This window comes from Euprymna scolopes, chromosome 14, assembly GCF_053919585.1.
Source record: "Euprymna scolopes isolate OS-2025 chromosome 14, ASM5391958v1, whole genome shotgun sequence".
Taxonomy (NCBI): domain Eukaryota; kingdom Metazoa; phylum Mollusca; class Cephalopoda; order Sepiida; family Sepiolidae; genus Euprymna; species Euprymna scolopes.
Window position 1 is genome coordinate 64,468,412 of NC_136495.1, and position 72,089 is coordinate 64,540,500.

The window sequence follows — 72,089 nt, forward strand, 5'->3', positions numbered from 1 at the left end:
TACTCCAGTAGTTTCTTCCCCAGAACTGCTAGACTTTTGAATTCCATTCCAGGTCCCTGCTTCCCCAACTGTACTGACATGCATAAGTTCAAGTGCAACGTGAACCAACATCTCGATGCCCAAATCCCTACATAGTACCCCAGTAGTTGTTTCCCCTGATAGTAGTCCCCTACACCAAAGTGGCAATGTGCCTTGTTTGGGGTGAAAATGTAATTAAAAAAAAAAAAAAAAAAAAAAAAGCGGTTTACTTTGTTCGTATTTTTTACCACTTTACGGATACTTGCAATCCATCAAGATTTGGAAATATATTTTATACCGTTTGTCTACAAATACGTCTATTGTAAGATGTAATTTTGATAAAATAAATGGCAAAAACAAACAAATAAATAAAATTATGTGGTTTAATAATAACGGAAATACTCTACCGATATTTATAATGCCTTAAAAATGTGAGGGGATGTTGTTAATTCCTCAATGGAAACAGAATACAATATATTTCTGATATCTACATATTTAGCACTACATATATATATATATATATATATATATATATATATATATATATATATATATATACATACAGAATACAATATATTTCAGATATCTACATATTAAGCACTACATATATATATGTATATATATATATATATATATATACAGAATACAATATATTTAAGATATCTACATATTAAGGACTATATATATATATACATATATATATATATATATATATATATATATATATATATATATATATATATATATACAGAATACAATATATTTCAGATATCTACATATTAAGCACTACATATATATATATATATATATATATATATATATATATATATATACAGAATACAATATATTTCAGATATCTACATATTAAGCCCTACATATATATGTGTGTATATATATATATATATATATATATATATATATATATATATACATATATATATATATATATATATACAGAATACAATATATTCCAGATATCTACATATTAAGCACTACATATCTGACATCTATTTTTGTATGCTGCTACTTTTATATTATTTAGTTGATGAAAACGTCCGATTTTATATCGAAACTATTTTCGGTTGACAATTCTCCTACGTTCTTCAAAAACACATGCAAAATCTATCTTAAAAGATAATAAGACTTTAATATTTTCATATATATTTTTTTCGTCATTAGCTTATGTCTTTATATATTCTTATGATTTCGCAGTGCACTTATGATTCCCCATTTTACAATAAAATAAATTTGGCACTGAAAACAAAATAAATATTTCCCTAATCTGCATTGGAAATATGTATTCAAATTTAAATTAGGTTTCCAATTTTATAAAGAGTAGAATAAATGCAAATAAATATTTGCTAATAGAAGTTACAGCTAATTAAAATATATGTGATTTATTATAGAAAGAAATGGGGATTCAGTATAAATTGCGTATCGGATTTTATGAAATGAGAATCTGAATGCAAATAGAATGAGGTAGAATAGACGGAAGTTGTATTAAATGCAATCTCTTATAAAATACAAGGGTTCACTCGATGCAATCTATCCTACATCGATTTTTAAAATCCACACATGCATACATAGAAACAAATAAATACGATATATTAAAACTTACATGCTGATATCCTATTATCGATTTTAAGATACTCGTTAATAAGTGTAGTAAACATATACCCCATACTAAAAGGAAAATAATTATTTTAATATAAATATGCATTGCATTTTACATTTTTTGACGGCATTCTTTTTGCTTGTTTCTTTTTGAAAATGAAAAGTATATACTCAGAATTATCAAATGCATTTATATTCCATGTTATATTCAGATTTATAATCTTCACAAAAAACGAAGTTTTTGTCTGTGTTTTTTTTTTCATACGCAATGCCACTTCAACCATCAGTATTCTTCATGGCTAACAACTGTCCTATACATATACATATTTGTTAATCAGCAAAATAAGAAAAACACTACCTTTCCCTTATATATGTAGACTGTGAGCTGTACGGTTAAGTTTCCATTCCGGAGTGAGCACTTGCTAGTTCAAAAGCAGCTAGGAGGTATGGCGAAACAGTAGTATCTGTTGATTTCTATATATATATATATATATATATATATATATATATATATATATATATATATATATATATATATAGGGTGGGACTGAGCAACTTGCTTATTTTATATGTAAATTATCTAAATAAGCTAGTTGCTCTACCCCACACGGTATATATATATATATATATATATATATATATATATATATATATATATATATATATAAAGCTGACTGTGTGTGTGTGTGTGTGTGTGTGGTCACGAATAGGCGCCTATATGGTTGACTATTAAAAAAAAAACTGATTACATATAAGGATAGACGATGTATCGTGCCACAGGAATGGGTATGTTTGATCTGAAAGAACGGTGGTTCATAAAAAATTGTGGGGTCTACTAACGCGCCTGGTCCACAAAGTATGGAAATAAAAAAAATTAAAAATTAAAAAAAAAAAACGTTTACAAGTGTTTTAGATATAGATGTACATAAGACTACTTTGATAAGAATGTTTTAACTTAAATAGGGCTGGTATAATAAAATTGTGGGTTTGCGTTCGCACCTGGGCTACATAGAATGGAAATAGGCACACACTTTAATAAAGACTTTTCATATCTATCTGCGTAAGTGTACTTTGATAATTATGTTTCAGTTTGAAGAAATATGTTATAATAAAATGATGGGGTGTTCTTTCGCGCCTGACCTCTATAGAATGGAAATATGTCACAAAGTGTAACAAGGTTTTTAATATAGATCCACAGAATATTGTGATAAGAGTTTCAGTGTGAACAGGTATCGTATAATAAATTATGGGGTTTATCTATTTCATTTTTACTTTCATCATATTTTGATTTGGTTTTGATACCCCCAAATCCGAAGCTATCTCTTTACAAACCTTCCATTTTCATAACCTATCATATTTTCATAAATCAGAGTCCATTTTCTGTAGACTGTTTTTGAACCCAGTCAACGACGGGTACTTTTGCTAGTATATATATATATATATATATATATATATATATATATATATATATGTACATATATATATATATATATTAAAAAAAAGACTTTGACATTTACCAATAAACCATGAAAATACAATATTAAATATGTTCGAGAAGCACGCGAGAAAAAGAATAAAATACAACATTTGTATAAAACAATAATATAAACATTTGAATAGAACAATATTGCAAATATTTTAAACACATATGCAACACTAGAATAGAAGTTGAAGAGAAATTAAACATACTGATTCTGCAAACCAGTATTATCTACTAAGCTGCACTAATAATTGATTAATCCACGGAATAATTCAAAATTATTGTTACACATGGCATGAGAAAAAAAATCAATTGCGACACACAAATTATCCCACAAATAAATAAGAAACAAAACTGGCCTAACTTACATAATAATGCCCCATGGATTATGTAAGCTAGACTTGATGGACAATATATGCGTTTACAGTGCAATTTAATTATTATGTTCTTATTGATGCACTTAACTTGCTTGTCTCCCTTTTTATATGAAGAAAATCGACCTCTCTTCCAAAACTTACACCTTAGACTGATACCAAAATTAAAAGTGTCTTAAACGGTGAGATTTTCTGTATATAAATAACACTAAAGCAGATGTTATATGTTGTTTCAACGATGATTACAATTCAGTTGATTTAGCATTGGCATCTGCTTTTATTCGTGTTTTATTTCTCATGAACAGGTACTACTTTATTCAGAATAAATGTACGTATTTTCATCAAGTTTTTCGGCGGTGACTACGTTTATTGAACTCTCACAACATAAACGGATAGAAATACATGTTTTGCATTATATATGTAAAAGCGTGGAAAGACTATTATTTGATTAAAATAAACGCATAAGTCCATCCGTGTTACTTTTATGAACCTTTTCCAAGAACGTTTCGTCAACAGATACCAAAGAATATACTCTATGAGCTCTATTGTTTTGTAATTGAAAATCATGTTTGCACTGAAGATCCAATTTTAACGGTGTATTTTTTTATGTTTAAGATGTAACAAATGTTAAATATGTTGATTAGTAGAACGTTAAGAGCATTACTTTTCGGTGAGTGTACTTCTGGGATTTAAGATATTCCTCTAACATCTAATAATAATGATAATTATTACAGAAATTCGTACCAGTAGAAGAGGGTGTTAAGTTTGTATACTTCTTCACACTACTAGAAAGCTCGCAATTTTCCTTACAATAACTTTCGTTACTTAAGACCTGAGAAGTATGTATTGAACATTTTTGGAACCTTGCTTTACAGCTTGCTCTACTCTTATTCACCCTATGAAATTTTGATGAGGCGTAATGCATTTCTTGAAGAAAATTGATAATGTATAATCTGCAGTATTCTCATCGGAAAAAAGGTGGGTTTATCTTCCAATGCCAATTATGACTCAGGCTCCAGAGATCCTTTGACAGGGGACGTTAATACGAGGTGAGTTATTGGAAACAATTATACTTGCATCCTTATTGTGATGGTTGTGCCGTTAGGGGTTTGATCTCATCTGTGTTGCATTCACGCTACAAAAAGTTCATTCTGACTTACTCCCCTAATGATACATTTGGCATTTAGAGTTGGCAATCTACGTTAAGCAAATTCCCACATCGAATTTTTACGTCGCCACAAAAGAGATATCTTGAAAATGTCGTCCTCTATATTCCCAAAAGGGAAAGTCGGTCGTGTAAGCTGCATTTTGAAATTCTGAGAAACACGCGCTAAACAAAAAATGGTTGAAATACCCAGTTAAACCTAATTCTAATGTCCAGGTGCGTCTCAGCATCTACATTAGTGCATAGTCGGTCTATTTATATTACTGTTTATATGGCATTTGCGCCGTTAAAAACGAAGTTTTAATAAACTCTTTGAAAAAACGAGAGAAAGGTATAGTAACAATATGTAAGAAAAACAATCTTTTTACCATTCAGAAACGTTTTCTTGGAATTGACTAACTAATTATTCATGTAATCAGAATATGTTTCTCTTGGGACAATCTGATCAGGACATTATTAAACTTGTTAAATGATTCTATAACCAAACCAAGTAGCTAGGTCATCGAGAAGACAATGTCCTTACGATAACATTGGCCTGACTCCAAATCTTACAGAGTAAGAATATTCTCTTACAACCATGCCAGCTCCTCCACAACCAGTACCATTAAATCATATTTATTTTTCTAAGCTAAACATCGGTAAACCTAAGCGCCGCTGGACATTCGGTAAACTTGAATTATTATGACGCAATTGAATTACATTAGTTATTTATTACTTTAACTGTAAATAGGTTCATAGTTTGATCTGTTACTATCTGTTTTTCCGGAGTATTTCATGTGTAATGCATTTGGTATTCTTGAAATATCAGAATTAACTGACACCACCAATGCAAATATAGCTAGGAACGTGTGCACAAAATAACCGGAAATATAGAAATCGTCTTCTTCCTCTAAAAGACATTGCCATAATGGCATTTGGCCAAACAAACCTGAACGAGCGAAGTAGTAATTTTTTATTCTTTTCCTAAAAAAACTCATCAAAACTCCTAACAAATGTACCATGGTGCCTCGTTATGATGTTGTGTTTCTATTTGTTTTAATTATGTATATTTATTTGTGTGCTTATTTTTGTCTTGCAAGATGAAATTCGTCATCCCCTACTCGAAAGGGGCAAAACACTGCGCACCCATTGCTATATTCAAATAATTAGCGATAGAAAAAAAAACCTGCCAAAATTTCAGAACATTCCACAAACCAGGAATTATTTTCTCCCATATAAGAAGCTAGGACTTTATTAACTAGCATACTTAATATCTATTACTATTAGCTCGATTGTATTGAAATGTTGCTTCCTTGCTAGCTATATCAAATCGCTGAACATTATCTTACTTTCAATTATATTTGTAAGTTAAATGCAGTGGCTATAGATAAGTCGCTATGCCTTTTACTGAGCCTACTAAACCGACTGTATTTTACTATGAATCCCGACGCACCATACACTAATAGTTTTTCTCTCATTACGGAACAACCACCCCTGCTGGATTGCTATGTATATCCAATATATATATACTTACCTCCAAGACGACTGCCTATGTCTGATTTGCAGGTTAAATTAAATAAATAAAAAATATTATTAATTTTTGTTTATTTATTTATTTTTCTTCTAACTAAACTTTATTTGACACTTAAAATTCTAATAATTTATTCTACTTTATTCTGTAAGTTTAACACTCTTCTGAAAACTAAAAATCTGCCCTCCTCCCCAAGCTGCCACTAACACGCATATATTACACATGACTTGGATGGGAGTCCTCAGCTTTCAGCCCTTAACCTTCGCATGCTGATCGATTGAAAGTCATGACCACTAAACACCCATTCATTTCTACATCTAAGGCATGCACTAGTTCTTAACCAGATAGATACTTACTAACTACAGTCTGTACTTAGATTTACAGCTATCTATATTACATAGCAATAGTTGCCTCTTCCTTAGCTTGGCAATGTTAAATACAAAAACTGAACCGATACTCTGTAACGTAAAATGCAACTTCCTGATTTATAAACAAAAGTTGAAGATATCCTCATTAGAAATGGAAACCTACTTAATAGCCATAACCTCCATATATTCGCATCTACTAGAAATCTCCCCATATATCTATTTACTGTATTATACATAATGCAGACACCATAGCGTATAATTTACTTCCACCTGTACTGTATTCTAGTTATCAAAAATGATGTTACTTGTATGTATTGAATATACATATCAACCCTTCTGCCATTTAAAATATCCAGAGCTTGTACAACAATTTTTACTTAATTCGTAATATCAAGCCATTCATTAACGCATTATCCTATTCTTAAGCCAACATAAAAATAAAAGGAAGAAAATTTTATTTTATTTTTATTTTATTTTTATTTATTTATTTATTTTTATTTTTTCTCAATTATAAATTTAAAGGAAAAAAACATTAAGCCATATTAACTCCTTCAAACAGATCTGTTTGCAAATATGCTTCCACTGCATGAACTCTTACTCATCCCCTCCTCGAGTAACAAACAATGAAATAGCAATGTCCCGTAATTACTTTGATGAGTATAATTTCTCAGTAGATATATAACCTTTATAAACTAACGCAGTAACAACACTAACCATCCTCGCGGGGTCGCAGAAATACCTGGATTAGAACCCAGGCGTGGGGCAAACCCTCTCGGTACTGATGGACTCGTAGATCTTCCCAGCTCATCCGTCTAGGAGAAGGAAAACTCTGAAGTAAAACCTAAAAGGAGTAAGGCCTCTCCAGTCTTGGATGACAACCTTCCTAGAGCTGGTGACTCAAACAAAGTACCGGTCTGCAAACCTAACCTGCTCTAGGAGAAGATAGTCACTGTCTATTGCCCGGCTTCCATACTCCTTCTTTGTTTATTAGCCAGGCGTAGAAGGCGAACCGCTGGGAGTCGACAGAAACACACGATCGTTTCCTGCCTATTGCAATGAACGCCGTTTTTCCCCACTCCCGACACATCCCATCCCTTAAACTGGGCACTTGGGAGTGCTTGAATACCGTAATGTCTGTGCAAGCAGATTGGGTTGACCAGTATCTGATGGTCCAGGGTACCGGATAGACAGTTCCTGGATGCTGTTCCCGAATGGTAGTACATGTGCCCTAACTCTTTGATAGCGCTTAGAGCGGCTGCTCCATCAACAGTTGTATAATATCGGGATGTTTGTAGTCGCATGGAAAGGGGGTCTGCACTCATCCCCGGTGGGTTATCATGAGGCCACAACCCTAGTGGATGGAGCGACAGCTGATGGTCTTCTTGTGTTGCATGTCTTATATTCTGCATAACCACTTGCTCAGCACCCCTAACCTAAACTGAAACTCTTAAAAATAAAAATGACAGTACATTAAAAAATTACGCTAACCTACACTAACTGCTATAAGATGACTGGGTACCTCGAACTCTGCCGTAAGGATTCTGACAGAAATATGCATGGGCTTGGAGTCTACATTCGAAACACCCTCCCCTTGACTAGAGGAACTAAACTAGAATCGGACGAGAAAGCCTTTATGTGCTTTCGATTTAACAGGCACCATAACATTAGCTACTTTTATTTTCTCCACCGCTCTCCCTCAACCCAGGATAGTACTCTAATAAATAAAGTCTCTGACAACATAGATACAGCACTTTTCCTCGACACTAGCGCGCAAGTGCATGTATTTGCTGACTTCAATGCCCACCACACCAACTGGCTTGGATTTTCTACTTACACAGACGCAGTTGGTACCACAACATGTAACTTTTCTATATCTCATTCCCTATCACAGATGGTTACGTTTCCAACCCGTTTCCCAGACCAGCAAGAACAACATGCATCACTTCTAGATCTGTTTCTGACCACATTTCCCGACGACTGTGTAACGAATGCCAACAGCTCTCTTGGGGACGCCGATCATGCAATGGTAATGGTTTAAATCGACCTAAACTGAGCCAAAACTGAAGAGTCATTGCTCAAAACAACGAGAAATTATGAAAAGGCTGACTGGGTAGCCATCAGGGATCTCATCAAGGACGCTCCATGGCAAATATATATTTCGCTTCCTGCTGAACATTGCGCAAATGAGACAACTGAATGGTTCAAAGTAGCAATTGAAGCACATATTATCACACGCAAATTCTATAGCAAACCCAATGGTTCACTTCAGCTTGTGCAGCTGCCATAGCGCAAAGGCAGCATGCGTACCGCAAATTTAACCGACATAAGTCCAGTTCAAACAGACAGAAGTACTTAGAAGCCAGAAATAACTGTAAGAAAGAAATAGCGACAGCTAAGAGAGAATTTACTGAAACCACCCAAAAACGTATCAAAGCACAGAAATCAGGAACCCGAGACTTCTGGAAAATCTACAACAATTTGTTTGCTTTGCACCTGAGAAGGCCAACGTGCTTGCCAGATAGTTTTCCTCCGACTCCACACTGGACACTGCTAAGCAGCCCCTCCCTAACTTTCCATTGTTGACAGACGCCACACTAGACGATCTGAAAATCACTCCTGTTCAGGTGCATGCTATCATAAGAAAGCTTGGCACTTTAAAAGCATGTGGACCTGATCTCATCCCGGCTGTGCTATTAAAAAGGTGCGCTCCAGTTCTCTCCAAACTTTACAACAAATGCCTTAATGAACCTTGCTTTCCTGCCTGCTGGAAACCTGTTTCTGTAGTGCCAGTTTTCAAGAATTCTGGCGAAAGAACTGACCCAGTAAATTATCGCCTCACTAGGCTCCTCCCACTTTGTCGCCAAAATATTTGAAACCATAAGTAACCAAGCTCTAGTCCATCACCTAACAGATGCTGAACTTCTGACTGACCAACAATATGGATTTATACAAGCCCGTTCCACATCAGACATCCTAAGTGTAATCTCAGAACGTATATACCATTCACGGGACAAAGCGGGGGAGAGTAATGCAGTAGCTCTAGATATATCTAAGGCTTTTGACAGGGTATGGCATGAGAGTCTTCTTAAGAAAATCAGATCATACGGCATCACTGGACGAATACATCCTTCTTAGATAAGAGAAAAATCCAGGTTGCCCTTGACGGTCGTACATCTAAACAATATGATATAAATGCAGGAGTACCTCAAAGGTATATCCTTGGACCTCTGTTATTCCTAATATTCATAAATGACCTCCATGACAAAATTGTCTGTGAGATGGGTATATATGCTGATGACACCACGCTTTATAACAAATACGACAGGAAAAAAATGGAGACATATCTAAAGAAATGGCAGACACACTAGAGGAAGACCTCCAATCCGTAGTGAAATGGGGACAAAAATGGATGATCACCTTCAATGCTGCTAGGACTAAACTTGTTTCCTTCAATAACTACAAGAAACCTTTCCTACCGCCAATAGCAATGACCTATGACTTTGTATCTGGAAGTACATCTTTTAAACTCCTCGGCCTAACATTCACAGGAAACATGAGTTAGAAAAATTACATTGAGAACATTGCCAGGACCGCTGCGAAGAAGATGGGTTCTCTCTACCGTGCTAGAAAGCTATTAACGCCTGACAGTATCCTTTACCTCGATAAGGTCACCATTCGCCCATGAATTGAGTAGGGTTGTCATATTTGGGCTGGTGCATCTGCGACTAGTCTCTCGTTCCTAGACAAGGTTCAAAAGAGAGTCGCCAATCTGATAGGTCCTGAACTGTCTCTGTCACATCGAAGAAATGTATCCCTCTGCCTGTTCTACAAGTACTTTAACGGTGTATGCTCTGACGAACTGCAAGCACCTGTGCTCCCTTGATGTAAATACCCCCGATAAACCCGACAAGCAGCTAAATCTCACCCCTTCAGAGTAGAGATCCCTAGATGCAAGAGAGCCTTCTACTCCAGTTGTTTATTCCCCAGAACACCTACACTTTGGAATTCCCTTCCGGGTCCCTGCTTCCCCGACTGTACTGATATGCAGAAATTCAAGTGTAACGTGAACCGACATTTTACTGCCCAACTTCCTACAACGTACCCCTGATGCTTATGTCCCTGATAGTAGCCCCCTACAAGAAAGTGGCAATGTGGCTTGTTTGGGGTGAAAATGCAATAAAAAAAGGAATATGTAATATTACAATCAGTAAATGATTATTTATGGACCGTGTACACGTCTCTGGTTTCAAATATCCTTATATGTAAACCGATTTTTATCTGCTAATATTAAAGTATATCAATATTCATGTATTGTAAAAGTATGTTCGTTTCTATCTATACGAGAAAACAACATTTGAGTTGTGATACAAACATATTAGAAAGAAATTGTGAATGTTATTAAACACCTCAATGTGACAATTCCTGTGTGACCATAATAGCAGCTTCAAACAACGTGAATATAAACGTATCTATGCATAACCTATCTTTAAGGACAATATTAAACGAACGATTGGTAAATAAATTTTATAAGAGGTATCCTCTAGAAACGACACATCCTTGATTGAACAATAATATAAATTGTTCTAAGTTTAGATCGTGTAGTCGTCTACAACTGAAACACCATGTACTACATTTTAATGTTAATGATCTAAGAAAAATTTTACAACATATCTGTAGTAGATAATCACATAAATATAGTACACCAAGTCTTATTGGAGTTATGAACATTTGTATTTCCATGTAATAAGAACTTTTAGCAGGTTTTACTAAGTATTCCTCGCCTAAATAAACTCGTATTTCTTATGTATGGAAACAAAATAAGTGTTCGTGTTATGTCGCTTAAAAACAGAATTATAATATTACTCAAATTATTAATTCGTATGAGAGCCTTAAATATCTACAATAGTTAATAGCACATGGGATGAATAACAAAGACAGTTTCAGGAAGTTGCCCACACTTGGTGCGACCCACTTCTCAAATAAGCCATTCACATCTTAGTTGGGGGTGCTGCTTCTACATGTAGGGGAGTGCAGCTCTTGGGATCTAATTGCCGTTGCTATCGTTCTTTTAGGTTTTCGAATGTTGTCTGCAGCCATTTCTCAGACGATGAACATATAATTCTTTCAAAAACCTATCGTTCTATTATAGAAATGAGTCGGCTAAAATAAATCATTTGCCATTGCTAAAAATTAAGAAAAATTAACTTTCACGGTTTACCACATTAAATATAAAATATTTTGACATTTTTTCCTCTGCCTAAAATAAAATAGAATCAGGATTAATTACGTTTCCTCGCAAAAGCCTCATATACATATAATCAATTACAACGGTGCGGATCCTCTAACTGGTAATATAAGATGAAAATCTTCAAATTCAATGTAAAATAAAAATGTATGGACGTAATAATATATCTTTTTATTTCACTCATCATTTTTAATCCGACTATAATAGTAATCACCTTTCAACTAAAAATAAGCCCGTGTTTTTAAGCCTGGTCCAGAGCAGTTTATAACTTTGATAAATAATTACTTATTTATAACATAAAACCATGGACTTGCCAACGACAAAGCTCTAATAATTTTAACAATGCAGATTATAATATAAATGATGTATTCAACGGTCAATAAATGACTGATAACGAGGACTTCATTGCGGCGTTCTTATTAACGTTTATTTGAAAGGAAATGGAATATACTTGGAACTTTGATTCACTAAATTTACGGACTTAATCAGAAAGATGGGATCCCAGTTGACAACACATTAATAATATTAATACATCAATTAATCCTATTTCTGAAAACATCTTAAGATAAAATGAGTTCAATATATGACAAAAACAAGAAAAGGCAATGTAAACTTACTTTTTATCTGACTCGGTATTAGTCTAGTTTTCTAAAGTAAAATACAAACCGATTCAATGTTATATAATAATATGTAATACGATTAAATATCATAAGGGATATGTTTGGAGTTTACGTTTTTTCCTACACTAGTGACTGGCAAGTTCCTGATAGCTCAGTCTAGTTGACTATTTGTACTGAGCCTAGTTAGAAGAGGGATAGATTCATATATATTTTAAACACAATAATGCAAGTAACTTTGTTACGTCTATGTTTAATTCGAGATTTTTTATAGTTAGCCTTTCTATATAATTCGTTGAAGTTAAACTCCGCTGATTCAATAGGCAATGATGTTTCAACATACCATACAAATACATCCTGACTGCCCCTAATAACGCTGTTCACATTCGTAAAGACATATTTTCATAATGGACTGCTTACTAGATATATCTCTTTAAAACATCGATTACGTTCTGATCACAAAGCAACACTGGGTAGGATACTCTCTGTGTGTCTATCTATCTATCTGAATCTCTCTTTCTGCATCTCTCTCTCTCTCTCTCTCTGCATCTCTCTGTGGGGTTCTATCTCTGTAAATGCACAACAGTGAAGTCAAGAAGCGCGAAATACGAGATCATTTCCTGATTACAAATTGGTTTTCGATGATATAAGAAGTCCTCTTGGTTAAAGGGCAATAATTGGACTGGAAAAGTGCCATTACTGAATTGTGCAATGCTCTTTGTAAAAAATAAACTCCCAATCTGGCAGGGATTGATTCATATAGGCTCCGCATTTCCCTAACATAGAAAATAACATTTCCAACCAATCATGACATCATAGGAACATAACCTGTAGCATTTTTTCATAATTACTAGAAAGGACTTGCTACGAACAGAACAATGTGGATTTGTACATATAAATAGTTATAAAAAGTTATACATTCAGATGAGACAACACAAAAATATAACGTGGAAAACATTTAAATACACAGGCCTCAGTTATTCACTTAATCCAGGGTATGTTCCATTTTTAGTACCATCTTAATTTTCTTTGGTATAGTACACACATTTAAAACAATTAACCTCCGTTAACTGTACAATCACTGTATATTTTTATGTCGAGAATATTTTTATCTTCGGCCTATCTCACGCCTATCTCATGCCTAACATGTGTTTATTATTGAATTATATCTGCATTGTCAGGTTCTGCATATAAACTTAAACGACATAATGTAGTGAGCCCTTAACTTTTGAACTATATATAAACCAAGTTTTAAATTATTAGTGCTTGCAAGTAATTTTAGAACAGCTCTTGCTAGAATGTAATTTTCAGTATGAGATGATATTTCGCCCCCTTCCCCTAAAATAGTTTTAAAAAATATAATTTATTTTTATCAGTGTTCGTTCATATAACGTTGTCTTTTCGGAATATAATATTATTCATAAGTAATAAATTAAAATACAATTAATACATTAAATTCATCATAATGCATGTCGGTGTCTTCTTGCGAGGATATAATTTTAAATGGGAGTTTTCTTACTTCGCCCCAAAAGATGTTCTGTAGTTTTAAGTCCTACAGAATCTTGTGTCTTTTAAGCGTTCTGGCTTGGAACATGGGGTTATTTCAGTTATAATATTAATAAAAGTATTACATTTAAATATAATAAAAACATTTTGCAAAAATTAACAAAAACACGCCGCTTGCTGAAATCACTATGAAAATGTTTCCCTACAATCTATCTATACCTAATTCTAAACGTAGATTCTATGAACAAATCTTCTTTTATAGAACCGCTCGGATGTGAAAATCTGTTCCGTTTGGTATGCTTCATAGTTCAATAAATATGGTCGTCATCAATTTCAATGTAAATAAGTGCTTGTTGTGCCGACTTCTTAAATAATCAAATCATACATATTTTCACTTTAAATGGTAACTAGACTGTCGTTCTGATGACAGTATACTTATCATTCTCGAGTGACATCGGACATTGGTACGAGATGAGTACTTTATTTAAAAAAAAAACAAAGACAATTAATTTGTACGATGTTTTGTGATGTATTAGGTCAAAACAACAAGTACTAGTAGTTATACACTTTCGTTGTCGTTTTCCGCCGGAGTACATGTATATAAGTCTAACATGTATATTATAAATAATAAGATTAACAATAATACTAATACCTATAAATATTAGTAAAAGAAATAATAATAATAATAATAATAATAATAATAATAATAATAATAAATGGAAATATATTTGGTGTATATTCTGATACGCAGGTCATCTTTGAATGCCCTGCATATCAGAATATATATATATATATATATATATATATATATATATATATATATATATATATATATATATATATATCAGAATATATAGATGCATATCAGAATATATAGATGCCGCAAAGAGTAATAAGGAATTTATGAGTCGCCTGAGCACGTGCAAAATGAATGGAACAAGTAGTAACCATAAAAATTATAGCAATAAAAGATAGTGGCGGTAGTAAAAAAAAAACAGAGACAACTTCTTTGTACGATATTACGTGATGTATTAGGTAAAAATGTATAATACTAAAATCTCAATAGAAGATGCGTATATAAAAACGACAAACAACCACAAAATTCGCGCATAAGCCTGAAGAGTCCTATAGTGGATCAACGCGGAATATTCAGTGTAGCTTAATCGTCATATATATTTTATAACTTACTAACTATATATATATATATATATATATATATATATATATATACGTTTTATTTTTTATTACCGGATCTTTCTGTTACGTTACATTATTGTTTAAGCTACTCGGACGTTTTCAGGCCGTCTGTAGCTTCCTCAGACTTTTACAGAAATGTTCGCTATTTTGGGATGAAAGAATGAGTGAGTGAATGAGGTTAGAGGGGGTGAGGGGGTCGGAAGAAAGAGAGGAAGGGAACAAGGGGGAAGATAGGAGGGGGCGCTTGGTATGTCGATAATATTTTACCGACGTACCAAGCGCCCCCTCCTACCTCCCCCTTGTTCCCTTCCTTTCTTTCTTCCGACCCGCTCGCACCCCTCCTCTGACCTCATTCACTCTTTCACTCTTTCATCCCAAAAAGCGAACATTTCTGTAAAAGTCTGAGGAAGCTACAGGCAGCCAAAAAAAAAACGGCCGAGTAGCTGAAACAACAATGTAACTTAACAGAAAGATAGGTTAATAAAAAATAAAACGCATATTTGCTCTACAGCAGTATTGAGCACTTTCTTCAGTTTTTATTAATTACCATTTCCACTAAATATATATATATATATCAGAATATACAGATGTTGCAAAGTGTAATAAGAAAATTGTGAGCTTCCAAGATACGTGTAAATAGAGTAGAACAATTATATTAGTTGTAAAAGTATTAACCATCAGTATTATAATAAGATAATATAGTAGTAGTAGCAGTAGTATTAACAGACTGTCCGTCCACAGTTGTGGATGAAAATCCCCTACATTATTGATGGTCCTCTGACATACGCGCGAATTATCTGTGGTAAGTTTCGCAATCTTCAACCACGCATCTATTAAGTTGGTACTGTTTTATTTCAGTAGAAATTAGTACTTCAGGACTCCTGGAAATAATGCTGAGATAATAGAAGAGCACACGCAGCACCTGTTATTCCTAAATTGTAATCCATCTTGCACGGGACAGGCTCATCATTACTTAATTTTGGTGAGCTGATTAGAACTGATGCATCAACATAATCATTCCGTATGTAGCTGTAGTAATAATAAAAATAACAGTAAAATAATAGTATTAGTAACGATAACAGCAACAGGCAATGTAATGTTTGCGTATCTCCGAATTGCTAGAAATGATGAAGAATTGTGTTTAAACGTTTAGTGTAACGAATATGTAAAGAGAAATAACGTAAGTTTCTGTCCTTCTGTGCTTCCATAGCTATGAATGACGCAAAAAGCAATGCGGAATCGTGTATTTTGTAAATATCTTGTGCATCTATTTTGATGAGAAATTCACATGAATAATGTAAGGTCTAGTTTTATTCTAGAAAAAAAAATGAAATAAGTTTAAAGACGATACGAAATGAAATCAAGAAAAGTGAGTTGAGCGTGTTCGGAAGTGATACTCAGAATGTTTTTCCATTAAGTTATATATTGCAGACTATTAGCCTCATTTTTCTTAGGTGGTGTTTCACAACGTTTCGGACAACTATTCCTCTGGCCTTCCTCAAGTGGTAACTGCGACAGGATAGGAACTTCGAATCTCATAACTGCATCCTTAGCAATTACTGCCTTAAATAGTTGTTGTTGTCTCACCACGTCTCAAAACTATGGAAGGCAGTAATTGCTTAGAATTCCGTTAGAGGATTCGGAGTTCCTATCCTCTCACGGTTAACACCTGACGAAGGCCAGATGGATATTTGTCCGAAACGTCGTGAAACAACAACTAAAAAACATGAGGATAATAGTCCGCGGGAAATAAATTAATAAACAATACTCATCTCAATAATAGATTCCAATTAAATAATATATGTTTTCCATGTTCGAAAATCCGAACTTTAAATGATGATTGCTTCTAAGGTTACTGCCTAGTAGAACTGTTATTGACGGGTACTCTGTCATTCTGTAAAACTATGAATGGATGGGTATTGTTTGTTATTTCTAATTTTAAGTTGTACGTTAGTATGTAGTAAATGATTGAATATAAGACGGCTGGTAATGTTTTTTGTGACATGTGGGTATGTATGACTTTGAAACAAACGTTAGTTGTCGAGTTCCATGAAAATCGAAATTTAAGGAGGCAAAATGATTTCTTTCGACACTCAAGTACAAAAAATCATTTACACATAAAATGCGTTTTTCTTCGAATTATTTTCTGCTGGGTTATTTCTCGTAATGTTTATATGTATACTAATTTTGACATGACCCATTAGTATGTAACTATCTTATCACTTTTCTATGTACCACCTTAAGCCAAATATAACGAATAAAACGAAAGCAATTTCATAAATGCTCAGTGTTAAAATAAAGCACAGGAGATCTCCAAGACTACCGAAATCACTAACTGAAATTAAAGAGATTTCAAGAGATCTCTTAAGGGTAAGTCTATAACAACCCACCTTAAAGGATATAACTTTTAGAGTGGGCCGGCGAAGTAATACAACTCAGAAGGCATCTAATGCGTACTAAAAACAATAAATATGAATAAAGAGCACTACTAAACTCAAGTTTCTACCTGCGTATGTTTTAATATATATATATATATATATATATATATATATATATATATATATATATATATATATATACATATATATATATATATATAAATAAATAATAACATCGTGACAAGCAGACACAGTTTTAATTATATCGGTTTTTCACTATTGGTGTATACGGGTCTCTTTTTCTCTTTTTCTTCGTTTGAATTTCGATTTCTCCTTCCATTCTTCAACGATCGCTTTATATATAAGGTTTTATTTTAAAATGAAATCTTAAACGTTACAAAACAAAACATTTTAAATAACTTTCTTCAAATCCAATTATTTTTTTTTTATTTTCTAAAAAAGAAATTAAATATCGAACATAGTTCATATAGCTTTTATTAACAAAAGTACATAATGAGAAAAACAAATCAAGAAAAAATTTAAACATCCGAAGACAAAAATAAACTTGAAAGACAGAAAACCATATCATTGCAAAGCGAATGAGCCTTTTATATTGCATAAACAAATTATTTGGAAACATTTGGCGTCGTTGTGCTTTCGATCGAAAGCCAAAATCCATTTACATTTTTGTTAACGTGTTCAGTATATCTAATTAATTCACATTTTAACTAAAGCGTCAATTCACAAATTAGTTGTAAAAGTTATGGAATATGTAAAACAGTTTTATAACAGAAATATTAACTAAACAGTAATTCAGTAATAAACGAGCTACAACGTATATTTGAATATATAATGCAATATATTTATGTGTGTCGGGTGGCAAATGCGTGTGACAATTATTGCACTAATTAAAACATGAACAGTATATCTTAAACCCTGTTGGTCTCTCTTCTAAATTTACTTGTTTCCGCTTTGTAATTTTAACTGAAATTTAAGCACAATTACATTTATTCTAGTCTATATATTAATACGATAGCGTGTGTGTGTGTGTTTTTTTTTTGTGTGTCACTCTTACATCCGGGTCGTTTAAAACAAAACAAAAAATTGTGTCGCTGTTGAGGAAAGGCTAATAAAAATTATGTGTTCTTTTTTTGCCTTTTGGCCAAGATCAAATTGTAGTATCTGTTCTTCAGATGCTACATTTCAATTTCTTCTCTCTCAGTGGAGGACAAATTCTTACGACTAAGAATTTTTTGTTCTTTTTCTCCACGTTAAAAAACGACCATGGTGTCTCAATCTCTCCCGTGGGAAGACATTGTAAATAGGTACTATATTTAATATAACAATGTTTTAACATTACGAAATTATCTGGGAAAAGTAATTCCTGATTTAATTACAAAATGTGGAAAGGACCCTTCTGATTAATTATAAAATGCACTGGAAATGTATTTTCTGGTTAATTATAAGATGTCCTGGAAAATGTCCCTTCTGATTATTTTTTGTTGTTGTTTACTTGCCTCTCCACAAGGACGAAGTTGGACATGAAGTCGGTTAAAAATTTTGGGAAAACCAGCTCCCCAAAAGGGGCACCCTGGTTAGTAACAAAAATAAAAATTGCATCTGTAATGATGGATTTCTCCTCTATTAACCAAAACCAAAAAGGGGGGAATTTAAGTCACTGGAATGCTGAGACTTATACTACACTCTGAAATTAATGTCGAATCAATGGTTGCCTAATCCCTAACCGTGTTAATGTTTTTATGTATTAATTTCGAAAAGCTATGAAACCGTTTATGATTTAAAATTACTTTATTTCAAGTATATTTTAAACAGTACTGTAGGGGATATGAAGTCATTCCCGGGAATGACTTAAACCTTTAAAATTTAAACATTACTTTATTTCATGCATATTTTTTAAAGGAGTGTAGGGGATATGAAGTCAGTCCTGGAAATGGCCGAAAATGTCTACGCATTAAACATTACTTTATTTAATGTATATTTATAACAGTAAGATGGTAAATACGAAGTCACCCGCGGAAATGGCTGAAACCATTTACATTTTATGTATTACTTTATTTAATGTATATTTTTAACAACGGGGTGGGGGATATGAAGTCAGTCCCAGAAAGGGCTGAAACAGTTTACTATTTAGACATTACATTATTTCATGTATATTTTTAGCAGTCGGTTGGTGATATTCAGTCAGTACCAGAAATTGTTGAAACAGTTTACGATTTAAACATTACTTTATTTCATGTATATTTTTACAGTGGGGTGGCAGACATGAAGTCAGTCCCGGGTTTGAATGAGATAAGTACCAATATATACTAGCAGAAAGCGACGTCCAGTATTAAATGAGATAGGTGGAAAACATATAGTAGTATAATACCCAGTGTTACCCGGGATCGAATGAGTTAGGTGAAAGATACATACTAGCAGAATATGCGGCGCCACTTGGGATTGGATAAGATAGTTGGAAAATATATACTATGAGAATACCCGGATTGATTGATGTGTTTATAATGAAATAATCAGCACCGACAATATATAAACGTTATTATTTAAATAAGGGGGAGGGACATAGTGGGTTAAAGTTATAAAAATTATTGTCGAAATTAGTAACATATCCAAGAATTATAAAACATGATGAAATGTGTGCAAGCCTTTTCTTGTCGCACACAAACATACGCGCACGTACACACACGTACATATATTCACGTTCACGTACATAAACTCACATTCATGTGCATACACACAAACGCTAACGCACACACACGTACGCACACGCACACGTATACACACATGGGCAATGTCACTTTCCTTTAAAAGAAATCCACCCATGCGCGAAGGACACCAGAAAAAAATACAAAAGCAAGAAACCTAACCCCTTTCCTTCTTTTTTAGACCCGGCTCCCGACCTGAGTGGTCAAAGGACCTACCGCTACCTTTGGGATGTGCTCGCGGTTCTCGTCACCTGCCACTATATTTGGGGCTCGAACCAACAAACAGTACGTTTACACCTTACACGCTTTCTCTCTCCATGGCCTGGATTGACTTTCTCGCCCCCTCTATCTCTCTACAACAATAGACTTTCTCTATTACCAGCTAACAGCAAGAGACGCACGCCAAACTAAACACGTGCTGTACCCTTTCTTTTATTTGTTTCTTCATGAAATAAATTCTAGTTCGTTCATTTCTATTTAACGCGTTGTTCGTTTCTTTCTCAATTCAATTCATTTTTCCTATTTTGTGCGATCGGGGATATGTATAATATACCCTAGTCCGCTACAAATGAGAGTCACTTGATTAGTGTGTTTGTAATGAAATAGTAAGCCCAGACAATATATCAGTTCTTATATTAGTAATAAGGGTGCATAATGTGAGTTTTTAATTATAAAAAAATGATTGTTGTAATTAGTAACATATCCAAGAATTATAAAAAATGATGAAATGCGAGTTAATTGATTAGTGTGTTTGTAATTAAATTATCAGCTCAGACAATATATCAAAGTTATTATTTTAGTAAGGGGGATCCTATAAGGTGTCTTTAAATTATGAAAAATTATTGTCGAGATGAGTAAAATATCCAAGAATTATGAAAATGATGAAATGTGAGTTAATTAATTGGTGTGTTTATAATAAAATAATCAGCCCAGACAATATATCAAAGTTATTATGTTAGTAAGAGAGGACGATAAAGATGACTTAAATTATGAAAAAATGATTGTCGAAATTAGTAACATATCCAAGAATTATGAAAAATTATAAGTGATTTAATGCATTGGTGTTTTTGCAATGACATAATCAGACCAGACAATTTATCAAATTATTATTTTAGTAAAGGCGGCGATAATGTGGATTAAAATGCTGAAAAATGATTGTCGACATTATAAACATACCCAAGAATTATGAAAAATAAAGAAATGTGAGTTAATTGATTGGTGTGTTTGAAATAAAATTATCAGACCAGATAATATATCAAAGTTATTATTTTATTAGTGGGTGGTTAGTAATATGGGTTAAATATATAAAAAAAGTGATTGTCGAAATTAGTAGCATTTCGGAAAATTATACAAATAGATTACATATGAGTTAATAGATAGTTGTGTTTTTTAATGAAATAATAAACCTAGACAATATATCCAATTCATTTTTTATTAAGAAGGAGCGATAAGGATGGTTTAAATTATAAAACACTATTGTCGAAATTAGTAAAATATCCAAGAATTACAAAAACATGAGTAAATGTGAGGTAATTGATTGGTGTGTTTATAATAAAATAATCAGCCCATACAATATATCAAAATTATTATGTTAGTAAGAGAGGGCGATAAGAATGGTTTTAATTATGAAAAATAATTGTCGAAATTAATAACATATCCAAGAATTATGAAACATGATATGTGATTTAATGCATTAGTGTTCTTGCAATGAATAATCATACTAGACAATATATCAAAGTTATCATTTTAGTAAGAGGGGACGATAGGGTGTGTTTAAATTATAATAAAATATTGTTAATATTAGTAACATATCAAAGAATTATGAAAAATGATGAAATATGAGTTAATTGATTGGTGTGTTGCAATGAAAAATATCAGCCCAGACAATATATAAAAGTTATTATTTTAGAAAGGGTTGAAGCTATAAGGTGTGTTTAACTTATAAAAAAATATTGTCGAAATAATAACATATCCAAGAATTATGAAAAATGATGAAATGTGAGTTAATTGATTGGTGTGTTTGTTATGTAATAATCTGCCTGGACAATATATAAAAGTTATTATATTAGTAAGGTGGGCGATGTGTAAGTTTAAATAAAACAAAATATTGTCAAAACTAGTACCATATCCAAGAATTAAGAAAAATGATGAACTGTGTGTTAATTGATAGTTGTGTTTATTTTTATGGAATAATCAGCCTATAAAATATGTCATTTTTTTTTTTAGTAAGGAAAGAGGCGATAACGTGGGTCAAAATAATAATAAATTATTGTCGGACATAGTTAGATCTTCAATAATTATCAAAAATGTTGCCGTTACTTGACCGGTGGGTTTGTAATGAAATAATCAGCCTATGGAATATTTCAAAGTTAATATTTTAGTAAGGGGGCGATACAATTTTAATAAAAAGGCTAGAATAATATGATTGTACCTTCCTTCGTGCTGAACAGAACGCCTACAGAATGCCTAGCAACAATATATTACATATGAAAAATGCCGCTGTGGAATTTCCACAGTTACCGCTAGTTTTTATTAATAAAGAAAATCATAGAAATGTTGATTACATATAGGATCGATTAATTTGCGTCTTTTATTGTTTGGTATAATCGAATTTAAATTTGAATGCACAATTAAGCGTGAATTTAATATTCTTTTTCACGATTTCGTACGAAGCGTATCCGTATATGAAAGAGGGTTATGAAGAAAAAAGAGGTAGAAAAAATTAATAACGACACCGATAGAATCGGGTGATGCATCGCAATGGTGCATGCTTTGGAAATTAATAAAACTCAACGAATTAAGAAAGGAATAAAAACTGGAACCTGATTTTAAATATGCAAACAGGATTTTTGCATTTAATTGCATAATGCGAATCGAGAAAATATGAAAAAAGCGAAATGGGTTCATTATTAGTTATAATATCGCATGTTTAAACCAATAACTGACAGAATGAGTTATGAACTTATAACGAATCTCATAATATATGTATATAGGATTGCGGTGTTTAACTATTAAATTCAGATGAACATATCTCGACTCAAACAAAAAATTATTGTTCGGAATAAGCACATTGCAGAATTAAAACCTTTTCCAATACAAAACAAATGTATTTATGCAAGAAATGTTGCAATATTTTTACTACATAATGGGGTATGATCCCGCACGGTCGGGATATTCTATTCATAAATAATGCTGCTAGGAACTGACGAATCGAATTAATTCACGTTCTGCTACCAACCAATCAGAAACAAGCATTGCTCCATAAATATTAAACCTTTCTGTGACAACTTTGCATATGTTTTCTTCGTGTCAACACGGGAAGAATGTTTTGCTCTGAGAACTGTCTACTGCGAACCAGTTACCTCCAGGACTTGTGTAGAACAATTAACCATCGGAAACTCTTCTGAAACTAAACATGGCTTACACTTCTAGGGTGCAAAAAAGGTTTGTGTTCTGGTGTCGATGATGTCATTATAGGCGTTTTTGATATCTATTAGGTTCTTGAAGCCTTTCTCACACAGAATGTTGTCAAAATGCTTGAAAAATTAGTAGTCGGTAGACGAGAGGGATTGGAGAGTATGGTGAACGAAGCAGAGTTTTGTAGTGCAATTCGTTCAACAGGGTTGGTTTAGCAAAGTGTGGTTGGTCATTGTTGTAGAGGAGAATTGGGGCTTTTCTGTTGACTAATGCTGGGTGTTGTTGTCGAAGTTTCTGATGCATTACTTCATTTGTTGACAGTACTTATCCACCGTAATGGTTTCGCCTGCATTCAAAAACTGTAATAGATAAGAATAATTGCAGACCACCACACGGTCATCATCACCTTCTTTTGGTGCAACTCTGGCTTCGGTAAATGTCGTGGACCTTCGTCAACGTCGAACACCTGAGCTGCGCGTCGCCGTTTTCATAAATAACCAATTTTTATTGTAATTAACGAACTGGTCGAAAAACAGACCGTTGTTTTTGCGAAAAATAAGGGAATACATCACTCCATAGCGACGTTTCCTTTGGTTTTTCGTTAGGCACCCATTTATCAAGATTTTGTTGTTGTCTTTCCCATCTCCCTAAAGTGATTGTAAATCGTCGTAAACGTTAGTCTAATTAAGAAGTATGTTCTCGGACAGATGCGCGTGGATTGGCTTCGAGTAATGTTCTTAATTGATCATTGTCAATATCTGATGGCCGACCATTACGTTCACAATCTTCATAACTCTCGTCGCCACCACGGAATTTCTTAATCCACAATTGTGCGTTAGTGGCGGTTCTTAGGCCAAACGTTTAGTAGATATCGCGCGCTGTTGCGGATTTGTTTTTTTCGAATATGTATTTAACGTAGAAAAATAAGACGATTGTGTTAAGACGGTTGTAATTTACACGATTTAATAAAGCGGAAAGCGCCCCTTAAAATGATATATGAGTATTACAAGGAAACTTTTTTTAAATACATTATTTAAAATAAGAATAAAAAATTCCGCAATAACTAACGTAATAGAGTCTTATTTTATATAAGTATGTTCTGTGTAAGTGTAAATACCGTTCTATATTTTTTATGTTCTTGTTATTATATAATTCTCAATTTATATATTATTTTTAAACCATTTACTCTAATATATATATATATATATATATATATATATATATATTTATATATATATATATAATTATTCCTTTTTTTTCATTAGTTTAGTTAACATAAGCGGTGCAGAGTGTTTCAAAACTTTTCATAAGGAACCGTTTTTGGTTTGAAAATTGAGTTTTTTTTCAGCCAATAATCTCATCTGGATATAATCAGAAGTAAAAAAGATGCACATATTAAAAAAAAATTCGTGCAAACTCTTTTTTTAAAAAAATAATTTAAAATTATAAAACTTTTTAAAATTGACCGTTTAATATTTAGCATACAAAATAAAATCTGATATATATATAATTAATATAGGTCTGTTATTAAGAAGCCACGTTAACAGTGATTTTAACTGCGTACCCTATAAAAAAACTGCTTCCTTTCTTCATCAAATTTATATTTTTTACCAGCCTTTAATGGTAATTCGTTATCGTTTCCAAAGGGGAACAACTATTAAGGCTTGACAAACCTTTTAAAATCGTCTATTCACAATCCCAATTAATACGGATAATAATTATTTAATTTATATAATAATATATTTATTTTACCACTTATATACCTATGCAATTAATAGTTCGCATACTTATATTATATTTAAAATTACCTTGTTTAATATCGGACGATTGAAAATGTATTTAATTAGTCTGCAAAAACCTATCTTATATAAAATCATACTCATCATTTTTTTCTAAAAATCTAATCCATCAGATTGGCCGAAATTAAAATTAAAATTAAACAATTTATATTCGACAAATTATATTTGAATTATATTGTCTTTTTTCATTGTCAAAATAAACTTTAAAATTATCAATAAATATTTATATTCTATAAAGTCCTTAAAACAAAGCCATAAACCTACAAAAATCAAAATAACAATTTTCCTCTGCCAGAAAAGCTCAATTTGTTTTAACAACATATTAAAAATAATATTTAAAATATTGCACGTTTGTAAAAATAATATAGTTTATGATATAATAAAACAAAAATATATTTCGCATAAAACTACAATAGAAATTATAATATAATGAATGGAATTATTAATAATAAATACTTAAGTTATTGATAATCTCATTTAAGTACAATATTTTGTAAACGCGTTATACTTAATAAATAACTATACATTTATTTACAATTTCTGTAGGATTTTGTGATAGTGTTTTCAAAGTAATTTGTATCTTCCAAAAAAACTATAAATTCACAAATCCGCAAAATTACATATACAGTTATATACATACACGCATATAATCTCTGAAACCAAAATTGCGACAAAAATCTTACTATAATTTAAAATGCATGTGTGTAAAACTCATACATGTTGCATGATAGTTCAGGTACCTCCATACTAATAAAACACATCAAGTATATTCCTCTCTATTCTTAACGATATCGGCACCAGTACTATAACTAATATTAACGAAACATATATTTTATCCATTAAGTATCGTACTATTTTACAAGTATAACTAAAATAAAATAAAATTAATGTGTTCTATTTATCCGTACGTTTAATATAAAAAATATTTTATAATAGCTTTATAATTAGCTGTATTAAAAAGGCTTATTAAAAAAAAATTTAAGGATTGCTTCACATAAATATTAAAAAAAAATAATGAAAATTATGTGAAATCGGTTGCGCTCCTTTCTCGTCCCAGTAGATCACAAGTGGTTTCCATCTGTGGATACATGCTTTTAAGCATTCGTTTCACATATTAAGACAGCTTTTTCGTAAATTATGAATAGAAAGACTTCTCACCATTACAAAGCAAGCATCGTGTACACTCAGGGAAGTATAAGTGTTTCTGCTCAATCTTAATTCGTTTTCTGGTAAAATGTGACCCCTAAATTTGCGGAGCGAATACTTAAAAGCACTTATCAACAGGAGGAAATCATCCTCATCAACTAAAACGAGAAAAAAGACAAAACCTATTTCACATAATTTTATTAATTTTATTAATTTTTTAAAGCAATTTTTGAAAAGCTATTTTTAAATTACTATTTTTAAAAAGACGGTTTAAAATAGCAATTTAATTTTTTTTTAAGTAATAGGTATATACTGAAACTTATATATGAATATACTTTTATGGGTAAAATAAGGCTTCTAACATTTACATTAAAAGTGTCTAATGATTGGGCAGAAAAAATTATTTTGATTTTTATTTTAGTTATATTTGTAAAAGCCCAATACTAAGTTTGGTGAAGAAAAGATATGTTATTCTAATATTAAGAGTAGCATTGGGTGCCGATATCATTTAGAATATAATAAGTGCTTTTATGAGAGTGTTTGTATATGTACTGTCATGGGAGTGTATGGGTGTTACGCACGTGTTTTTTTGATTAATAGTTTTATGTCGCATTTCTGAGAGATATATACGTGTATATATTATGTGTATACGTATTTATGCAGATTTGCGTATATATATATATATATATATATGTTTTTAAAACAGTATCCTGAGGAAATTTAAAACAGGATCGTCAGGAAATTTAAAAGATTGTAGTAAGTATAGCGGGTTTATTATATATTGTAATTTTATATTAACACCAATGACTTAATTATTTATTAATATACTTTCATCGTTTTTTTTTGTTTTTAATGTGTTGTTGTACATGAATTAATTTTTGTTTTATCATGGTATAAGAGAAATTATTTTTATAAAGATTTATATTTTTTAATTTTTTAATTATTTCAAATATGTTTTTAATAATAATTGAGCACTTCTGGGAGAGTAAAATGTTAATTTGTATTTTCTGATAATTATGAACTTCATTTTGATAGAAGAAATTAACAATATGCTTTAATATAAAATTAGAAGGTAAGCCCAAAACGTATTGAATATGGTTTAATTTTAATTTTTTATATTTACAAAAAATTAATTGTGAATTTGTATAATCTGATGGATTTGGTTATTAGAAAACATTTTTGATTAGTATGATTTAAAATATTTTAGAAGATAGTTTTTTTTGCAAACTTAGTAAAAGAAATCTATATTAATTATTAGATTAGGCGATTTGAAGGTAATATAGGCATGGTCAGATTTTTTTTTGACGTCTAAAATATTAAACGGACATTTTGTTTTTCATTTTAATTAATTTCAAATTTACGTTATTTTTAAAAACGCAATTGCATAAGATTTTGTAATATATGTGTATGTTTTTAATTACGGTTTTATACAGATGAAATAAATTGGCTGAATAAATCTTGATATTAGAACCTAAAACAGTTCCATTAACACTTTTGACTGTATTTTTAATCTCTTGGTTCACCGTGATGTTCTTTGTAATTACGTACTATAGGCGAAGTGCTGATATAGAGCGTAACGTATTCACCATTGTACGTTAATATCATCTTTCTAACACAACAGAAGATTGACCCTTTTGTTAAAAAATATAAGGCTCCTCAACAGTCAATCAACTACCTACAAGGATTTCACGTACTCTGATCGTGAAGGGGGGGCTAAGTGGGTACTCGACTTTGCTCGAGGGTCTCCCAGATGCTAGCAAATGAAAAAAGACGTTTTACTTTGTTGTTTGACATGAATGATACCATCTCGTCAGCCGTTTTAAGTAGTTAAGAATCCAATAACATATTGAACAAAAATCAAAAAATAATTTTTTTTCATTCTGCCACTTGGTGCTTGTGTTGAAGTATTTCAAAACTTAATATATCTTATGCTTTGCCTTTTTATATATAATAATATCTATATGACGGTGATTACGTGCGTCTTGCTCTAATGTGTGTGTATTCCAATAGCATTTTTGTGATCATCTCGTTGAAACCCGTCGCGTGTATTCTTCCCCATTGCATTATATATCCACATCTTATATATAGTTTATACCCATTTATACAGTCGGGTGTGTATACACGCGGTCGAGCTTCTTTTTATGGAGCCTTAAGTTGTGTATATACTTACTGTACCTCTTACATGTTCGTGTGTGAGAATGTAGATACCTCCGTTCAGTCTCAAAAGGCAAGGGATACCCCTTGTAGGACTAGCTGCGCATATAATTGTGTGGCAAAATTTACGCAATTTCCAACCACACATCTCCTGAATCGTCACACGTGACAAGGAGAAGTCCAAGACGACTGTAAACAATGCCGAGATAAGCGGAGAGCGCATACAGCACCTGGAAGTTCCAAATGGCCACCCATTTGGTACTGGCCAGGTTCATCCTTGCTTAACTTCGATGATCTGACGTGAACCGGGTCAAACGTGATTATGCCGTATATGTGTGTGACTATATATACGCGTTAAAGTTCTCCATACTTTTTTTTCTTCTATCTTCTTCTTCTGGAACGCAGTATCTTCTGTTATGTCGATGAAATGTAAAGAACATCCCAGACAAAAAACACGACGCCGATTTTCTGGCAATAATCTCTTTATTTTCTCTACGTGTTAATCGGGGAACTAATCGAATTGTTGATTCAAACAAACGTTGTGTTTTAGGCGAAGCATCTTTCTTCCGGTCCCTCTGGACTTGAAACTAATTACATTCTTATCGTCTACTCTTGCTCTTCTCTAAAATATTCCCATGTGTGTTTCTATTAATATGGATGTATGTGAGGGGAGGGGGTGGACATTTCCGTTAACCGGTCTGTACCTAAAACACACTGACTCACTTTCTAGCACGACGCAGGTGCATGATCTGTCAAAAAAGTCACTGATTTTGATGTGTGTCACCGGTAAGCCCTTGCCCTTTTTTACACCCACCAGAGACAAGTAAGCTGGGTTAAAACCAGTACAGCATTTAGCGCTTTACAGACCCACCAAGAGCTACACCTGCCATTCCAAACCTGTGACCTACGAAGTAAAAATAAATAACTGTTTGATAAACATAAAAACATATTTTAACTTCTACCGCGTGTTTTTGTAGTTTTAGGATCAATGGATACATCTGAAATGCACTGAAATGGAAAACAACATTAAAATAGGCGGCACACTCGTGCCCGAGAAAAACACAAGATCAGACTGAAGAAATCAGCACAGTCAAGACTTGTTGTATTAAACTCAAAAGATATTTTGAACGGATGCTTCGTATATAGAGAGGAGCTGAACAAAAATGAAAGGGGTCTACTACCCGAAATACAATGACGTGATGAATATATTCTGGTACATCAAGTTAAAATATATAGTGCTTTCAGAAAAATAAAAAGATGGAAAGAACACAACCCTTACAACTTTCCAAGAAAGTTGTTTATTGCTCTTGAGAGCAAGGTTGTCACGAAACTGATAAACAATATATAGTAAACAGGCGCTATTCCGGAAGATATGAAATCATGTACAACATACTGTTAACAACACAGTAAAATATGCAGAATATCAACAGGAATTACATATGAATGAGTCCCCTATGGGATTTTCACAGGTCCCACTAGTATATATATATATATATATATATATATATATATGGGATTTTCACAGGTCCCACTAGTATATATATATATATATATATATATATATATATATATATATATATATATATATATATATATATATATATACTAGCGGGACCTGTGAAAATTCCATAGGGGATTCGTTAAGACTTTTATTTATATATATATATATATATATATATATATATATATATATATATATATATATATTGAATCAATAAAAAAATCATATAATTGTTTTTCGTTCGTTTTCTTCTGTCTATGTTTACGATTTAGATAATAGTCATATGTATGGTTTCATGTTTCACATTTTTTATCATTAACTGCCCTAAACGTTTTATATATCTTATTTCTCTTTTCGGAAGCGTTAGTCAGAATATATTATTACTAAGTAAAACACTATGCAACTAAAAGGAGATAAAACTATTACTAAATGAGCCAGTTGATGAGTGTTCGCAAATAGAGAGATAAACCTGCAAGTTTTGTGAAACAAGGACAATGACGCTTGATAAGTAAAAGTTACTGAAAACGGAATCGTAATCGATTACTTGATAAATATTGATAGTATCAGACCATTTTTAGCTGGAAATAAGATTCACGTCGTTATCGATGATCTTCCATCTAAACCTCGCTTAAAAACGGTTGGAAATAAGGGTGCATCAGTCGACCTTTATAATTCCAAATTCTATTAATCACTTTCGTAATGTAATCACGTCCAGGAAGTGTAAGTTTACTTAATCGGCAATTCCAAGCTACACTATCCATAATAATGTCTGCATTTGAACGTGGAAAAAATGAATTGTAATATTTAATGGCAATAAACGAACATTCGTTCCCATTATTAATAATATTTTTCAACAACCGATTCACATTGCTCATATAACGTCCCAAATGTTATTGAGAATTGAAATAAATACAGATAGCATACTTTTAGGCCTGCTATAAAGCAAATCACCGTAATGTTGCATGTCTGTGCACATATTAAGCACACAAGACGTAATGAAAATAGCACAAAATAATTATAAGGTGTTTAATGCTTTTGAGGTTGAATATGCTATCCTCATTTTTTGTGTACTAAGAAAATATTGACCGATTACTAAGTGCAAGAAAATTTTATTTCCAGGGAGAGTGACTTGCTCCATTAGCGCCGTGGGACAGTTCCTGGAAAACTAACTACATCTGGAAACGGAACAGTGACTTATCGGATAGTAAATAACAAAATGTAGGAAAACTCACTTTCGATCAAGAAATTTATATGTTGTCTTCTACGTATGCTTAGTGAGTATTTTGTCAAGTGCTCAGCCGTATTACTAGAAAGTTTTTAATCATAATTAGTTCTCTCCTGAGAATTATCTGAGGTCCCCAAATTGTAGGCATTATAGACATGAGCAAATAACGCATGCTCTTTCTTTTTTAAATATAATATTATTCATTTCAAATTGAAAAAAGGGTGCTTTTTAAATTCAAAATTTGACACATAAAACGGAGACGTCCGTAACCGACTCGAATAGGAACCACACTGTCAACCACATTGGTGTAACCTTTAACCTGACAGTTTAATTGCGTAAAAAACCTGGCCCGTTGATATGTGCGACACTTCTAAACAACAGCACCGATTGATTTTACTTTACTTCCCACCAATACAACAAAATATTGGTAAGAGTATTTTAAATGAGTTCAAGAGTTTCTCCAAACGAGGCCTATCAGTATTATGTTACACTAAGAAAGTTTACCAAGTCATGGCCTAAAAAATGAACAAAACCTACCATCGTAGATATAAAAAAGAATATTATTTGAGATAGCCAACGGATAGCGACAAAACGTTTCTGAGTTCGACACAATACATCTAAAAAGGCTAGGTAAAGCGTACAAACCATTGGAATTAAATACCAATAATTTCAAAATCAAATTTTCACAATCATTTTTAAATGAAATGAGCACAATAAAATCAAATAAGCAGAATAATTTCAAAATCAAATTTTTACAATTATTTTTAATGAAATGAGCACAATAAAACCAAATAAGCAGAATAATTTCAAAATCAAATTTTTACAATTGTTTTTAAATATAAATAGGCACAATAAAATCAAATAGGCCGAATAATTTCAAAATCAAATTTTCACAATCATTTTATAATCAAATGAGCACAATAAAATCAAATAAGCAGAATAATTTCAAAATCAAATTTGCACAATTGTTTTTAAATATAAATAGGCACAATAAAATCAAATAGGCCGAATAATTTCAAAATAAAATTTTCACAATCGTTTTTAAATCAAATGAGCACAATAAAATCAAATAAGCAGAATAATTTCGAGATTTAATAATAAGAAGACTCTCAGAATTAAATGAGAATAATAATTTCAAGATCAAATAATGAAAGTAATTTGAAAATAAAACTAGGATAATAACTTCAAAATGAAATGATCAGAATAATTTTAAAATCAAATGGGAATAATCATTTTGAAATCAAACACAAAGAATAATTTAAAAATCGAATTAGAAGATAAATTTCACAAATCAAATAAGCAGATTAATTTAAAAATAATATAAGCAGATTAGTTTCGAAATGAAATGAGTAGAATAATTTCAAAATCAAATGAGAAGAGTGATTTCGAAATAAAATTAGAAGAATTATCTCGAAATAAAATTAGAAATAATAATTTCGAAATAAAATTCAGTGAATAATTTAAAAATTAAATGAAAAGAGTAATTTCGAAATCAAATGAGAAAGAATCATTCCAAAATTAAATGAGAAGAATATTTTTTTAAATCAAATGAAAAGAATAATTTAAGAATGAAATGAGCAGAGTAATTTCAAAATCAAATTAAAATAATTCGAAAATAAATTAAAATAATTTCAAAATCAAATTAAAATAATTTCGAAATCAAATTAAATAAATTTTGAAATCAAATTAAAATAATTCGAAAATCAAATTTAAAAAAATTCAAAATCAAATTTAAAAAATTCAAAATCGAATTAAAATAATTTTAAAATCAAATTAAAATAATTTCAAAATTAGATTAAAATAATTTCAAAATCAAATTTAAATAATTTCAAAATCAAATTTAAATAATTTCTAAATCAAATGAGGAAATTATTTCAGAATCAAATGAGCAGAATAAATTCTAAATTAAATAAGCTGAATAATTTCCGAATTAAACACGAAGAAGATTTTGAAATTATATTTGAAGAATCATTGTAAAAACAAATGAGAAAGATAATTTCAAAATCATATAAGCAGAATCAAGGTATAAGAAAAAAAATAAATTTATCAGAATAATTTGGAAATCAAATGAGAAGAAAACTTTCAAAATAAAATAAGAAGAAGAATTTCAAAATCAAATTAGCAGAATAATTTCAAGATGAAATGAGAAGAATTATTCCGAAATCAAATGAGGAAAATAATTCCGAAAACCAATGAGCACAATAATTCCGAAAAAGTAATTATCTCTATGGCTGATAATCATGTTTGCGATTGTTAGTCGACTGCTAATTACACAAGCGGGCTACAATATAAACGATTGTAACATCAATAGTATACACATATTTCCACTGTGTTTGCTAGATATAAGAATATCTCTAATAACTCAAAATCCAAAAGTTTCACACAAATGAATGTAAAATAATTCAGTCTCACTTCGATGAAAATCTCGACACACAACTGTTTTAGTCTTTATTTTTTTTCGTTGTTTATACCAGAAAAAGTACGCCTTCGTTTCTATCATGCCCTTGCACTTTTTAAAATTATTTTTTCTTCCTTTGAAGATTGTAATGCTGGGTATGGGGCAGCCAAACCAGCTGCCAACATTGCCTCGCTTTTCATTGAAACCAACCGAGAGCTATTTTTAGCATCCTCGCTGTTCCCTTAAGTGCACTTGTCTGGATCACTTTTGCACTTGGTTCACCAGGAATATTAGTTAGGTAGGACTTCAGGTTTTTCTTCATAAGCCCTGTGGCACCTATGGTAACTGGTATGATTGATATCCCCTTAAGATTCCAGTTTCTTTTCATATCATGAGTATGCTTGTGTCTGATCAGAACGATATTGTAAGTACACACACACGCACAAACAAACACACACACACACACTCACACACATATATACGTGTATATATATATATATGTATATGTTTGTGTGTGTTTGTGTATATGTGTTTGCGCATTCAGGTATTTTACTTTGATTGATTTACTCGATCTCATTTTCCTCTATGGCGGTATTCTTTATGTGATAATGCTCTTTTGTATTCATTGACGTGTGTTTTGTCCTCGTGTATTCTGGTCCCGTTATTTCCTCGTTTATCACTAGCATAAAACCTATTGTTTTGGGCCTCGGGTTTTGCTCTGACAAACAAGAAAATGATCGGTCAACGAGTTCGTAATTTCTTTGTCTTCTCTTTGCCTTATTGTTAAGATTAATTATGGCATACCTATTTCTGTGATAACATTTACGTTTACTGCATATGGCGTTGTTTGAATTGAAGCATAAGAAAAATAACGCAAAGGGAGAGCTATATTTATACGATATTAATTTATATCTACAAAGTGTAAACGAGAATTAATGAACCGATCTTTGTGCATATTCCCGTTGCTAAGCGTGAGAAGTTCAAAACTAAGCTTAAATACGTTTAATTTAGTTCTCTGCAGAATGAACAAAGAGGAAACCGAAGCCTGTCGTAAAAATGTAATGTTGCTATTTTGAAAGTCATTGTAATCATCAATACATTCAAGCAATTGCCCCACGGGGGCAAACCAGTTAATAAAGAAAAGCACTGCACCGATAGTAAAGCATAGAAAAAAATATCTAAACGTTATTTGTTAATTATGCTTGTATTCTGAAAAAAAAAACAAGACCAACCATTGGTATATATTCTCTGTAATCATTGCATAATAATGCTAATAAGGATGCAACTTATTATTACTTGATTCTAGTAAGGAAATGATTAAGTCGTTGCTTTCAAATTTTAACCAGAAAATAAGTATACAATAATTTAATTATAATAATCGGTGAGAAATTGATATGACCCTACTCTTACTATTAGGAAATTGCAATGTATAACTCTTACTTCCTAGCAGCATTGGTTACACCATTCCAAATAATGAACAATTTAATAGTCTTAATATATCTTTTCTTTGAAAACTACGGTGCAGAAACAAAATACAATATTATTTAAATATAACTATTTACTATTTCTGAGGAGATATACTCACACACACACATACACACACAGACACATATAGTTATTCACAACAGAAGATTCATGAATTTTATGAGATTTTTAAGGATGTTCACTAAAAGAAAGGCAAGATATATGTTTCTTTATATAGACAAATGCATAAAGTCGCGACATTGACAGGCTAATGTTTCAGGCAGATGTTTCGTCCAACCCACAAGTCCTCGCCAGTCGACATGAAAACGTTTGTCTTCCACAGAAGCAAACCAGTTCCCTTCGTTTTTTAAAGTCGCGTTAGGAGGATTTGTAGTTTTAATTAACTATTTGTCCGAAACATTAGCATATCCAGTGTCGTGACCATATAATGTTGTCTATATATATATAAAGCTGAATGTCTGTGTGTGTGTATGTGTGTCTGGTCACGAATAGGCTACTATGGTTGACTATTTAAAAAAAAACTGATTACATATAATGATAGAAGATGTATCGGGACACAGGAATGGGTATGTTTGATTTGTCAGAACGGTGGTTCATTAAAATTGTGGGGTCTGCGTTCGCGCCTGGTCCACAAAGTATGGAAATAAAAAATTAAAAAAAAAACACGTTTACAAGATTTCTTGATTTAGATGTACATAAGAATACATTGCTACGTATGTTTTAACCTAAATAGGGATGGTATAATAAAAGTGTGAAGTCTGCGTTCGCGCCTGGCCTTCATGGAATGGAAATAGGCACAAACTTTAATAAAGACTTTTCATATCTATCTGAGTAAGTATACTTTGATAATTATGTTTCAGTTTGAAGAAATATGGTATAATAAAATTACGGGGTGTTCGTTCGCACCTGACCTCCATAGATTAGAAATATGTCACAAAGTTTAACAAGGTTTTTTAATATAGATCCACAGAATATTGTGATAAGTGTTTCATTGTGAACAGGTATGGTATAATAAATTATGGGGTTTATCTATTTTATTTTTACTTTAATCATATTTTGCTTTAGTTTTGATACCCCCAGATTCGAAGCTATCTCTTTACAACCCTTCCTTTCCATAACTTATCATACTTTCATAAATCAGAGTCCATTTTCTGTAGGCTGTTTTTGAACCCAGTCAACGACCGATACTTTTGCTAGTATATATATATATATATATATATATATATATATATATATATATATATATATATATATATATATATATATATATATAATGGTAGCGATTTAGACTTCAAAATCCTTTTCCCCGATCGTCCCCATAATTCATATAGAAACAACTTTAATATGGTCCAAGTGAATAAATCGTTGATCTACTTATGCGACATCCACGCTTAAATATAGTCGTATGTACATATAAGCACGTTGCTATTACTCACACTAACACTTCGATACAGCTTGTTAAGATACTAAACCTGGTAGAAACACCTACATAAACGATACTGCAACTTTCTCTACTATTCTCATGCAAGTATTAAATATTTCTATTAATCCTCCGCACTCAAATGTATTGCATACTAGCAAGCAGTCCCGCGTTGCTTGGTCGTAAAATATGCTTAATCACCATATTTTAATTCATGCAAATTTGGTATTTCTTTTTATGCACACAATTCTGTATCGATTATTTAATTGTGCTTAATATACCTATATTAATGATTTTAAAAGCAAGAATAAAAGTTCTGTGTCATCAGCTTGAATCCAAAGCAAAGCATATAAGCTATTTAGCCTTATCTTTTGGTGCATGACCTACATCTATATGAATAGAATTACTGAAAAAATAACGTTGTTTAACCTGACTTTTAATTAGCGCATGCGTAGAGAAAAAGCGGGTATAGTCGAAATCTGACAGGTCAATTTAATTTTGACCTATTAGGAATATGCTTACCATTTAAAAAGTTAATCAATATTATGCTATCGGTTTAAATACCACATATATATATATATATATATATATATATATATATATATATATATATATATATAAATTTCCACACTGTAGAAAATATTCAGAGACGATTTTGGTAAAGACTTTTCTCGGAATGTTGAAACCATTCATAAATCGAATGAAACAAAGTATCTAATAAGAAACCATAAAAAATAATTATTTAATTAATTTGCGCTCGCTTTCAAAAGAAATCAGCAAATTAGTTATCATTTATGTAGTCACACATATATCCACGACTGAGTATATTAAGACGTTCATTTTCATAATTTTTTAATAGAAAAGCATAGACTTTCATATCAACGTAAGAGCGAGAAAGAACTCAAATATATAGATATATAGATAGATCACCTGTATCTATTTTACGTTTATATAAACGTTTATTTACTAGCGAATTAGTCAACCTATCATCTGCTAGCTTTAATAGTATTGGCAGCACATCACGCACATATTATGTGCAAGTAACCTATTTTACACAAGCGTTTTCTTTCATTTTCAGAACAGAATACGTTATAGTGTCGTTCGGTCACATAATGGGATTAGAAATTAGAAATTAGTAATTTCTGCATGCATATAATCGATGTGCTAATTTTTTTATTTAATTAAGTTGCAAGGCAACCACGTTCGCCTATTTATACAGTTGATATTAATAAAATTATCAGCGTGTGCTTTGTAGTCAATATCACAGCAGTAAAACCTTATTTCCAAACCCCCAAACAGATTCTAATCTTTTGGAACCTCTGGGATAAATATCGCCAGTGATGCATTATGTTTAAAGCCATTTTCCTTGAAGGTCTATAATATTTTCTGTTTTCTTTTTTTTCTTTTTGCTATACCAGGCTATGAATAATGTTAATGGAAAACACGTTAACAATATTATCTCAAGACCAGATCAAAGGAACTCCATCCCTTTACAAAAAATCAGAATATCAAATGTAAAAATACATCAAAGGTATAAACTCGAAGTTTCCTTTTTCAGCGATTTTTTAACCTGACACTTACATTAATACAGAAATACAGCGTAGAGAAAGCATTAAAAAAGAAATATAGTTTTATCGAGTCTTAATCAATTTTTCCAACGAATCTGGTATTAGATAGGTTCGATAATATTACTTATTGTTATAAATGTATTCGTTCAATTTTTTTAGCCATACTATCTTTTAATGCGACATAAATTGCAAAAAAAAATGAATAAAACCAAAAATCCTATTAAGAAAAATATTTATAGCTTAACTTGCTTGTCTATAAAATTCCCATATAATACTTGAGACCGTACAAAAGTTAAATATTCTGATTAGCAACCTATTCGTCTTTTAATACAATTAAATCCAAATGGAAAGTATATAAATTATGTATATGCTACTTCCTCGAGTAACGATACTTAGAAAAATATGTAATATAAATTAAACTCCTGTCTGTGTTCCATGTCGCTATATATGTTGTACTCATCCCTCCTTCTGATTACGTGATGACTTCGAATGATGAATATTTAGGATCAATTGTACAGAAACAAATGGTTTACGGCGGCAATTCTGTGCCGACATTTCCCAAATTAATTGTTGGTTTATAATTCTTACGTTAAACTCAATACGAGAGAATTATTTTAATTTTCATCGATAAAAGAGAGATAACATGCCGCACAATATTCTGGAGAGTATTTTGTAGTTTATCAAAATAAAATACAGTACTCAGAGTTGCATTCCACACTCCTGACACCAAGTCTCCATCGTTTGCCGCACCTACCTCTTTCAGGTTGATAATTCTGTAGAGTGATCAAACTAATTTTTAAGGAAAATTAAAAACAAATTTGTTAAATTTTATTAAAGGTATGGGTTAAAACCTATTCCAAAGAACTTACCAAACAAGATTATTATCTCTAATCAGGAAGCTTCATTTCGCCTGTGGAGAAGTGTAAATCTGCGCTTAAAGGGGGGGAGACAAAAAGCATAATTTTAGAAGCGTAGAACAAATGATTCACTATTTTGTATTGAATCACGAATTTCTGTTCAGAAAATAAACAAAAAACGATCTTAATCATTGTCTTTCACGTATTACCATAAATAACTGTCTTGTTTGCATAATATGGAAACAATGCCCCAGAATATGATTTGGACGATGGCTTAAAATGTTCAGTGACATACGGGCAACAATAACTGATACGAAGTGATTCAAACTTTTGTTGATCAAACTTTACTTTTTATCAGAGGCAAAGATTTATTTTTTTAATGCAACTTATAATTATTTCCTATCTAAAATTTATGACAAAGGTTTCAGTTTTTCATATATTATGGGTGTGATGTTGCTGAGACTTTGCAATTTGGTAGCGAAATTATTGAAATAATTACACTTTGCTTTTTGACATCGGTTACCTCCTGACTCTCAAAACGTCGTCATGGGCATGCGCTAATCGTTTGTCGAAATCTTTTCACTGGGGATATGCTGCTAGTATTCTATATATCTTGATTTCCCATGAAGGTGCACTGTTTCCTGTTTTAAGATATTCAAAACAAGACTCTTCTCTCTACCACAAATGACAATAATTTTATTGATTACTTAATGTGTGTAGATTCTACCGGAAGATCATAAACAAAAATATTTCTTACTCTACCATCTCTTACAAAGAAATTTCGAACCTGCAAACTTAATCAGTGTCGTCTTCACATAGAATTTCAACAAATACCGTGTCAATAAAAAACATTATATTTTAATTAAATTTAACCATTCTCAAATATTGTTTTTTTACAAAATCTATAAAACTTATTCCCGAGTAATTTTTGGCTTAGATAACAGGTGCCCTTTTAGCAAAACAATGACATCGATTGCTAATTGTGATTAAATTCATTATTTATAATGGTTAGTGTTTCCCTCTGGCACGGTATTGTAAAATGTATAACTAATTTCTGTTTCCGGACAGTGGATTTTTGTTATGTTAAACTCAATACGAAGGAATTATTTTAATTTTCAACAATTTCAGATAGAAATGGATTGTGTAATTAAGATTTCAACTTAGGGGTATCTGGCGGCGTTTTCTACATTTATATATACAAAAACTTAAGACATTCTTTAAATTTCTTATATAATTTCCACTCGAAACTTTCTCTATATGTTGTGGTTGGGATTTAACTTGAAACACATATATGATTGAGAAACCATGCGAGCATTAAGCGAAAAAAAACTATTTAGACGAGTATGTTTTTCTTCAATGTTTTTTTTTACAGTATCTGTCAATGTTGTATGACAGATGTTCTGTGTGTCAAAGTAGATTTTCGAAATAAGTATTCGTTTAAACGATAGGCGTACGGCCAATAAATGTCACCACTCTTGTTTCTTCAATTCCCAGTTGCTCATACTTTATGAGCTGCTATGTTCAACGATTCGCACACAATATATGTTGTCCGTGATTTTTAGTAGAAAACGGTACATAGAATAAAGTCAACTCAACTATCATAGACGTGTTTTGCGAACGAATAGATTTGAGAAAATTTTAATCAAAATTATTCCACTGATAAACTCATAATTAATTACTTACTTAAAATATAATGTACAGTTACGCCTATTAAAAATGAGAGCATTCATATATGTGCAACAACTGCATTAGTTCTTTTTTTTATTTTTAATTATTTTTGAAATTAGTATTTGAAGACATCTTCAAAAATATTTTTATATGCATAGATATAAAATATTTATACATATATATAGATATAGAATATTTAATATGCATAGATATAGACTATTTTTATATGCACGTCTCGTATCTGTTCGCACGTCTCGTATCTGTTCTTCTTTGTTCCTGATAATAAAATACTAAGAAAACGAGAGATACATAAAAACACGAGGAGTTTATACGTATACTTATGTGTTACTAAACATAAACAATTCTCATGTATTTCAGCTAGTTGAGTTCATTACATGTATACATAAGAGATCAGTCAAATTACCGCCTATATGAAAGCGACGTAACGTCGTCGGAAATACAAAGTTAACATCCTTCCTACGAATGCGTAGAGACTAACGCACTTTAACTGACTTTATTTTTTGTTTCTATTTCCAATTCCGCGTCAAAACAACCTGGTCACATTCTCTTCAAATAAAGAAAAAAACATGTTACATTTTTAAAGGATGACTACATTTTTATTCGGAGTTGTTACGTACAAATAGCAAAGTTATGTGATATCTTATATTTCTTATCTTATTGGTTGCTAAATAGTGCTAGATTATATACACTGGAAACACTTCTATTGTTTGTGTTGCAGTCCGTAGTTACGTAATCGAAATCTTCATTAGCGATGTAAATAAATGTATGTAGACAATCTATAGTGTTGGCTGTTGCTTTTAATACCTAGTTTTCTAAATACCAGCGAACACTTTAGGCTATCACACTCGTGTAAATTTTCTTTGTGTGCGGTAATTTTGATATTATGAGCTTGCTTAACTATTGAACTACTTGGCCTTCGGGCCGGGATTAAAGTGTAGTATCTGTTCCGGCAGATACTGCAAGCAAAGACCAGATGTGGGAGCAACCCCACATACCTGACCTTTAACCAGCTCCCATTTCCCACCTCTCGGGAGCTGGTCCCCTTTTCCCCTTCCCCTTCCCTTCACTCCTCACATTAAAAATTGGCCTTGTGCTTAATTTGCTCGGTGGGGGAGCAAATAAATACCATCTGTTCCGGCAGATACTGCAAGCAAAGACCAGATGTGGGGGCAACCCCACATGCCTGACCTTTAACCAGCTCCCATTTCCCACCTCTCGGGAGCTGGTCCCCTTTTTCCCTTCCCCCTCCCTTCACTCCTCACATTAAAAATCGGCCTTGTGCCTAATTTGCTCGGTGGGGGAGCAAATAAATACCATCTGTTCCGGCAGATGCTGCAAGCTATGACTAGTTATGACTAGCAAAGACCAGATGTGGGGACAACCCCACATGCCTGACCTTTAACCAGCTCCCATTTCCCAGCTCTCGGGAGCTGGTCCCCTTTTCCCTTCCCCCTCCCTTCACTCCTCACATTAAAAATTGGCCTTGTGCCTAATTTGCTCGGTGGGGGAGCAAATAAATACCATCTGTTCCGGTAGATACTGCAAGCTATGACTAGCTAGGACTAGCAAAGACCAGATGTGGGGGCAACCCCACATGCCTGACCATTAACCAGCTCCCATTTCCCACCTCTCGGGAGTTGGTCCCCTTTTTCCCTTCCCCCTCCCTTCACTCCTCACATTAAAAATCGGCCTTGTGCCTAATTTGCTCGGTGGGGGAGCAAATAAATACCATCTGTTCTGGCAAATGCTGCAAGCTATGACTAGCTATGACTAGCAAAGACCAGATGTGGGGGCAACCCCACATGCCTGACCATTAACCAGCTCCCATTTCCCACCTCTCGGGAGCTGGTCCCTTTTTTTCTTCCCCCTCCCTTCACTCCTCACATTAAAAATCGGCCTTGTGCCTAATTTGCTCGGTGGGGGAGCAAATAAATACCATCTGTTCCGGCAGATACTGCAAGCAAAGACTATATGTGGGGGCGACCCCACATATAAGACCTTGGTCAATGTAGAGGCAACCCTTCATACCAATTGTCACTAACCAGCTCCCCTACTCCCCTCGGTGTTGGTCCCCATTTCCCCTTCACTCCTCACATTAACAATCCGCCTTGTGCCTTATTTGCTCGGTGGGGGAGCAAATAAATACTATCTGTTGCGACAGATGCTGCAAGCAAAGACTAGCTATGACTAGCAAAGACCATATGTGGGGGTAACCCCACATATCTGAACTTGGTCAATGTAGGGATCACCCTACAGAAAACAGTTACTATCCAGCTCCCATTTCCCACCTCTCGGGAGCTGGATCCCCCTTTCCCTCCCCCTCCCTCTCTCTCCACATTAAAAAAAACGGCCTTGTGCCTTATTTGCTCAGTGGGGAAGCAAATAAATCGATACTGCAAGCAAAGACCCTATGTGGGGGCAACCCCACATATAAGACCTTGGTCAATGTTGGGGCAAGCCTTCATACCGATTGTCACTATCCAGCTCCCCTACTCCCCGGGGAGTTGGTCCCCATTTCCCCGTCACTCCTCACTTTAAAAATCGGCCTTGTGCCTAATTTGCTCAGTGAGGGAGCAAATAAATATCTCAAAGTGTAGTATCTTTTTCGACAGATACTGCAAGCAAAGACCCTATGTGGGGGCGACCCCACAGATAAGACCTTGGTCAATGTAGGGGCAACCCTTCATACCAATTGTAACTATGCAGCTCCCTTACTCCCCGGGGAGTTGGTCCCGAATTCCCGTTCACTCCTCACATTAGAAATAGGCCTTGTGCCTAATTTGCTCGGTGGGGGAGCAAATAAATACATCAAAGTGTAGTATCTGTTCTTCAGATTCTGCACTTCAATTTCTTGTTCTCTGTCATTGGAGGAGAAATCCTTCACGACTGAGACAATTTATTTTTGGTCATTTTCTCCACGTTAAAAAACGACCTAGGTGTCTAACTCTGTCCCGTGGGGAGGCATTGTAAATAGGAACTATTGAATTGCCCGAATCTATGCAATAAAACACGGTTAAGATATCAAAATAAAACAGTAAAAATATATGTAGGTTCAAAAACAAAATACAGAATACACATACGCGCGGGCACACACGCGCACGCACACACACACACACACACACACACACACATATATATATATATATATATATATATATATATATATATATCAAAAAAAGTAAAAAAATGGCCAAAAATGACACGTTCTGCCCCATGATGCAATTCACTATCTATATAAAAGCCAAGTACTTCCAAGGATGGAATACTGCTGCCACATCTGGGCAGGAGCTGCTAAAAACAATCTATTCTGCCTTGACAGAGTACGAAATAGACTTCCTGTGTTAGTGCGGATGCCCCTTTCTCTTCCCATCAACCTCTCTCCCACAGAAGAGACGTTGCGAGCCTATATTTGTTTTATCGTTATTTCTCTTGCATGTGCTCGTCTGAACTCCAATCTCTGGTACCCCCCCTCGCCAATCTTTCACGATAAACACCCGTCTAGCTTAAACCACTATCAATAATTTTCCCCACTCTTTATCTGTGTTTAAATCAAAACGTAGATTCCATGGGCAAAGCTTCTTTCTTAGAACTGCACGTCTGTGGAACTCTCTACCGCTTGCCTGTTTCCCTCCTGACTTCAACATTCAAGTCCAACATAAACAAATTCCTGATCAACCGCTCCCTTAAGTAATGACACTTTATCACATCTCCAATACTAATGAATACTGCAACACTACCCTATTGATTACTGTACACAAAATAACCCTTATCCTCGAGTGGTTTCTGATCATTGATACGTGGTGACTTCCATTTAAAAAAAAATAAATAAAATAAAAATAATATTGGATTCATCGATTACATTTTTTCTGAAACTTAGCCAAAATGTGGAGCCAATTGTTCTCTAATAAGCTAGTATTGTGACCTTAGTCAAATAATGGTTTGCGTCCCCAGGAAAATGTAGTGCTAAAAACGCCCCTTTTTGAAGTTCATTTTTAGTATTTCTCAACGAAAACTTGATATGTATGACTATATAGCTGTTTTTCATGGTGTTCAACTCAAATATACTTGGTTTCAGGCCTGAAACTGGACTATTATCTAATTTACACTGGGATTCGACGTCCCCAGGGCATCAAAAGAGGTGAAAACTTCCCTTAAATGGCCCAAAATGACACTTTTTTTGCACAATTGCGTTTGGTCCATCCATTAGATTTTCCTGAAACTTGGAAAAAATGTGGAGGGCATTGTTCCTAGTATAAATTCAATATGAGGGACCCTAGCAAAATTCAGGTTCACATTCCTCTAAGATTTTAGGGCTAAAAAAACATTCGTTTTTGGAGGGTTTTTTTTCATGTAACTCAAAATCTTGATATGTATGTCTATATAGCCGTTTTTCATGATGCTGAATCCAAGTATACATGTCTTTAAGCGTGAAACTCCACCGTTTGTTTATTTTCACTGGGATTCAGCGTTTTCCAGGAGCCCCAAAGGGTCACATATGCCCCCAAATTGCCAAAAATAACATTACCTGATAACCTTTACCACATCCATTAGATTTTTCTGAAACTTGGCGAAAATGTGAAGACAACGTTTGTCCTTCACACCTCCCATATTCATCATTTCTTCACTATTTTTTGTGGTGTCATCTAACATGCAGCACCCAAGTTCGACCACGCACGCGCGGCTTGTTTTATTAGAATCATTATTATGTAAGCTTGAACTCCTTTTGAATATTATGCATCAAGTGTATATAATTAAGCGCAATTGGGGTAAAGTTATTTCTAAACATTAAAATCCGATCAATTAAATAAAATCTGTTAATTTATATTAAATTTGCCTGGGTGTTTGTAGTGTGTGTTGTGCAAATAAAAAAGAAGGAGGGGGGAAAGGTGGTAGTAGAACCTGTGCCGCGGAGGAGGAAAAAAGTGGAAAAAAAAACGTGGCGATCTCGTGAACATCCGTCGTCTCTGTCAACAGTTCAATGCATGCATTTATACATACATGCATTTATACATATACACATTTAAACAGACAGCTGAGCTTTACATTATAGTCTAGCTTGGGATTCCTGGCGTTGCCTGGTTGCTTGGAAATGAGTGTTTAGAAAAAAAACAAAAAAAAACTTTGCATCATGCAGGCAGGTCTAACTCGTGCCGCGAAGAAGGAAAAGAACGTGAAAATACCCCTGATGTATTTGTTGTAGAATCCATCGCACAAAGGGAAGTGGCGAACGTTTAAATTAATGCTAATCAATCTTAAAATGGGATGACTTTCGAAAATATCTGCGAAAAAAGCGACCCCTTCCTGTAGAAAAGTGCCAAGTTGAGCATAAAGGAATTAATGGTTTTAACCAATTTTTCGGTATTTATCGTCCGAAGGGCGTGCTTCAAAACGATACCAATCTCGTGAAAATCCGTTGCCTCTGTCGAAAGTTTAAGGCATATGTACATACATACATACATTTAAACAGATAGGTGGGAGTTATATTATAGACTAACCTGGTTTTCCCGCCGTGGCCCAGGTGTTTAGAGATGGGTGTTGAGCAAAAAAAAAAATGGTAGTAGGCAGGCAGGCTTCAACCCGTACCGTGGAGGAAGAAAAAAAAACGTGAAAAAAAAAACGTGGCGTCTTTACTCTCGCGTCCATCGCCAAAACGGAAGTGACGAAGGTTTAAATTAATGCTAGTCAATCGAAAGGAGTGGATGAATTTAAAATATATCGTCGAGGAAAGCGACCCCTCCCTGTAGAAAAATGCCCAGTTGATGGCGAAAGAATCACTGTTTTGGGCCACTTTTTTATATTCATCGTCCGAAGGGTAAAGCTTAAAAACGATACCCGTCATGTGGAAATCTGTCGCCTCTGCCGAAGGTTTTAGGCAGACATACATCCATTTAGATAGACAGCTAAGATTTATATTATAGAAGATGTTTTTAAAAGAATAGAAACTATAGCATGTGAGTAATTATTAAAGGAAATAAAGTCTCTTACATTTTGCAACGCACTATATCTTTTGTTTGTAAAAACCGACCGTATATCAAATATAACTTACGTGACAGATGTAGATTATATTAGTGTTGAAAACTTACTTGGTCTAATAATCGTAGTCAGTGTCGTAAAAATAAACAATACAAATTTCATACTCAAAAAGGCCAACTTCCAATGGGGTTCATAGTAAAGTGTTATCAAGTAATATGAATGTATTGTACAGAGCAATTAAATGATTTAAATACCTACGCATTTAATTATAAGAAAATATGTCAGACTGTAATGCGAAAAAATATAAACTCAGAATACATTTACAAAACTATTGTCTATTGAGAGCTAGCTAGTGAATTTTTTCTTATAAATAATGTTTGAATCGACAATCTTGATTAATCAATATATATTCATTAAAATAGGAAATATCGGTACGCAATCTTTTAACTTCACTGAAAATCGAACAGTTGACGTTGACGCTGTTGATTACAGAGAAAATCACGTGAAGTGAAAATCACTATTTCTTTTATAATAGAATATTAAAGAGAACAAAAGACTGGTGAATTAATTACTTGGACCCAAAAAATATTATCAACTAATTCTGTTTTAGATATGCGTTCTGATAAAATAATAAATCAGTAAATTATAAAATCAAGCTAATTATTCCGATTTACACAAAACACATTATAACAGTACAAACACAAAATTCACACATAAATCCAAAATATTCACACAAATGCCTGATGTATGTTTTTCAGTAATTATCATTCAATTTCATTTATTTTCCTATCATCTTAAATTATGTCCGGCCGCAATAACTCCCATGAAACAGTAATATTTGAAAAATTTAGAATTGATTTAAAATATCTATTCTTGCACTTCCTGATGTCAACGTAAGGTTTGCTGCATTAGCTTCCTTATCAGGATCAGACTTAGAGTTTATCTTTCTCTTCTGTACTTTTAACATTTACTCGATTATGTCTACCATATGTAAACACTACCCCTCCATTATGCTACTATTATACATGATAGGCAATTTAATTGGATGTTTCAAACTTATACCGGATTATAGGAATATCTATGAAACCTCTGTGTTGGACTACGCACTTCTATGGCAATGAACAAATATACTATTCCAAAGAAAATATAAACTAACAGCAATGTCAGTAAAATTAAAATCAGATTTATATAATTATAACCTGAAATATTTCTTTTATCTATTTTATATATTTTTCCTCTTTATCTTTATCATATTCGGCTTGTTAAGTTTTTATATGAATTTTCTCTTTCAAGCATATTAACAATTTCCCACTTGACAAGCCAGTGTATTTTGACGTTTGTCAAAACTGAGTTAATTCGAAAAGTTGTTTAAGTTTGCGATACGATTCATTTTCAGCGACACCTTTCAGAATGTGGCAGGTGATTTATTTCTCGAAACTTGTCTCCATAGTTTGTCTTCACCAAAAGATACCAGTGAACACCTGCTCTCCGCGAAATATTTCATCGTCAACAGTTACGATATGGCATGACTAAAAATGAAAACTCATTTATAATAAGCAATAAGGTGACGTATATTGAATAAGCGCGCTGAATAACGAACATTTATTTATACAAATAGTAGCAGAAAGTATATAAAAAATATTTCAATTTTTTTATTTGACATGCCAAAGAGAATTTCGTATAGTAACTTAACCTGGAGACAAAGTGTTTTATTACAAAGTGGTACGATAAATTTTATGGTTTTGAAGAAGCGCCACGACTGTGCGCCCTTCTCTTATAAACGTCCTTCTACCTCGGTCTGAACACGCTGGACTACTTGGTTTAGTCATACGTCACTAAGATCACAAACATGACCTCCTACAAGAACAAAGCCAGCTTGATCTCCGCCATCCTCTGAGTAGTCGACGTGCTTTCGCCGGCGATTGTGGACAAAGCAGTCTCCCGGTTCGAGGCCCGTATCGAGGTGCTGATTGAGGCTGAAGGCGGCTATATTTAATAGATGTTAGCTCCGCTACATAATCAAGTTACCTGTTTTTTCTTTCAATATTTTTTTAAATAAACCTGCAGCATTGTTTTCTTTTGGGCGACAACTTTATCATTCCACCCATTGTACAATTCAGATTCAACTTAAAATGTATAAAAATTATTAATAATTTAATTTTGTGTCCCTTATTTACTCTCCCATACGACGAATTATTCGGCGAAACCAGTAAAGTTTATATTAATATACTTTATTCTCATTATATAAATGGTGCCATTCTAAAATTAAAAGGGGTGTGTGAGGTGTATTAACCATAGGCACCAAAACGATTCACAAATACTTATGCTTTCCCGGGCAATTAATCATACATTATCTGGTATATTTACTGGATAATTTTTATTCGGAGGTCCCTAAAATAAAAAAAAAATCACCTTAGTAGAGCGGTTTCAATGGATGACATTTTCGTTTGTTTGCAATATTACAACAGCATCAAGGTGGATAGTCGATGATGTCATCAATGGTAATAACTCTTTAATTAGTATTTCATCGGTATGTCACGTGTGCATCTGGAACTCCTGTCGTTTGTATACCACGTTTGATTTTACAAGGTTCAGTTATAAGACGCATAATAAATGGGCATGAGTCGATATTAAGTGTCAGGTCAATGATTAAAATGTAAGGAAACAACGGACGTGGATGAATCTATATAAGGTGTTATTGTAATTTGAAGAACATACGGAGAGAAACGTGAACAGAAAATTAGCAACTATCCAACTTTTAGCTTGAATCAGGTCCTATCCCTTACAAAGAACATTATTTTATAGGAAGTGTTTTTGTGTTGTTTTTTTTTGTAGTTAGCCTTATAGATATTTTTTTCTAAAATATAGATTTGTTTCCTATTCAATCACAGTAGAATAAAATTCAATTAACTACCACGTCTTCCTTTATTTTGAAAATTTAGAAAACTGAATAGTATTATGCATACTTATTATTACATGAAATAAGTATTTTGGGAGGTCGTAGACTTTTGTTGTAAAAACATGTTTATAGAAAAAAAAACTGTTCTCGTTTTTGTATCTGAAAAATTTATAGAACATTACTGGTTTTTCAAGTGTTTTTTTTTTTAACTAAATATGCGTTATAATTTCCCCCACAAATTTGACCAAGGTTATCTATTTATAATTCGGGTCAGTCGCGGTAATACGCATCATTTCTGAATATACATGCACGCTTAATCAAATTAGACGTGTACATTTCTTCTCTACATGAAGGGGCTAACATCTCAGTTCAATCCTACTAACTCGGAAATAAGATTGCAAAAAAATACACACACTATGGCTTCTATAATAAAAATGCTGGTACTCCAACAGAAGGCCCCAACCATATTTCCTCCATTTTAAAAATTAATTATACATTTTCACATTAATTTTACATAAACATGGCTTCAAACATACAAATACACGTCAATTCGTCGTCTCCTCATGCTCTATTTGTTGTAGAAACCTGTTTCATAGGGTTTTTTTTGTAACCCATGCGTATATTTAATTTTAAGAGCCACGTGTTGCTTGCCAATTTGCTCTTTTAAAAAATGAATCAAAAATTCATTATTAGATTTTCTTCTATACATCTGTGCTCCATATTTCATAATAAACCTTTCCCAATCGATAGATACAGTTATTTGCGTTCTGCCTTCTTTTGCGCCTTCCATGAAAAAACTGTTGCATTTATTTTATTTAATGTGAAAATTGTAATACATAATAATTTATCAGACTGTTCGTAACTATGGTTAAAATATATTGATTTTATTTTTGCTAGGAAAAACCCGTTTAGAACTGATGTTCGGACGGATCCACATTCATTATGTGTGTATTTTATATATTCTACGAAATACGTTCTAAAATAATTAACTTCTATTTTTTATTCTACCGAATTGATCAGAGAGGGTTTTGAATTGCATTGTTATGATTATTAAACGTATGCATTCGTGATCTGAAAGACTCATCTACCTATTGCAGATATTGATTGTGTGAGACTAAAAAACAACAATGATGGGAGATGAGTATTCGCTGAAGAGAGCTTCATATGGATATCTAAAAAGATCCTAATCATCGGGTTTGAAACTGACGGTACCAATGACTGGTCTCATTAAATCTTTCTGTACACAAGATACAATATATATATATATATATATATATATATATATATATATATATATATATATATATATATATATATATATACATGCTTGTGGGCGTGTGTATGTGTACTTGGGAATAAAAGTATAGATCCATATAATGGCTATATTCTCCAACTGTAAGTATTACATTGAAGGCAGTTTTATGAAAAACAGATTCTGCTCGGCGGTCAGACACAAAAAAATGATGACAAAAACTGTATATATTGTCCGTTAAAAAGCCATATCTGTTGTAAAATCTGTACGTTTTGCTCAAATTTGATGATATGCGATTATAATATAAAGACATGCATAAGCCTGATTAATCCTAGCTCCTAGCGTGGATGAAACGCGGAATAATCTGAGTTGTTTAATTGCTATATAAATTTTATAACTTATTACCTAGATCTACCTACGTATTGAGCACTGTTGAAGTAAACACTTAAAGTTTACGCTTAATTTATACTTTCGTATATTAATTTATGTGATAAAATGAAGTAATCATATATATATATATATATATATATATATATATATATATATATGTATATATATATATGTGTGTGTGTGTTTTATATAATTATATATATATATATATATATATATATATATATATAATACTAACGAAGTTCAAAAATTAATTAGTCCGATGAATACCAAAAAAGCTAATCAGTGACTAACGCATTCATTTATTCTAATCGAATCTTCTAGGGTTTAATTTAATGCACACCTTGAAATAATGCCTCATGAAATATATACCGTTCAGTTGTGTAAAAATCCCATGTGGGTTTGGCAATGGACCCGCATGGATGAATACTAATTGGAATATATTGGAATACACGTCTCATTATAGTTTCATAAGAATGTGTAGAAATTAAGAATGTTTTTATTCAACAACAGACATTGGCGCGTACAATGTCAGATACTTGAATAATGGAAGACATTTATTGACATTAAGGTAAATAAAAATCGCACATAAATAATTAATTTCTGAACAATGTTTAATAGCTTCGTATAATATATATATATATATATATATATATATATACTCGCAAAAATAACATGTCGTTGGCTGGGTTCAAAAACAGCCTACAGAAAATGGACTCTGATTTATGAAAGTATGATAGGTTATGAAAAGGAAGGGTTGTAAAGAGATAGCTTCGAATTTGGGGGTATCAAAATCAAAGCAAAATATGATGAAAGTAAAAATAAAATAGATAAACCCCATAATTTATTATACCATACATGTTCACACCGAAAAATTCTTATCACAATATTCTGTAGATCTATATTAAAAACCTTGGTTAAACTTTGTGACATATTTCCATTCTATGGAGGTCAGGCGCGAACTAACACCCCATACTTTTATTATACCATATTCTTTCAAATTGAAACATAATTATCAAAGTATACATACGCAGATGGATATGAAAAGTCTTTATTAAAGTTTGTGCCTATTTCCATTCTATGGAGACCAGGCGCGAACGCAAACCCTACAATTTTAATATACCATCCCTATTTAAGTTAAAACATACTAATCAAAGTAGTATTATATACACCTATATAAAAAAAACACTTGTAAACGTTTTTTTAATTTTTAAATGTTTTATTTCCATACTTTGTGAACTAGGCGCGTACGCAGACCCCACTATTTAAATGAATCATCATCATGCCATATCAAACATACCTATCCATGTGTCTCGATACATCTTCTATCGTTATACGTTATCAGTTTTCTATTATAGTCAACCCTATAGGAGCCTATTCGTGACCAGACACACACACAGACGTTTAGCTTTATATATATATATATATATATATATATATATATATATATATATATATATATATATATATATATAATTTTACTGAACAGATGCGTGAGATGTGGGCAGGATTGCATCGCATGTTTGACCGAACATATTAGAACGAAAACTTTGCACACAGGAAAGGACTTTCAGTCTCGATACGAATTTTATTTCTAAAGACATATTCTCCATACCTGTGTATATATAATGAATTAAAAAGAATTATATAAAAGAGATAAATAATAGAATGATGAATGCCCGTCGCTTTTGGAAAATAAAACTAATACCATTTCCGTATCATATTATATAGCAGCATATTCAGGAAATACTACTTCTCTAATTTTTGGCAACACAAACGATGCATTATATCATAAACTTCTGTTTGTGGACACTCTTTCCTATCCAATAGTTCTTTATATCTACCTCTGTAAAAGTATTCTAATAATTTAAATGTAGAAACATATAGATTACTAATTATTTTATATGTTTTAGATTTACTTTAAGTAATGATTATATTAGTTTTAACTGGAAATGTATGTATGATTATTTATGAGAACTTATTACACTGTTAGCTTATACATGTTCCCGTCATTGGAAAATGGAATGATATAATTTAAAAACAACACTACGGCATTATTTTAAACTTTTATTGACAAAATCAGTTCAAGCAATTTGATTATTTAATTGAGCTGTGATCTATTCAATTTAGCCGCTTCTAGCCTCAATGATACGAGTCCGGAACTGGAAGCATGCTTTCCCCAAAAGCGCAGGCGGGAGCTCAGCGAACACTCGGCGAATGGTGGTAATCAGGTGATTTGGTTTTGTGGGAGGTCATGTTATTGATGTTCTCGACGTATGACTAAACAAAGTAGCCCAGCGGGTTCGTGTCGGGGAAGGCGGAGCCAGTGAGAGAAGAATACAAAGTTGTAGCACTCCTTCTAATACCAAGTATGGATCTCTTTGGATAGTGAGTAGAGCCGAGTCTTGCTGCCACACCCAGTATATGCCAGCGTCCACCTGATTGGAGCAGGGGATCATTATAATCTTCCGCACATAAAGGTATACATTCAAGCCGACTTCGAAGATGTGAGATGGCATGATGTTGCCCTCACTTGAGACCACACCAAAGACATTGACTGTGTCCAGATATTTAGTTGAGCTGTTTTTTCAAACGTTGAACTGTCCGGATTTGCATTGTGAGAATGTTGACCATGGTCCTTTTGTCATAATGTGGATTGGTAGAATGCATGAGTTGTAAAGAGGTGCATGCTCGACTTCACTCGTCGAACGTTGTGTCACTTTCAGATGTGATAGAAGGCTCCTATCGCTTTGGGAATTCGTAAACAACTGACCAACTAGAGATAGGCTTCAAAAAAAAACAAGAAAACTATTTTTAATCAAATGGAAATGGAACCATGTCGTATTTTCTGGGGCGAAAATGTCATTGTTTTACTCTGTAGTTTCCTTTATATTTAATGCCCACTATCTTCAAATCGTGAGTAATATACTATAAATACGAATGAAATATATTCTTGAGAAAATCTTGAATAACAGATAAGTAAAAAAAACGGTGAATAAAGTAAAATATACATATTGACAAATGAACATCTACAAAAATACACATTCTTATACATGTGAATGCGCACATATATCTTATGAAATTTAAAAATATATATATCCACAATCGAATTTTATATTAACAGATAATTTTGCATTCTTGTTCAAAATCGATTTTAGATATATTTACAGGTTACATATATCGGATCACTTCTGAGCATACGTGGGTTTCAGACTGATAACATTTAATGCGAAATTACATAAATAAAAATAATTGTTTATTTGTCGATTTACCTTTTTTAATATCTAAATGAATTTAAATTGTAAAGAGTTATTTCGTGTAGATGATATAAAAAAAAACTAAAAATATTTTATATAACATTGCGAAAATATTCAAATAATAAGATTAATTATCTAAAGTGTGTTATGAATAAAATTAACTTGAGGGAATAGTAAATAAAACTAACATTCTATAACTATGGAAATGTCAAGTAACATTATCTTTTTCTGTCTCGTTTTCTTGTGTAAAATACAAAAAAATATATCTTATTTTTATAAGCCGAGGCTTGATTTATTGACCAATGCACTGTAGCTATAAAAAACTGTGATATTTTTGCATAGTGGGCTATATCTGTAAGCTGTAAGCGAATAACTGTAAATAACCATAAAAGTAATTATTGATAGATGTAGATATGGAACATTTAGAATTACTAGGGCTATGACAACAGCATGTTCCTTTTCTTGTTTTGATTCTCAGGTATATATCCATCGATAGCGTATATGTTATACATGTAAAATGATGTGATCACCGGTTGATTAATTATGTCTAACTATGTCGGATATATACTCGAGAGTAAAACCAATGAAAAGAATATGCTGTTGCCATAGATCTAACGCCGTATTACAAGGATCAATTTTGGGCCAAACTGTTTGTCTTGGTCTTCAACAATGACTTTTCAAATCAAATTGTGTCATTCGTTGGAATTTATGTAGGAGACCTATTCAAGCAAGCGTTGTCCTAAAATAGAAAAAAAAATATTTACCCTCGACGACAAAAAATAATTCTGTTGAAATTATTACTTATTTTGTGAAACATAAATTTGGAAATGTTAGCTTTGGTACTTAAACATTATCTATTAATAGCAAACGTAAATAAGATATCTACGTCTTGCATTAGAAAACAGTACGTGTTATTTTTATAAGGTAGAAAGCTTAATTATTTGTTCTTATACTTAAATTAAACGATTCACGTTCGGTGTTTATATACGATCATTTCGGTTATTACTAAATACACACGCATCTGCGTTATATATATATATATATATATATATATATATATATATATATACATATATGTATATATTTATACACGCTGAGACACACATACGCCCATACACCCATACACACATACACACACACTATATATATATATATATGTGTGTGTGTGTGTATGTATATAGTGGAGCAGTATCGTAACATCGTAGAATCTGCAGGAGTATTAGTAGTACGCAGCGCATACGATTACCTAAAATGGACACGGCCGGATAGTAAACTCCGCTTATCCTTGTGTCATTTTGGGTTAATAGTATATATATACGCAGGATCAAGCTTACATACACACACACACACGTGCATATATATGCGTATGCTTGAGTCTGCCTATATGTGGTGTCTCATAATTGATGGCGATTTTTTTTTTATTAATCATAAGTTATGTTTATTCGAGTGGGATATTATAATTCTTATGTTCGAAAGCAAAGAATGAACTGTATGAATTGACCGGCCCTGTTCAGATAAGTGACATTCACCTTAGATACATAGAATTGATCGCCAAAAATATTCAGCGAACCCATATAATAGGCTTCACCATTATGGGCACTTGTTATATATATTTAGCGATCAATCATTATATGGGATTTGTGTACATATATAAAAATCCATAGCAAAATATTGTAAGAAAGCAGTACTTATCCAATCTGAACCTTCAGATCTAATGATTAGTTTTAATAAACGTGTTTTATACAGTGTCCACAGCCAATAAGTTCACAGTATCTCAATCAGCGTTTTCGAATTTCTTTCAATACAAATGCGAACACACTAATGACTAATGACATACATCTGTTTAATTAATTTGTGTATATATATATATATATATATATATATATATATATATATATTCCAATAATGAGAATAATGATGATTGCATCCATAATAAAATTAATTAATTACGACTAAAATTGTTTTTATTGTTCTATTGAGAAATATTTTTTATTTCGATGCATTTCTTTTATTTTTTATTTAATTTCTTATTAATTTAATTTATTTTCAATTATTATTAGATGTCACCACTTGCTTTAAAAACGAGCGTAAGTTAATTTATTTAAGCTGTGAGAGTTATTTGCCTTAAAGATGTGTATTGTGAGGCGAAACTCGTCTGCACTTTCCCAATACTATATTACAATGTGAGATAAAACATTAATGGAGCAGTATCGCAATATTGTAGTATTAGCAGGAGTACTTTAGTGTGCAGCGCGTATGAATACCTAAAATTGACACAGCCGTGTAGTAAGCTCTGCTTTTCATTTATTCTATCCTTGTAACTTTTTTTTTAGTTATAATATCTTTATTACACTAGACGCATATTCTGTGGTTTTTCCGTAGTCAAAACATTGAGAGCACATCAATATGACAGTTCTTTTCGTTTAATTTTCAAAGACGAAAATAGATGTGTTTTATGCTTTAAGAGGTCCAATATGTTCTCTACTTTAAAAAAATCGCACGGTGTTAGAGTATTAAGAGCACCTTAAATATTATATGATTAAACTCTCTGCCCGCCAGTAGAGTTCAATCTGACAACACCAAGTGTATGTATATATATATATATATATATATATATATATATATATATATATATATATATAAGTGTGTGTGTGTGTGTGTGTGTGTGTGTGTGTGTGGTTGGTGGGTTTTTTATTTTACGGCATATCAACCCTTTTCAGGTTACTTAATGCCGAATCCAAAAATTTTGAAGACAATATTTTTAATAGAATATATTTGCTGTTTTCAAGTCGGTTTCTATTTAACCCATAGTTTGGACTCAAACATGTACTACCACTCCGGGTCAAAGTGGACCTGGGAGCAATGGCAATTAAAGGGTGTCTCCACATTCCCCAAATCCCGCAAACTGGGGCCTCACTAGTGGATATAGTTCAAGGTTATATCCAGGACCATATATGTGTATATATATGTATATATATATATATATATATATACACATACATATATATATACACATACATATATATATATATATATACACACATACATATATATATATATATATATATATATATATATACTCTTGTGTTTCTTCGATGATTAAGACCATCGTAATTGTTGTGTCTACACAAATAATTAACAAGAACACGGAAGTAAATGCATACAATAATATATTAGGAAGAAAGTTATATACATATTTACATGTCTTCAAATATACTTCAGTTGGAGATATTCCGGCAGGTGGCGTGTTGCATGTCTTACTGGATACAACATAGGCGTCTTGCCTATTTGGCGGTCGTTGCCGGACTCCCCCGGTATTGGTGATTAGTACCTTTATACATCTCACTCACCTGTCGCTGTTAATTAGTGGGCGTCTCCACAACACCCCCCTCCAATGATTTGAAGTCGTGTAGATTTCAATATTTTTTCCTCTTGGGGTTCATTATAATTGGTTCTGTAAACTTGATTTTCCTTCCCGATCTTCTCGCTTCGGGCATGGTTTGTGGTGGTTCGATATAAAACGCTTCGTATAGTATATCAATTGGATCTTCCTTTTCATCAGGTTTGTCATGTTCGTTGTCTTTTATCTGATGTTTTCTCAATTGATTTTGATGTCTTTTGTGCATCCCTTTTGTGCCTTTTATCATGTAGACTAAGTTGCCGATACGTTTATCTACCGTACCAAACTCCCAATATGAAATATTATTTTTCATACATTTAAAATATACACGATCACCAGGTTTAAACATTTTACGTGATGTGTGCGTAGTTTGAGGGACGATTGTTTGCTTTGGTATTAATTTATCAAATGGTGAGTTTATTTTTCTAGAAAACATTAATTCTGCTGGCGATAATTTCGACGGTGTATTTGGGTTTTTAGTTATCCTGTATATTTGCAGGAATTGTTGTAATGCTTTATCCGTCGGGGTCCCTATTGATTTTCTAAGTGCACGTTCTATCGTGTCCACGAACCTTTCCGCTAATCCATTAGTTCTAAGAGTGGAACAGTGGTGTAGTTATATGTTTTACCTGAAAAGTGTCACAAAAGTCCTTGAAATCACTTGATGTAAATTGTGTTTCGTTATCTGTGACTATAATGTTTGACACACTAAACCGTGCAAATATGCAGAAAACTTATTGTGTTATTTGTCGTCGGGTTCTTGAAACGCGTTACTTCAGGCCATCTGGAAAAACTATCTACTACGATTAGGTAGTATTGTCCTTCGGTCAGTCCAGCAAAGACTATATGAATACGTGACCATTGATGGTCAGTTTTTTTCCAAGGTTTATAAACTATCAGTGGTGCCTTAGCGGCTAACGCACAGCCTTTACACTTGTTTACTGTTAGTGCAATATCCACATCCATGTTACGACAGTAAACGTAACTCCACATAAGTGCCTTCATCCTATCTATACCCGGGTGACCTGTATGAAAATCACGTAATATATTTTTCTGCAAGGTTTTCGGGATAACAACTCTTTCACTATATAACACAACATCATTGCATACGGAAAATATGCTTTGCGTTTTTTCATCATTTTGCCTTATATTTTATGTCTGTGATGACATCGTCATTTACAACCTCCCTATTTATATCAGTTAACGTGACTCGTAGTTCTTTTATTATATTCGCCACCATGTTTTTCTCACATTGGAACATATAGCTGCAATTACTGACTCTTCATGGGGTTCCTCCATTTTCGGTATAAGCCTTGACAGGGCATCCGCATGACCTATTTTTTTCGCATCCAGATGTTTTATTTGAAAGTCATAATTTAGCAAAATCGCACCTTAACGGAGTAGGCGATTTGCCATATATACTGCCAAACCCTTTTTTGAGCCGAAGATTGTAACTAGGGGCTTGTCATCTGTTTCCAGTATGAAATGTCTCCCGTACAGATAACGGTGGAATTCTGTCACCTTGAAAATAATGCTTAACCTCTCTTTTTCTATTGGAGAGTAAGCCTTTTCTGCCGGGAGTAGTGCCCTTGAGGCGTGAGCTATAGGTTTCTTCGATTCAACTGGCATAATATGCTGTATACATGATCCTATACCATACGAGCTTGCGTCGCTTGCAACACTTATTTCTAATTATAGGTCGTAATAGGTTAAAAATAGATCGGACGTCAGCGTCTTTTTAATTTTCTCAAATGCCTCTTGACATTCTTTTATCCATATCCATGCTGTTTCTTTCTTTAATAACTCGTTAAGCGGAGCTCTTAAGTCGTGCATTCCTTTGATAAATATTTGGTAGTAGTTTGCGAGACCTAAGAAGCTCTGTAGAGTCGTCACGTTATGTGGTACCGACATATTTTTAATTGCTGTCGATCTTTCCGGGTCTAGGCGTCGACTGTCTTTATTTATTATTTGCCCTAAATATTTGATTTCGTCTAAATAAAATTCACATTTGTTTTCTTTCACTTTGAATCCGTATTCGTTTATTTTTTTTTTAGATGCTCTTGGTGTTCACTTATGGACGCGCTCCTGATGATTATGTCATCCAGGTATGCACAAGCACAATCTATTCCGTTCAGCATTGTATCCATTGCTTGTTGGAAAATCGCCGGCGCGACTTTGATCCCGAAAGGTAGACGGTAGTATTTGAACAACCCTTTGTGCGTGTTAATGCATAATATCTTTGAGCATTCTTCTTCCATCGGAATTTGTAACGTCGTCGGACAAATATATTTTTGAAAAAGATTTTGGCACCATTTAGTCTGGCAAATATCTCCTCGGGGCTTGGTAAAGGGTAGTAGTGGTCTTTTAATTTATCGTTTAGGCCTGTAGAAAAGTCTGCACAGACTCGAAGTTGTTCCGACGTTTTTTTACGTACATTGTAGGGGCTGGCCAAACGCTAGTTTCGATTTTCGATAAGATGCCTGTTTTTTTTAATCTATCTAGCTCGCTATTTATTTTTTTCTAAACCGGCGAACGGTACGTTCCGTTATTTCTTAAACACCTGTGTTGCATCCTTTTTTAGCTCAAACCAAGCCTTAAATTTATTGCATCTTCCAGTCCCGTATTAAATATTTCTGGGAATTTTATTTTTAGGTCATTTTTGATATTTTCTGATGTTGGAGTGCAACTGGTTATTTTTCAACAAAAAGCGTTCATTGGTTTATCCGCAAGATTGAATTTTTCAATCCAGTCAATTCCCAGTAAGTTCTCACTTTCTTTAATTACGAAGATTTTCAATTTATACGTCTTGCCATTTATGGGCAGGATGACCTCTCCTTCGAATGTAATGTTGTCTCCTGTCACTGTTCGTGCATCTTTACTTGACTTTTGAAGAGTCGGTTTAGTCAGCTTTTTCGAAGTGTTGGCGTTTATTAACGACAAATCCGATCCAGAGTCAAGCTGAAATTTCACTTGTTTGTTGAAAATATTTACTGATACATATTTTCGTAAATTATTTTTCCCTTTGTCGTTTGTTCTCATTTGGCGTACTCTATTTTTTGTTCTGCAGCAAACATTCTTATGACCAACTTTATCGCAGTTGTAACACCGGATATTTTTGTAAGGGCAATCCTTTTCCAAATTCCAAAGAGCATCACGTCTTCTGCAATTATCACCTGATGATGTCTTTTTATAATTCCTTTGGTTATTATCGTAATTTCGTTTCCTGTAGTTATTATATCGACTATTATCGTAATTTCTTTTTCTGTAGTTATTATAATTTGAGTATTTAGAATTTGGGTATTTTTTTTAATTTTGACTAGTGTCAAAATTTCTTTGTCCTGAGTTTCTGACAGGTTTTTTAATCTTTCTAATGTACGCCACTCCTGATTCTTCTATATCCCTGGAATCTTTTTTAGTGATACTGCCCTTTGGCAATCTTCTGCTAATTTCTGCAATGTCAGGCCTTGTCCTGTCTTTAATTTTGAGAGAACGCGTCTTCGCATCTCTGAATTTTTTGTGGATACTAGACCCTGTGCAAAGATTAAGCATTTGAAATCGTCCACCGTGAGTTCCGATAATTTGAAGTTTTCGCAGTTTTTGTTTACTACTGACGCGTATGTCAGATAGTCCTGCTCATCAGTTTTCTTAAGATTCATACAGGACCGGCTCTTGTGGAAAAGAGACATGTTCGTTAAACGTTAAATCTGAACAAGAGCGGAGTTACATATGCTGGAATATTCTGCTACTACTTCTTAAAAACAAAAGAGACATCTGAATAAACCATTGTGCAAATTATCTATGTTCATCCCAAGAATTACGAAATACATACCATCGCTTAGCTACAGCCATTTTCAACAGTTTTCTGCACTCTCGATCCGTGCCTGAATCTAAGCACGTATTCCACGAAAAAAGCTTCTATCCAAGAACTCCTGCTTGTGAAACTCTATTCTGCTGTGCTGCTTCCCACTGACTCCAATCTGGATCTCTTCATGTCCAATTTAAACAAGTTCTTGGGAAGTTGTCACCTTAAATGATAAAATTCTGCCAAACTTCCACCACCAAGGATCACAACGCTGTTCTTAGAGCCCAACGTGTACGTATAAACCCTTATTTTCGCGTGTAATCTTAACTTTAAAATTAGTGACTCCCTTGTAAGCAATAACATACGCGGACAGGCACAGATACATAGATACACACATTATATATAAATATCAATACTCCTATGATTTTTTTCTGTATACTGATATTCATATTAAAACCTTTCTCTTTGTTTATTTAAAAAGAAAATGCAACTTTGTGATATATAGGTCGTGAAATTGCATTCATCTGCAAACAAACATGTTAAACATTTACTTTTATTAATTCCTTAATGTCTTTCTTTCGGTTTTCCTCTGGGATAATTATCTTTAGTTTACTATTACGTGTAATTGTATTAATACAAATATTCTGCATGATTTATACTTGCATAATATTTGCGTAAAAACTTTATTGTAAATACACACCTCTTTCTATATATATTCATCTATGCGTATATATATATATATATATATATATATATATATATATATATATATATATATATATTTGTTAAACAAATTGCATAAAACTCCTGTCAGTTTTTGGTTTACAGACATGAATCTTAATATATAGGTTATTCGAAACTCTGCGAAACTTTACGTTTGGATTTTAGCGGGGGGAAATCGGTACAAAATTGTGAAATAAAAATGGAATTTTCTGAGTGAAGATTGAACTAGGTCATTACGAAGATGCATGCGTAACTTAATAGCTATTTGTTCATGTTTTAATTTTTATTCTTGCAGCAAACACGTCTTCATAGCGCAGGCATTAACATCAGATAAAAAAAAGTAAATTGTAAGTTAAAAGTTTTGGTTTCGATAACTGGTGTTGGCGCGCGATTCCTTTTTTAAAAACTGTTTAATCATTACTATATATTGGATTCAATATAATTTAATAATAATAATAATAATACACTCGAAATCTGCATTAATCCAACTATCATATTTAAGCCTATTTTATGACAGAGCAACGCCGGGTAGCCTGCTAGTATACATATATATATATTAATATATATATATATATATATATATATATATATATATATATATATAATTCATTAAGAACCGAATACATTAATATAAAAATAAGTGAAAAATCCCAGTTTCATTTTACAATAGTATACTTTTCCTGAGACTAATCATTCACTCATATGCTTCGATCGATTCCCACTCCTCTCATCTTCTGACAACCAATTTGTCAACATTTACAAGGAATGTTGTAGATAATATATAAATGATAATAATAAAAATAACAAATACAGATTATGTGTGTTTGAAGTTTAAAACGCGTGTAATTTAAACTTGGGGACAATACTATTTTATGTAATGATTAAGGGAAACCTATTTGCCATATAGATACAATAATTTATGTACTTATTTTAACATGTGAAAATAAAACTTTTACGAAAATTATACTGTTTACATGAAAAAAAGTTGATATATTAATTAATAAAATACTGTCTTTAAAAAGATCAGAGGCTAGAACTTCTATGTCACGGTATCAAGTGTGAATTTCACTTAAAAATTTTAATGAATTGCACGATTTTGTTGCGTCGTTTTAAATTGTTTTACAAAGAACCTAACCTAAAACTTCCCGATAGTTTATTTCTGATGATAAAATATAACTTATAAGCATATCTAACTAATTCATAATATCAATGCAAAATTAATGGGAGAGGTGTGATGCAGCAACAGCAAGGTATGCGCTACTTCGTCTGCGGAAAGTCCTGATATCAAGATCGATATTCGTCAGCAAAAAACTGAAAAAAATATATATTCATTTTCAAGTTTTATATTTTTCAGAGTTTTTTTGCACTATGTATTCTTTTAATGGCAAAATCGGAAAGACACGCGTTTTATTCATTCGGATAAATTTAGATTTCTCGTCAATCAAATGATTATTTGAGCTAAAAAGATCATTTTATATATGTTATGTAAAATTTGTCTGAGGAAGAAATAATGTTCTAAGCTTAGAGGTACAAGAGGGGATTATGTTCAGCTAAAAGAAAACGGATTAGTAATTTTATCTCACGCAAAATAAAAGAGTAAGAAATGGAATTCAATTCTGAAAGAAAATATCAATATTTCGCTTTACAAATTAATAGTGCAAGTTTATTTTTGCACAAACTGCTAGATTATAATTATAATTTTTGATTTAATGAAACAACTAATTATTATATTATTGAATTAGTTTGGAATTATTTTGGAGAGGAGTAAATTGTATTACTTTTATTTAATTAATTTGAACTATTATCCCCATCTTCTAGTTGTTGTTTAAAAAAATACAAACCTATCCAATGATATAACAATCGGTACGGACCCGAAAAATGGAAAAACAATCGGATTTATAAAATCAAAAAAATCCAACTTTGATTGCCCTTAGGGGCTCGTAGTGCAGATGATGGAAATGCGGAATATCCGCGATTCCGGGTGACTGCTGTCCAGATGTAGCGGTTTCTATCCCACCCAAATCCAGTCAGAGGATTAGTAGAAACCATGGTAAGATGATAACGTCTATTAAAGGCAGCAGTTACTGTAGATATAGTTGGAGGATTTTACAATCCTATCCTGTCGCAGTTAAGCTGACGAAGGCCAGAAGAATAATTGGCCGAAACGCCGTGAAAACAACAACCAGAAGATGAAGATAATAGTCCAAATAATGAAATAAAAAGTTAATCAATTAAAATAACTAATTATATAACTATAAATAATAATTAATATAAATTAAATACCTAATTATTGAGTTGTATATGTAATCTCAATTTTTCAGAAGTGTGTCTCCTCGCCGCAATGTTGTCACTCCGAACTTGTTTAACAAGTATTTTAACTAAATAGGACCTGATGAACTCGACCGAAGAACACATCCCCTACAACTCCCAGTAGCTATAAAGTCCTAGACCTTCATGTTGACGTTACTAGATGCTGAAAGTCCTTCTACCAAAATGCCCTTTTTTCCTCGAATTGTTAGACTTTGAAATTCCCTCCCTGTTTCCCGGTGTTAAGACTGCACTAACAGACAGAAGTTTAAATGTAATGTTAACTGACATCTCGCTTAATTTTCTGCATAGTTCGATGTATAAATGGTTAAATAGTATCCCTTAATTCGAAGTAGCAGTATACCTTGTCAGGTGTGAGCATATATATATATATATATATATATATATATATATATATATATATATATATATATATATAATATAAAGCTGAATGTCTGTGTGTGTATGTGTGTGTGCCTGGTCACGAATAGGCTCCTATATGGTTGACTATTTTAAAAAACTGATTGCATATAATGATAGAAGATATATCGAGACACAGGAATGGGTTTGTTTGATCTGGCAGAACAGTGGTTCATTTAAATTGTGGGGTCTGCGTTCGCGCCTGGTCCACAATGTATGGAAATACAACATTTAAAAAAAAAAAAAAAAAAAACGTTTACAAGTGTTTTTGATATAGATGTACATGAGAATACTTTGATAAGTATGTTTAAACTTAAAAAGGGATGGTATGATAAAATTGTGGGGTTTGCGTTCGGGCCTGGCCTCCATAGAATGGAAATAGGCACACACTTTAATAAAGACTTTTCATATCTATCTGCGTAAGTATACTTTGATAATTATGTTTCAGTTTGAAGAAATATGGTATAATAAATTATGGGGTGTTCGTTCGCGCCTGACCTCCATAGAATGGAAATATGTCAAAAAGTTTAACAAAGTGTTTTAATATAGATCCACATAATATTGTGATAAGTGTTTCAGTGTGAACAGGTATGGTATAATAAATTATTTTATTTTTACTTTCATCATATTTTGCTTTGGTTTTGATACCCCTAAATTCGAAGCTATCTCATTACACCCCTTCCTTTTCATAAACTACTATACTTTCATAAATCAGAGTCCATTTTCTGTAGGCTGTTTTTGGACCCAGTCAACGACGGGTACTTTTGCTAGTATATATATATATATATACATATATATATATATATATATATATATATATATATATATATATATATAAGAACAGATAGTTAATAAAAGATGTTAAAAACACTTTAAAAACGAGTTAAAACATATTTAATTTTAAAAAGGAAACACTAAATAAATGGATAGTCCTTGTATCGATCTGTGAATTATTCCACATATTTCGGCTTTTTGGATTGCTTTGATTCATCTTCCAATTACGCGGTTCCCTTGGGTGTTACTTGTGCGAATGGAAATTTAACTAATATACTTGGATTTTACATCTTTTGATTTTACTGTCATTGGAAATTTTACCCTTCACCAGACCTTCCATTCACGTGAAATCACTTTTTTATTCACCCTATTCCCTCCGCTTCACTTTTTCTTATCAACTAAAATCTATGACTTACTTGTAGTTTCATTTAATATATTTGCAAACAAAATCCGATCCTGCATTTTGCTAAATCGTACCCTCTGATGAGAAGGAAAGTATTTATTCGAAACTCCGCGGATCAAGGACTATCCATTTATTTAGTGGTTCCTTTTTAAAATTAAATATGTTTTTAATTCTTTTTCAAAGTTTTTTAACATGTTTCGTTAACTAGTTTTTCTTTGTATAAGCTCTATCTCCTGGTTGGTTTTATCGAGCTTTTCCATCTGGTTGAGATTACTTTATAAATATTAGTTCTTTAATATTTATAATTTACTTTAATTTTACCATCTTGGTAAACTCAACTGTAATTCTTATTTTATATATATATATATATATATATATATATATATATATATATATATATGTGTGTGTGTGTGTGTGTGTGTGTGTGTGTGTGTGTGTGTATCAAAAATATCGACAGTTGTCTAATTTTATACAAAATATCGTATGATGTCTATTCATGGAGTAATTTAATCATTCAGAATTTATTAGGTGATAACAAAGCCATTTTTGATTTATCAGACTAGCAATAAATAAGGATGTGTAATTAGCTCAAGTCTACGAAAGGAAATATTTAGCTATTAATTCAAACAATATTACGACTCGTTTGATGCCTCGATTTTACATAATTATTGTAGTAATATCTAAAGAACTATGATCATATAGTATAAGCACACACAATAATATACACACATGAACATACACACACACACACATATATATATATATATATGAATACATGTATATGAATATATATATATATATATATATATATATATATATATATATACGTATCTCGGAATCAAACGTATAGTCCTTACTCTGAGTACTACCCAGGTATATACACTTGTCCGTGATTCGTTTGATGCCTAGATTTTACATAAATATTGTAGGAATATCTAAAATATTCATATACCGTAGAACTATGATTATATATGTATGAACACACACATTAATATACACACAAGAACATACACATCCCTCTCTTTCTCTCTCTCTCTCTCTCTCTCTCTCTCTCTATATATATATATATATATATATATGAATACTTGTATATATATATAACCTATATAACTTGTATATATATATATATAACCCATATTAATTTTCTTATAAATTTTAAATCCAAACCTTTTATTTCAATTTTTCAGATTCATCTGCCTTACTTTTAATGCTAGGTTTATTTATGGTGTCTTTTAAATTCAATAAAAACCCTCTAAAATTTGCTGATGAGGAGACCTTGCTTACCAAAAAACTATATATAATTATTCTACATAACTTGATGTATACCATAATTTAAAGCATTGTTTTCCGAAACGATCGTACAGATAATTGATTTTGTTGTTGTTCCTTCTTATGAAACGGATTTTTAATTTAATTAAAATTTGATTTTTTAATTTTAAATTATGAATCACATTACTTAATATTGAATTAGCTCTAGGACATTTAACTATCGAGCTTATTATATATCTAAATTACAACGAACACTTTCTCTTTCCTGTATTTTAATTAAACTAGTAATTTCACTGTTACATTAAAACACACTCAGCTCTTTAGACTATTGTTCTAATCTCTTTTAAATTATATATATATATATATATATATATATATATATATATATATATATATATATATATCAGCATCAAACGTACAGTCCTTACTTTGGGTACTACCCGTGACTTTTAACTTCTTACCACTAACCAATATGTTTTTTCAACATATTACATTCCTATAGGAGCGCAATTCATAACATATTTTTCTGCAGGCTGATGCTAAGTTCAAAAGCTTTACCAGCCTCTGATAACTTTTCCATACTCGTGTCTACATTTCACTGTGAAACAAGCTCTGCATCATCTGCATATACATCTACAAGAACAAGGTTCTGGAAGTTTTTGACTTTGCGTTGAGACGTCTAAGATTAAAAAGTGTACCCGATGTGCGAAACCAAAACTTCATCCTAATATCGGAATTGTTAAAAGCATGCACCAACATCACAGCGAAATACATGGAAAATTATGTAGTAGCAAGTGTATCGCCTTGTTTCACCCCGTTTTCAACTGAAATTGGAGCAGACAAGGATCCATTCAACTTTCAATTTCACTCGGGCTTACATATTATGGTGTAACTGCTGAAGCAAATCTATAAAACTAGTCGGACAACGTAGTATCTTAAGAATCTTCCAGACAACATTGCCACGAATTGCATCAAAAGCTTTTGTTATATCGACAAATACTTGATATCAAGGCACTCGCTGATCCATACATTTTTCTACTAGCTAACTAATTTCTGATCCCAGCATTGATGAGACCAAAAGCGATGTACATAACTGGGAATCCCAAGCGCAATATCGATCACTATGGAGAAAATCCATCAGAATAATTGTAAGAACTTTGAAGAGCAGCGTGCAGATCTTACTGTCGTAAAACGACGAAAATATAATGCCATAGAAAGTACAACAGGAACTGAAGTGCACTGTACGTGGAAGATGCTTTTTGTCAAAAGCTGGTTTTGTTAGTTAGTAGCGAATCGTAGCGAATATCTTGTCCATTGTGAATCGGGCAGATCTAAAACCACGTTAGTTCTCTGGGATAATAGAGAGACATCTGCATTTCAGCAAACGATTTAACAACATCTTTGCTAAAACCTTCCCCCATTGCTTCAAGCAAGGTAATGCCTCTATAATCACCACACTTAGATTTTGATTCCTTTCCTTTATAAAATGAGTTCGATATTGCATCAATCCAATATTGACGGATAGTATTACCATGTTAAACAGCAAGGACGAGTGTATGAACTGCGTTGATAACAGTATCACTTTAAAATAGCAATAATTCAACGTATCCATCAAGTCAAATGCTTTTCTCATATTAATCTCTGCTAATGCGCTTTTGGTCTCATCAATGCTGGGATCAGAAACTATCCTAACACCGACCTAATTTTGAGGGAGACTATCAATCAATATATCATTTACTTGAGATAGATTATCAAAAATATCACCAAAATGTTCTGCCTATCGTTCCATGACCCCCCTTATATTTTTAAAAAGGGTAGAATCATCTTTAGATTTCACAGGTACAAATGTTGAAGTCTGATTCTGTAATCTGTCTGGATGTTCACTGAAAATTTGGCACACCATTTGTTCTTCAATCAGGGTGTCTCACTAAATATTGACTTAAGGACTATAACGCATGACACTGTAATTCTTGAACGATCAAATAGTGTTAGTATTGAAATGGAAATCATTCAAAGTTAGATGCGCTGGACTAGACAGCTGGTTGGTATGGAGGACAACCGACTTCCTAAACAACTGTTTTCTGGCAAGATAGATAGGGGGAGAGACTATAACATTAACCAAGAAAGAGATTTCAAGATTCTCTAAAAAGCAATTTGAAAATACTTGAGATCGATGTATATAACTGGGACTCCCAAGCGAAATATCGATCACTATGGAGAAAACTCATCAGAAAAATTTTAAGAACCTTGAAGAGAAGTGTGTAGATCTTACAGTCTTAAAACGACGAAAATATAATGCCAGAGAAGTTACAACAGGAACTGAAGTGCACTGTATGTGGAAGATGGTTTTTGTCAAAAGCTGGTTTTGTTAATTATATGAAATCACACAATCAAATAAAAAAAACGACAGTCTTGGGAGGAGGATTTTACAGCACATCCGGCAACACTAAGTTGTCATATTTGTGGTCTAATCTGCAAATCTAAAAGTGACCTGACACGGCATTCGCGGATTCGCCGTATTATCATGCTCTCACCTTTAACAGAAGGAAACTTTTTTCACGTCACATATGTGTACTTTCATGTAATACTACAGCTGAATTACAAGAAAACCGCTAACCTATACACAAACGCACACAACTTAAATAAAAAGATGGAAAGCCTCTATTAAGCAGTAGCAATCATCTCATATATATATATATATATATATATATATATGTGTGTGGGGGGAGGGGGGTATGTGGGGGGTGTATTTGAGTATATATATATATATATATATATATATACAGGGGGAGGAAAAACAAATATTACACTTTTTGACTTCTCCAAAAGCTAGGAAATTTTATTGGTAAAAATGGTATGCTCAATAACTATACAAGTGAATCACCTAATGTTACATGAAAAGGGATATCCCCTTTTCATGGAAGTTAAAAATAAAAGAGAATTAGTTAAATGAAAATGATATCAGATAAAATAAGGATTGAACCCTGTAGATAGGTTTTAGAAGAACAATAGATTTAAATCGAATGTCCAGTTAAATTGTTGATTTTTTAAAAATATTTAATAAATACAATTTGGATGCAAAAACTATTCACAATTCTTAGAAAGAATGCATAATACAATATAGGTTACAGAATTAGACAAGTAGGTTTAATTCCTTTGTAAAACAACAAAGAGAATGGGAAATTTTCTGGTCGTCAAAAATGGTTTCAAAACGTGCAAATCGCGCGTGTTGGAAACACGTGATTTGTGGTCACGTTTATCAGAAATACGTGTGACGTCAGGGAAGAAATGATTTCTCAATATAGGAGGGTTCGAAGTTTGTTAGGGAGAAGAGAGAAGATAATCAGATCAGTCAGTGGGGAGAAGCTGAGGAGATCAGACGGATTCTCCGTTAGAGTCAAGGCGCTCTCTAGGAAGCGAGAGGTTTAGAGGTAACCATGTAAACAACTTTGAATCCCTGAAATACAGAATCATTTCCGACCGGTCGAAGAATAAATGATCATCATGTTTTTTTTATAACTGCCTTATTTCTGTGTTCATCATTACACCGAAAAAGGTATCGTGTTTATATCACATGTACAACTGTCAACGTAAATGTCAAATGCATTATCTGTCAGTCTATCTATCAAGATATTCTAAAATCTCTTCTAGTTGAATTAGAGGCTTAGTGCTCCTGCAGAAATCTGTACGCTGTCTGTCTCGTTATATATAAGAACTGTCTCTATCTTTATAGGTACTCTGTCTCTATATCTCACCAATGTCTCCATCTCTCAACAATATGAACACTCACAATGAATATATATATATATATATATATTATGAGCATCCCACAGCATGATCAGACACATGGACGCACTAAGACTCTTCCTAATACGAACCGTCAACACCAAATAATAATACATACGCCATCTTAATACTACCCATTACATAACACTAAGGAATATATATCATTAACTTGATTAAATCGCCTTCATTCCGAAACACAATCTGAAGATTTGACACGAATCTGCAAAACACCATTTTCGATTCCTGTTGCTTACTTTCGAGAAACGCTTATACAGAAACGCCCCTGTAACAGTAATATGCTCCGCTGCTTTTCAAATCTACTAGATACTTCTAATATTTCTGAAATAATATAAAATCATGGAATTACGAAATTCGCCTCAAACATGGTAACATTTAATGCAAGTAAAACTAAGCTGCTCTCCTTTAACAATTACACGACGCCTCTCCAACCACCTATATCCATGACAAATAGAACCCTAGCTGAGAAGTCTTCCTTCAAACTCTTCCTCCTAACTTTTTCGAACAATGTCAACTGGATACACCGCTTTCCTACAGAAGGAACCTTGCTAGTCGGTCTCTG